Source organism: Medicago sativa, chromosome 7, assembly GCF_051527215.1.
Source record: "Medicago sativa cultivar Bolivia chromosome 7, Bolivia_mono, whole genome shotgun sequence".
Classification (NCBI taxonomy): Eukaryota; Viridiplantae; Streptophyta; class Magnoliopsida; order Fabales; family Fabaceae; genus Medicago; species Medicago sativa.
The window spans coordinates 50,930,800-51,002,888 of record NC_140755.1 but is presented as its reverse complement, the minus strand read 5'-3'; the positions used below and the strand labels follow the sequence as shown (position 1 = coordinate 51,002,888).

Genomic DNA, 72,089 nt, shown 5'->3' with positions numbered 1-72,089 from the left:
TTCATTCCTGTAATGTTTACAAATTCAACTTTGTCTAAGCCCTTCAATAACAATGCATGACAAAAGGTTTATGCATGTATGCATGTATGCATGAATGCATGATTATGTTCAAATTCGGAGAAAACATGGTGGGTTGAAGTTTCAAAGTCGAGGAGTCATGGGTGGACACGGCGTCCGGTGAAACTAGGGCTTTAGGATATAGTAACCGGGTTCTAAAAAGGTTCCCAAGTTGCAACCTCTCCGACGTATCTCATGGTGTCACGAGACAACACTCGCTCCATGATTATCCGTGGGAGGTCTAACTTGAGTGTAGTATCGCGTGACGACTAAAACTTGAGACAACACTCAGTTTAGCCACCGCACTACATCCTAGAAAATGGCCATGGATGGGTTTGGTTATCTACGGTTCATAGCGTCATAGAACAATTAGAAGTAAAGTGCCTAAACGCGACAACACGCGCCGACAACATCACCTCCAAAATGCCTCAGCTATGTGGAATTGATCGCATAATCCAAAACACGAGGCAACCCCCGGAATGAATTGTCGATTATATCCCTCCTAAATCCTAAGTTCACTCAGCCCGGGTGCAGGACTTTTGATATTCTCACCCCACACGTTTGCAAGAAATTAAACATTTATTCACATATGAAAGCAAATAAAGGAAACAAGTAAAAAGAGCGCGAGCGTGGAAATAAAGACTAGGCGTAACTCTCGAATCTCCCCAATGAAGTCGCCAGCTGTTTTATCTTGGTTTTCGGGTGTCAAACATTGATTACGTTTGAACCTTTTAAACCTGTGATATCTTATTTTTTCTTGGGAAGGGAAAAATTAAGCAAAACCCTTGAGAATCGAGGTCCGGGAGTTGTTTTCGCTACGGGAAGGTGTTAGGCACCCATAACGACTATAGTATCCTATAGGAACCGTCTTTAATTTCTACGCGCGCGCTTTATTTTTACATGCTATTTTGAAATGCTAATTACACCTAAAGTTTGCTAAATGAAGAATTGGAGGGAGAAGAATGTGTTTGAATTTTTATTTTATTTGAATTGAAGGAATTTTGTTCCTTGCCTATGTACCCGTTTAAGGGATCAAATCCACCGTAGTTCTCTCTCAAAAATGTTTTTGTTTTTGTTGGTTGATTTTAAGTTTGAAAATTGGATTTTGAAGAATAGAGAAAGAGGCCTCAAAGGCATGAGATTAGGAAATTGTGAGGTTGAATTAGTCATTTGCAAAATGTGGTCTAAACATGATTATTTTCATTGAAATTTGATTAAGAAAATGAAAAAGAAAATACAATGGGACTTTGAATCCCAAGGTTTATTTGGAAAATGGTTTGAGTGAAGTTTGTTCATATTTTTTGGAAAATTGGTTTTTTCTAAGTCTAAAGCCTAAACATACATCTAAACATTCAATCCTAAACATACATCTAAACATGCATATTCTAACTATATATCTAAAGTGGTGTGTGTGCATGTGTCGGTGCTTGTGTCGGTGTACATCATTAGAGTCCATTGTCCTTTACATCATACCCTAGGTACATTCTATGGCCTCTTTGCCAAGAAATTAAAAGTGACATGAAAGTAAAATATTACAAAATTTCTAAGTATTTACATTCTAAACTTGGCATGAATTCTAAAGGGTAGAAAAATAAAAGAATGAAGATGTGAGATGGGGAGAGAAATGCTCATGATGTATGAAACACAATGGAGGAAATGGTTAGTAATATGAGGCATAAAAGGAAGAGACATAAGCAAGTAAAGCTATTATAACCAAAAGGAGGAAAAGAATGGATATAAAATAAGCAAAAGTAGTGTAAAATAGACCTAAAATTCCTCATCAAGGCAAGGCTTAACCATGACCTATAATTCCCATGTTTCATCACATTTTTAGATATGAAATTCAAGACTTAAAAGAAATGAGAATCTAAGAGTCATAGTAAGCCTCACACTTCAAGGTGAACTTAGACCTATTTTACACTAACATTACTTGCAAGACAAGTAAGCAAACCACATATGCATATGACCAGTGGAAAACACATTCAAATTATGGTAAATTCTTCACAAAAACACACATCATGAATCTCAAATGCACATCAAGACTTAAAAACAAAATTAAACCAATTTCCACTAATTTTTAACAATAAAATTCAATGAAAATACTCTAAACATGTCTATATCTTTTTATCAAGTTTTTTTTAGGGTAAAAACAACACAAGAACATCACAAAAACACTAAGAAAATTCTATAAATTTTCCTAGGATCTTATCAAAAAAAACCAAACCTGCAGTGGTGCAAATAACAAATTATAGTGTCAAAATAGCAAAGAATAAAGGCAAAACGAAAACTGTAAGAATATTAGGCCCAGGCCCAAAGGGAAAACGGATTCTGGATCATCCAAGTGCCTCAGGGGCGTTGGATTGATCCAGATCAGCCTTAACCTGGATCCAACAGTCAAGAACGTACAGCATACCATAAGCCATAACAGACACGCACAAGGATTGAATCTACACCATACACGTCTTTGTAAAGCAGATCAAACGGACACAAACACGCAGCACACCACAAGACCAAACAGGAACACAGAAACAACGCATCAGGATCGTCCACGTGGAGGATTGAGGATCTAACGAAGGAGATTGGGAGATGGAATGAACCGAATTGAACCAGACCGGTTCAAGTGCCTATATAAGCACAAAGAGACTGGTCCAGTTCATTTCTTCTTTCCCTCTCTCTCACTACAAAATTTCTAGAGAGAGATGCTCTGCAATCTCTCTTCATCTTCTCCGATGAACACGACGGCGGAGGTGTGGTGGTTCGCCGGCGGCGCCACCACACCTGGACATTTTTTCGAAACTTTTTGCACCATCGTGTTCATTTGAGTCTCCTCTTTACGATTCTTGCACTCGTTTTTCAAAATAAGGCATGGATTCGAACAGATCTACACTTGTTTCTACGTTTTGGGGTTTCGAAAAATTCTCTTCAATCTTTTCGGAACTAAACCCTATCTTGACTTATTTTACATGCTGATGATGAATCTATGCTTTATTTCGAAGAATAAACGGTGAATCTTCATGATTTTTGAAATTAGGGTTTGGTTTCAATTTTTTCGAATCTTTTCGAATTTCCACCTCAATTCACCGTTTAATCTTTCAATTAGAACCTTCGATGATGATTTACGAACTAAACGAGAAGGTTTACATGAATTTACCTGGATTTGTTTGGAGATTCGAACAAAAAAGATCCTGCGTTCGTTCTTGATTGTTCAGGTGAGTATTTGAAGCCTCTTGGACCGAAAATAAATCGGTGAATCTTCTTCTCTCTCTTGACTGGTTCAATTCTTCTTCAGTTCTTCTTCTTCTTCTCTCTCTTGACTGGTTCAATTCTTCTTGTGATCGTTTCTAACTTGAATTGCAAGAAGATGCGAAAAAACGTTCGATGATGATGATTCGAATTGAATCTCTGAGAACTTGCGAGACAAAACCTCTTTCCTTGAATTGATTTTAGATATGATTTGCTGAATTGCACTTTTCTGGTGATGAAATTGGTATTGATTTTTGTTGTGAATTGATGAAGATTGATACGAAGTTTGAGAATCTTTGTGGCGGTGATTGGTTTTGTTGCGGTGGTCTTAGTTTGTTACGGTGGTTTGTGTTTGTTACGGTGGTGACTTGGGGAGAGAGAGAGATTCTGTTAGACTTTCGGTGGTGATGTGTCACTGGATGATTGATGGTTATTCTGTGTAATTGGTGATGTGGCCTCTATTTATAGGCCAAGTGTAATATTCTGGACCAATAGCCTTGTGACACCTGGATTTGGACTTGAAATGGCTCGGCCTTGGCTGGATTTTTGACAAAAGGACCTTTCTGCAAAAATGGAAAATTACAAGGACCTATCTGCAATCATAAAAAAAGCTAAAAAAGAAGACTGGACAAAAATCAGGACCATTTTGCAATATTTGGAACTTTGGGGACTAAAATGTAATTGACCAAAAAGGACTTAAACGAAAATTGACCTAAAATTAAAAAGTCTTAAAATAAAATGACATAAAGGGGCCAAAATGCAATTTTAGAATTTTTAGGACTAAAATGAAATTTTAAAATAAAATTGAATTAAAATTGGTAAAAAATGGAAAATAACGTAAAGTGAAACGATTAAAATTGACAAAACGGACTAAAACGAACCAACTACTTAAATGAGGTACTTTAAAGTAACCTCTCTCTGCCAAAATTTTGTGTGAAATGACCAAAATGCCCCTGGGGCTAAAACGACTGAAAATGACTCAGATGCAATTTTAAAATGGATTTTTTACAAGAAAATGAAGCAAAGACTCATACAATCAAAATTAAAAGACTCAGAGACAATTTTTAGGATTTAAACGGGGTTTTGACACATGAAAAGACCAAAATGCCCTTAGGGGCAAAACTGACTCAAAATGACTTCAAATGCAATTTTTGGCAAGGGTTTCGACATAGAATGAAACAAAGACTTATTCAAACTACTTGAAAAGACTCAAACAAAATTTTGAAAGACTGAGAGACATTTGACATAGGAAATGACTAAAATACCCTTGCATGTAAATTTTGCAAATAACATTGAAATAAAATGCAGAGAAAGATGCAATTGATCAGAGACATATCAAATGACTTATAATGCAAGAAAAGAAGAATTGAACAAGTATTTTTAGGTCCAAAATTAGGGTATAACACATATTAACCACCAAAAAAAATAAACTACTCAGAGCATAGCAAACAATATTATCAGAGCAAACACTAATACACATGATATAAACAGTTAATGATATTCAGAAGCGAAAAGAGTTCAGAAGCATATATAGTCAGAAGTGAAAACTAAGTCAGAAATAGAAATAAAATCATATAAACCAGAAGCCTAAAGAGACAAAAACAATCTAAAGGTGTGCAACTAAAGGTTTGGCTTATTTTGGCTCTCTAAAATCTTCTTCATAATCTCTTGAGTTTCAGCGTATTTCCTATTCATTTCTAACTTGTAGTTTTCTTCCCTGATTCTTGATTGTTCCATTTCAGCTTCAATTCTCAACAGCTTCTGATCCTGTTCTTGTAGCTTCTGCTCCAATTCCTTATTCTTCTCTTTCAGCACCAAATTCTCCTGAACTAGAGCAGGTCAGGTGCAGCATTCTTCAAATTGATCTTTGAAAGGAATGACAAGTCCAAATCCTTTGGGTGAATATAGTTGGGAAGAAAATCTTCAGGTTCACTTCCTCTGATGCTTAATGGATGCTTCACCCAAGTTCCAAAGACCTCTATGTCTTCCATATATTCATCAATCCCATTAATCCAGTTTTCCAACTTCTGCTTGGCTTCCTCCTGAGCTTGTAGACATGAATCATACAGAGTTGAAATCAGATTGATGACTCTCTCCCTAATCCTCCTCCATTGCTTCTGATAGCTGATTTTGTGACCCAAGTCACTTCTTCCTTCAATCAGCCTGTGAACTTCAGAAGTAATGTCTTCCCACACACCTTGCAATAAGAGAGAATCCAGGAAAATGGTGGGTGGTGAAGGTTGTTTGGAAGGTTTAGGAGGGGCTATGGGGACAATGGCTAGGTCAGATGTTGATTGGCCATTTGTAGTTAGGGGTTGGCTGGTTGAGGGTTGGTTAGCAAAATTGTCAATAATCATATCAGAGGTATGTTCATCTTGATCATCCTCAGAATCAGTATCCATATCACACGTACCATTGTAGTGGGTGACCGTGACAATTTGTACATGTAAAAGAGTTGTGGAAGAAGGGGTTGGCTCAGGAACATGATGTTCAGGAGCAGCAGTTTCAGGTTCAGATTCAGGTTCAGTTGTTATTTGTTCAAGAACAGTGGGTTCAGGAACGTGTGGTTTGGGAATGGATTGTTCAAGAATAGAAGGTTCAGGAACGGTTGGTTCAGGAACAAAAGTTTGTTGTTGTAGGGGTGAAGTTTGAGGTTCAGGTTGTTGTTGTTGTTGGGGGCTTTCTGAAATGTCCTTTTCAGAAGCATATGCTTCAGGAGCCATTTCAGAGGCTGTTTGTGAGTTTGTAGTGAAGCTAGATTTGGGTAATTCACCTAAGTAATGGCTTTCTAGGTGATCTAAGAGTGAGGTATCCTCAGGGGGGATAGATGAGGTAGTACAAGATGTGTGGAAGTCATGAGATACCTGAGATAACTTTGATGAGTTATCAGCAGCTTCTGAAGTAGACTGTGGAATTTCAGATCCAGAAGCATCAGCTTCCTTCTTAGTCAACTGAGCAGTCTTGTCAGCAATCTCCCTTACTTCTGCCAATTTCTCCACCAGAAATTCTTCATCCTTATCTAGCCCAGCTTCCTTGAGCTTTTCATCCCTATCTTGAATTGTTTTGGCTTGCTTTTCCTTTTGTTCTGCTAACATCTTGTTAGCTTCATCAGCAGCCATTTTCTTCATCTCAGAAGTCACTTCCACCATAAGAGTGAAGATAGGTGCAACAGTCTTCTTCTTCTTATTCTTCTTCTTCTTCTTCTTCTTCTTCTTGGGCTCTTCCTTTTCTTCTTCTTCCTTTCCAGGAGCTTGTTCCAGCTCTTTCTTGCTGATAGATTCTTCTATACTCCTCTTTTTCGTAGGAATATAAGCAGCATCAACCTTCTTCTTTTTAGGCTTAGCATCAGCAACAGCTTCTGATACAGTAACTGCCTTGGCCTTCTTTCACTTAACCTTAGCAGGAGCAGCTTCCTCCTGAGGGTTTGCATTTGTCTCTATGACATAAGCAGCTACTATTTCAGCTAAGATTTCAGGATTACTTTCCTTAATGATGGAAGGAAAGTCCCTGATAATCTCAGATTCTGCTGTAGTCATCTCCATCCACTTCTCATCTTGAGGGGCTTTGTTGAAAAGATGCATAGAATGCAAGGACTTTCTACTGATAGTTTTCTCAGCAGTAGAAACCTTGAAGCACTCGTCAGAAGCATCCCTTGTTTTCTTCAGAGTCTCCAGTACTCTACCTTGGTGGAAGATTTCAGACAATAATCTTCCATAAGGCACTTGCTGCCTCCCTTTGTTGATGCCCTTATTTATAGCCCAGCAAAGATGATCCATGACGTATCTTGGAAAATTGATCTTCTCAAAGGTAGCCATGAAGTATATTGCCAGCTTCTGTTGATTATTGGGTTGATCTGACCCTCCTCCTCTCTGAAAGAAGCAATCTGTGCAGAATTTCACTAGCATTCTGTTGTGAATTTCTATTTCTGAAGTTTTGGCTTTTGGGTTTCCACCAAGAAGCAAGTTATAGTAGCTCTTTAGTAGGATACCCTCCTTCTTCACTATCTCTTGGAATCTTCCTTCAGCATCCACTCTGCATGCTCTTTCTATAATCTCCTCAGTGATGGTTACATGAATACCCATCACTTCAGACCTTATCTCAAGGCTACTGAATGATGTAGGATTCTTTTCCATTTCCGTCTTTAAATTCTTTGACATGGCCTGTATCTTTACTTTTGAATCCTTCTCATTGTAAACTTCAGCCTTTACCCAGAAGTCTTTGACCAAGTTTTCATACGTCGGCCCATTCAACATCTTGAAGTACTCAGACAGCTTCTGAGCTTCTACCAACGCTTTCATGTCCACCTTATACTTTTTCAGTGAAGCAAAATCCACTGGTGACTCCTTCTGAACGATCAGTGATTTTGAAGGAATGGACATAGTTCTAGGTTTTCTTACGGAACCAGATCCAGGTGCTCTTTGTTGCATACTTGAAGTTGATACTGGATTGTTCTGGTGTGAGCTTCATGATGCCATTGATGAAGATTGAAGAAGATTGAAGAAGATTGAAGGTTCTAGGGTTTTTGCGCTTACTTCGCAAGAGGTTGGAAAGCAAATGTGTTTGTTGTGAAGTGAGTAGTGTGTGAATTGACAAAGTGTTAAAAGTAAAACGATTGCAATTCAAAAGAGACAAACAAACATAACATTAATGACATTGGGGGCGCGTGAAAGTACTTTTCAAAGCTATTAAATAATCATTGCCCTTTTAAGTTATACACCAATACAGATAAGCCACATCAGAATTTCTCAAAGTAACTACCAAGTTAGTGGGCCAGGAGTTACCAAATAAAGTAACTCCCAACGTTTCCACTAACTCAACTATTCAGGAGCATAAAATCCAGCTTCTGAACTTCAGATTCTGAAGTCATCATCAGAAGCATGTTTTCCTCAGAACCTCAATAAAGAGCTTCTGATGGACCACAGTTTCTGAACTAACTTCAGAACCTAAAATCCTATTCAGGAGCAAGCAAGCATTTAATCAGACACAAAGTGCATGTTCAAATTTTTCTTTATAAAATGAAATCTTTCAACAGTTAAAGGCTTAGTGAATATATCAGCCCATTGATTCTCAGTATCAATGAATTGTATATCTAAAATTCCTTTTTGAACATAGTCTCTGATAAAACGATGTTTGATTTCAATATGCTTAGCTCTTGAATGCAAAATTGGATTTTTAGACAAACAAATAGCAGCAGTATTATCACAATAAATGGGAATACTGTTAGCAATTATCTGATAGTCTTCCAACTGATGTTTCATCCAAAGTAGTTGTGTACAACAACTTGCAGCTGAAATGTATTCTGCTTCTGCTGTAGACATAGCAATAGTTGTTTGTCTTTTGCTAGCCCAGGATATAAGATTATCACCCAAAAATTGACAATTGCCACTGGTTGACTTTCTTTCAATCCTATCACCAGCATAATCAGCATCACAGAATCCGATTAGCTTATAATCTAAGGATTTCATATAAAGGAGTCCAAGATTAGTTGTTCCTTTCAAATACCTGAAGATTCTCTTAACATCAGTCATATGAGATTCTCTAGGATCTGATTGGAATCTTGCACACAAGCATACACTGAATAAAATATCTGGCCTAGATGCAGTGAGGTATAACAAAGAACCAATCATACCTCTGTACAACTTCTGATCTACTTTAGCTCCTTCATCTTCTTTACTTAAGGTGCAGGTAGGATGCATTGGAGTGTTCATCACTTTACAATCTTCAAGCTTGAACTTCTTCAGAAGCTCCTTTGTATACTTTGATTGATGAACATAAACTCCATCTTTGCATTGATTGATTTGAATGCCAAGGAAGAACTTCAGCTCCCCCATCATGCTTATTTCAAATTCATCCTGCATTAACTTAGAGAATTCCTTGCAAAGAGATGCATTAGTAGAACCAAATATTATATCATCAACATATATTTGCACAACAAGAATATCTTTCTCAAGGGTCCTTCTGAAGAGTGTTGTATCAACCTGTCCTCTTTTAAAATCATTTTTGATTAAAAAATTACTTAGTCTATCATACCAAGCTCTGGGAGCTTGTTTCAAGCCATATAGTGATTTCTTCAGTTTAAAAACATGGTTAGGTTATTTAATATCCTCAAATCCGGGAGGTTGCTTGACATACACTTCTTCTTCTATGACACCATTAAGAAATGCACTCTTGACATCCATTTGATATAATATTATGCCGTGATTAACTGCATAGGAAAGAAGTAACCTGATTGCTTCCAATCTTGCAACTGGAGCAAATGTTTCAGTATAATCAATGCCTTCTTGTTGACTGTAACCTTGTGCAACAAGCCTTGCTTTGTTTCTTGTTACTTCTCCTTGCTCATTCAACTTGTTTATGAATACCCATTTTGTTCCGATAATGTTCTTGTGTTGAGGTTTGGGTACCAGATCCCACACATCATTTCTTTGAAATTGATTCAACTCTTTTTGCATAGCTAAGATCCATCCATCATCTGAAAGTTCTTCATCAACTGTTGTAGGTTCAATCATTGAGATCAATCCAATCATTGACTCTTCTTGTCTAAAGTATGATCTTGTTCTTCTTGGACTATCTTTGTTTCCAATGATTAGCTCCTCAGGATGTGAAGACTTGTGCTTGAATGTGTTTCTGGGAGGATCTGCTTGATGTGAGCCATCTTGTGCTTCATCAGAAGCTACTTCATCTTGCGCTTCTGATGTGGGTTCATCTTCTGGACTTTCTTCAGATTCAACTATCTGATCAGGTTCTGGAGTAACTTCAGGAACCTGTATCTCTGCAAAACTTTCACCTTGCTTTGAAGTTTTATCTTCAAGCTCTTTGTCATCAAATCTGACGTGCATAGATTCTTCAACACACAGTGTTTCTGAATTATACACTCTGTATGCCTTTGACCTTTCAGAGTAACCTAAAATGATTCCTCTTTGGGCCTTGGCATCAAATTTCTTTAGGTAGAGCTTGTTATTCAGAATGTAACATGTACATCCAAATTGATGAAAGTAAGAGATATTGGTTTTCCCTCCTTTAAAGAGTTCATATGCTGTTTTCTCCAAAATAGGTCTGATATAGATCCTGTTCTGGACATAACATGTTGTATTCACTGCTTCTGCCCAAAAATGTTCAGGTAAATTGTTTTCATGGATCATGGTTCTGGCCATTTCTTGTAAAGTTCTATTCTTTCTTTCTACAACCCCATTTTGTTGTGGAGTTCTAGGAGAAGAGAATTCATGGACAATTCCATGTTTTTCACAAAAAGCTTCAAATGGATCATTTTCAAATTCTCCACCATGATCACTTTTTATTTTCAAAATCTTTGATTCTTTTTCAGATTGAATTTGAGTGCAGAAACTACTGAATACATCACAAGCAACATCTTTACTCTCTAGGAATTTTACCCAAGTCCATCTGCTATAATCTCCAGTTAGCATGTCCCAACCTTCTGTGCCACATCCATTTCTTATCATTCACTGATAGAAGGCAAATCACCTTCTGATCAGCCAGCTCAGAAAAATTGATTTTGTAGACATTATCAACTCTCTTTCCCTTGAACACAATGGATTTGTCTTCATTGTTGATTATAGTACAGTTGGTTTTCTCAAAAAGCACATCATAACCATTATCACAAAATTGACTAATTCTCAAAAGGTTATGTTCAAGACCATCTACCAACCATACATTATTAATACAGGTAGATGAATTACCAATAGTTCATGTACCTATGATTTTGCCAGACTGGTTGCCTCCAAATTTCACATTCCCTCCCTCTTTCATTGTTAGGCTAAGGAACATGGACTTCTCTCCTGTCATGTGTCTTGAGCAACCACTGTCTAGGTACCATGATCTTTGCTTTGGCACTGCTCTTAGATATACCTCATTTTCATCTTCTGAGTCTGAATCTGATCCTGCTTCTGAAGTTGCTGTAGCAACTAACCCAACACTCTACCTTTACGTCTTCACCAGCTTCCTCTTTATCAGATCCAGATTGACTTCCTAAATCATCCCAGGTTGCCATTGAACTCTGCTTAATCTGTTTCTTGAATTTGCTTGGTTTGAATGTTGACTTCTTTGACTTGTCCTTTGACTTTTCCTTCTGAAGATCAGGGCAATCAGCAATGAAGTGTCCAGGCTTATTACAATTGAAGCATCCCTACTGATCTTCTTTCCTTGAGCTTTTGGAGTTGCTTCTTCTGGTTAGAAACTTTATGTTCTTCTTGGCCAGATACTGAAGTCTGTTGGAGAGCATGGCCATTTCAGCAGCATCTGGTTCAGAATCTGAACTTGATGGCTCTTCTTCTTCAGATTCAACTACTTTAAGAGCTTTTGATGACTTGCCTTTGGATGGAAGAGCTATTGATTTACTCTTCTTAGTAGACTTATTTTCATTAAGACTTAACTCATGAACTTTGAGAGAACTAACAAGATCTTCGACACTTAAAGTGTTTAAATCTTTAGCTTCCTCAATGGCAGTCACCTTTGGTCTCCATCTAGCAGGCAAGCTTCTGAGCATCTTGCTCACATGGTCAGAAGCAACATAACTCTTTAGAATCTGTAACCCAGAGACTAAGGTTTGAAACCTTGAGTACATCTCCTCAATAGTTTCATCATCCTTCATCTTGAATAACTCATACTGATGTACAAGCATGAGAGCCTTTGCTTCTTTAACCTTCTTGCTGCCTTCATAGTTTGAACAGAGAGAATCAAACATAGCTTTAGCAGTGGACTTGTCACTCATCTTCATATACTTTGCTTTAGGAATAGCAGTGACAAGTGCTCCTCTGATAATATGATGCTTCTTGTAGAGTTTCTTCAACTCAGGAGTATGTTTCTTTCTATCAACAACAGCTCCTTCTTCATCAAGAACTAAGTCACCAACACCTTCTTCTAGAATATCCCATAGTTCTTCATCTAAACTCATGATATAACTATAGAAGTTTGTTTTCCACCAAGAAAATTCTTCAGCATCTCCGTTGAACTTTGGAATCTTCCCAACACTGGATTTCTTACTGTCACTATAATCATGTGAAACATTATTATAGCTAGTTTGACCAGGAGTAGGAGTAGGCGATCCACCAGACATGTTTTTCTCAGATCTTGGACTGTTACACTGTTAGGTGTTATCAACAGAACCAAGGCTCTAGATACCAATTGAAGGTGAGAAAAACACAAGAAGGGGGGTTGAATTGTGTTTTGAAAACTTCTTCGTTTCTCCTAAAAACTGAACACACTGATCAGAAGCTGAGTGAAACAACTTCTGAAGTGATAAACAGAATTTGAACGCAACGGAATAAAACAAAGAGAGAGAAGAAGAAAGACACAAAGCAATTATACTGGTTCCTTCCACAATTCGGAAGTAGTCCAGTCCCCCTTGCACTTCCAAGGAGATTTCACTAGAATGTAATATCTGATTACAATTGCTCAAGCACACAGCAAGAGACTTCCTTTGCTCAAGCACACTTCACAAGAGTCTTCCTATGCTCAAGAACACAATCAAGAGACTTCTATGCTCAAGCAAAACTGCAAGAGACTTCTAGACAAACAAAATTACACAGAAAATTGTTTGGGGTTGAACACTTGATATACAATCAGAGGTGCTCACAATACAAATCAGATACAGACTCAATAACTTAAGAATTTCTAAGATGAAACTTGAGGAACAAAAATTCTAAGTGAATGCAGAACAATTTCAGCAGAGGTTTGGCACTTGTAAAAATGTTGTGAGTCTTTCATTTAGCATTACCAAATCTCTAAGTCTTCACTCCTTTATATAGAGGTGTGAAAGAGACGTTGTGAAATTGCCAGCACATCAAAGAGTCGTTGTTGAAGTTTGATCTTTCACCAATGATCTTTTGCCTGATTTGGTTGTTGTCCTATGAAGAACCAATTTGAAATCCATTCCTTATCCAAAGGAACATCTTTGCAGGCGAAGCCGTATTCTGGAGCTGTTTTCTTGTCTTGTAGCGTGGACACAAAACAGAGTAGTGGATAAGGTGGTTGTACAGTTCGTACAATAGTACAATGTCAACGCTTTCGTCCAAATTGCAAGCACATGCCTTCAAACACCTTTGAAATGACCGTTGCAAAGTTCCACTAATCTTCTATTGTCCTTTTATGAATTTCGATCCATAAAACAACTCTTGAATCCTTGAATTTCTCAAATTCAGTTGATCTTCAGCTTCTGGTGAAATGGCTTCTGATGAGGCAGCTTCTGATGATGTTGCTTCTTATGACGTGGCGCTTCAGGACTTCTCGTCTTCAGGAGCACTAGTCTTCAAGAGCTCTTTTCTTCAGGAGCACTATTCCGTCAGGAACACTTTTCTCTCTTTAGGAGCAGCTTTACTTCAGGAGCGCTTTTTATCTTCAGGAGCATATTGCCTTCAAGAGCGTCTAAGCTTCAATTTTGTTGATTCCTTTTGCTCTTTATTTGTTCTTCAGTACCAATTAATGATGTAAAAAATTTAACTATGGTCCTGTACACTTGAACAAATATTAGCTAGTCCAATTTACAATTTTTAATACCTTGTTATCATCAAAACTCTTTAAGGTTCATTGTTAAACACATTTTGCTCTAACATACTATTTATGAAATATGATAGATTTGTAATTAGTCTTTGCTAATCATAATTATCTCCCTCTTTTGATTTGGTACAGAACTTGCATACACAATGGAGGTGAATGAGAAGTGTGATGTGTATAGTTTTGGGGTATTAGCATTGAAAATACTATGTGGAAAACACCTCGGAGATATTATATCTAACTCTTTACAATGGACAATCATGGACTCAACACTTGATTCCATGCCATTGATGGATGTGAAGATAACAATTTCTTGCTTAGCTGAAAGTCCACGTTCCCGCCCTACCATGAAGCAAGTTTCCAAGGAGCTTTTAACAGCATAGTCTTCGTCTATAGATCATACATCTTGATGAATATATGCTTGAATTTTACTTTTTGATCTTAGTTTTTGTAACTTTATAATTATGTCTGGCTTTGTTATGTATTGTAAGTCATTTAATATTATTTATGAACTTTAGATGCTATGTCATTATGAATGGTATTTTCATATTGTTTTGATTATATTCTAAGTAAAAATTGTTAAGTGTCAAAATATAAAATTTTTACAAAATTGCAATAAATATACTCTCTTCAGCACAAGGATCAAAATTTATGTTAGAGAATAAAGAGGATGATAATAGTTTAGCTAGAACAATAACTTGCGCAGCAAGTAACATTACATAGCTTAGTGAATAATTGAGATTAGCTTGTATTTTAGGAGCATTGTATCACTATATATACTCCTTGTATCAGCTAATTCACTAATGAGAAATGATTTTACTCTTTTCATAAATTCCATAACATGGTATCTAGAGCCTTCATTTCTCTCTCTAAAAGTTTGTTACAAAAGTTAGTTACAAAATTTTCTTCATCTTCTTCTTCAATCCACCATGGATTCTTCTTGAACTTCCATTGATTTTCTTCAGAATTCTTCATTTTCTTCTCGTATTCTCGCCGATTCATCTTTGAATCAACTAGTTTTCTTCTTTTCTTGTCTCGTCTTGTTGCTCTATTCTTCGTCATGCCTCATAACAATAATCAAACCGATACTGAATCAGTTTTCTATGTTCATCCAAGTGAAGGACCGAATTCTGTTATCGTTACACCGCACTTGGATGGATCCAATTACCTCGCATGGAGTCGTTCCATGATTCGAGCTTTTGGCGCGAAGAACAAATTGAAGTTTGTTGATGGTTCTATGAAAGTTCCTGATGAGGATGATTTGAATCGCAGTGCGTGGGAACGCTGCAATCATCTAGTTCAATCATGGATTATCAACTTTGTTTCGCCTCAAATTGCTCAAACCTTGGTTTTTCATGAAACCGCCATTGATGCTTGGCTTGATCTCAAAGAATGCTTCTCTAATGCTGATAGAATATGCATAGCTACTCTTCGTTCAACAATTTGAAGCAAGGATCCAAGTCTGTATTAGAATACTTCACTGAAATGCGTGCTCTGTGGGAGGAATTGAACTCTCACAGACCTATGCTACATTGCACTTGTCCACATCCTTGTCGTTGTGCTGCTATGAGAGAAGCACACAATTTCAGACTTGAAGATCAAGTAATTCAGTTTCTTACTGCACTTAATGATCAATTTGATGTTGTTAAGACTCAGGTATTGATAATGGATCCTCTTCCATCAATTAACAAGGTTTATTTATTAGTGGTTCAGGAAGAAAGCAATAATCAATCTATAGCTTCTTCTGTAACTGAATCAATTTCCTTGGTTAATGCCTTTGATTCTCGCAACAAGTCTTAAGGGAGGGGTAAAGGTATCTCTACTAGTTCAAAACCTCCCAGACATTGCAGTTTTTGTGGTAGAAGTAATCACATAGTTGATTACTGCTATGCTGAGCATGGATATCCTCCTAATTTACAGAAGCCAGCACCTTCTGTTAATGCTTCATGTAGCAATGAAACAATTGAAGCAACACCAGGAAATAGCAATGATGCAATTTCATCCAATACTAGTATTTCTCAAGAGAAGTATGATCAACTTCTTAGCCTGCTTCAACAAGTGAACTTGCTTCCTTCATCATCTGCCTCTCCTTCTAGTGCTAATAATGTCATTTCCACCTCTGTGTCAGGTATATCCTCTATATTTTCTTGTTCCATAGCTTTAAAATCTGACATATGGCTCTTAGATTCAGGAGCCAATGAACACATTGTTTCTTCCACACACTGGTTCACTTCATATCACAAAATCTTACCTAAACCTGTGAATTTACCTAATGGTGCCTCTGTGTTAGTTGAACATGCTGGTACCATCCATTTTTCACCTCAATTTTATCTTGATAATGTCTTGTTTTCTCCTTTGTTCAATTTGAACTTGATTTCCATCTCTAAAGTTTGTGAGTCTCTGAATTGCTATGCCAACTTTCATGACAAGAAATGTTTCTTACAGGATTTTCACTCCCAGAAGATGATTGGTTTGGGTAATCAATTTGAAGGACTCTATAGATTATATTTAAGTTTTTTTTGATTCCTTGTTAACCAATAAAGTCACTGTTAATAATGTTGATGTCAATCTTACCATTCCTTCTTCTGCCCTATGGCACTTCAAATTAGGTCATGTTTCTAATAAGAGACTCTCTCATATGTCTCAACTTTATCCTAGTCTTACCTTTGATTCTCATGCTACTTGTGACATATGTCAATTTGCTAAACAAATAAAATTGCCTTTTTCCTCTAGTTTATCTGCTGCAACTAGTAAATTTCAACTTCTACATTTTGATATTTGGGGACCATTGTCCACCACTTATGTCATTAACCATAGATATTTCCTCACCATTCTAGATGATTGCAGTAGATTTGTTTGGATTGTTCTTTTAAAATCCAAATCTGAAGTTTCTCAACATGTCAAAAATTTCATTTGTCTCATTGAAAACCAATTTCAGATCACCCCTAAAACCATAAGAACTGATAATGGACCTGGATTTTTGCTCTCTTCCTTTTATGCTTCCAAAGGCATTTTACATCATAGGTCATGTGTTGAAACACCACAACAAAATGGTAGGGTTGAGAGAAAACATCAACACATTCTTAATGTAGGAAGAGCTTTACTATACCTATCCAAACTTCCTTCTTGTTACTGGTCATATGCTCTCCTACATGCCACCTTTATCATTAATAGAGTTCCTTCTCCTAACCAACACAATAAATATTCATATCAATTACTCCATAACAAGTTGCCTGACCTTGAATCCTTCAGAGTCTTTGGTTCTCTTTGTTACTCTACCACTCTTCAAGCTCACAGAACTAAACTGTCTCCAAGAGCCAGAAAATCAGTATTTTTAGGTTACTCAGTTGGATTCAAAGGTTCCACTCTTTTAGATCTCAACTCTAGAGAAATTTACGTTTCTAGAAATGTTGTTCACCATGAGCATATTTTACCATATCCTTCTGATGCCTCTTCCATTACCACCACTTGGGACTATTTCCCATCAGATTCTTGCACAACAAGTAACCCACCTATTCATACTCCATCTTCCACTCCTGTTCCTTTTATTGACCCTGAACCTTCCCATAATGAATCATCTTCACCTACACCACCTCCTATTCTCAGACACTCCTCTAGAATCTCCAATCCTCCATCCCATCTGCAAGATTATGTCTGCAGCAATGTCTCTTCTGCTCTATCTGTCAAGTATCCCATTTCTAATTTAGTGTCCTACAATGCTTTGTCTCCATCTCATAGTGTCTTTGTTTTGTCTATTGACTCCCATTCTGAGCCAACCACGTATGATGAAGCAAGCAAGCACATTTGTTGGCAATAGGCTGTGCAAGCTGAGCTTGCAGCTCTTGAAAATACTGGTACTTGGAAACTGGTGGATTTACCACCTGATGTCAAACCTATAGGATGCAAGTGGATATACAAGATTAAGCATCATGCAGATGGCACCATTGAAAGGTACAAAGCAAGATTGGTGGCCAAGGGTTATAATCAGATTGAAGGGCTTGACTATTTTGACACCTATTCACCTGTTGCTAAGCTTACCACAGTGAGAACAGTCATTGCTTTAGCTGCAATTAACAATTGGCATATTCATCAATTAGATGTAAACAATGCCTTTTTGCATGGTGATTTACAGGAAGATGTGTACATGATTGTGCCACCAGGTGTCACCACTGATAAGCCAAATCAAGTCTGCAAGCTAATGAAATCTCTTTATCGTCTCAAACAAGCAAGCAGAAAGTGGTATGAAAAACTCACTTCACTTCTTCTTCAACATCACTACACACAATCCAACTCTGATCATTCTTTGTTTATTAAACAAACTGCCAATTCTTTCACTATATTGTTGGTATATGTTGATGATGTTATAATTACTGGCACTTCTCTGCATGAATTTCAAAGCATCAAAGATATTTTACATTAAGCTTTCAAGATAAAGGATCTGGGTTAACTGAAATATTTCCTTGGTTTAGAGGTGGCTCATTCTTCTCTTGGCATTTCATTATGTCAGAGAAAATATTGTCTGGATCTTCTATCTGATTCAGGATATTTGGGTTCCAAACCAGTTTCCACTCCCTCTGAACCATCATGCAAGTTACATCAAGATTCCAGTGCACCTTATCATGATGTTCCTGCTTATAGGAGATTGATTGGTAGATTGATCTATCTCACCAATACCAGACCAGATATTACTTTTGCCACTCAGCAGCTCAGCCAGTTCCTATCTTCTCCTATTGAGAAACACTTTCAAGCAGCCACTAGAGTATTAAGATACTTGAAGAAATGTCCTGGACAAGGTCTCTTCTTTCCTAGAGATTCTTCTCTGTTGCTTTCAGGTTTCTCAGATGCTGATTGGGCAGGGTGCCTTGACTCTAGGAGATCCATCTCTGGTCAATGTTTTTATCTTGGGAAATCTCTGATTTCATGGAGAACTAAGAAACAATCAACTGTTTCTAGATCCTTTTCAGAAGCAGAGTACAGAGCATTGGGAGCTGCCACTTGTGAGCTTCAATGGATCCTATATTTACTGAAAGATTTGCATGTGTCTCTCCCAAAACCTCATGTCCTCTATTGTGACAACCAGAGTGCCATTCATATAGCTGCAAACCCTGTTTTCCATGAAAGGACAAAACATTTGGAGATTGATTGTCATCTAGTCAGAGAAAAGAGGCATGATGAAGCTTCTTCCAGTTTCCTCTAAAGAACAGTTGGCAGATTTCTTTACCAAACCTCTACTTCCTCAACCATTTCATATGCTTATAACCAAGCTGAGAATGCTTGATATATACCATGTCCCAGCTTGTGGGGGGCTGTTAGAGAATAAAGAGGATGATAATAGTTTAGCTAGAACAATAACTTGCGCAGCAAGTAATATTACATAGCTTAGTGAATAATTGAGATTAGCTTGTATTTTAGGAGCATTGTATCACTATATATACTCCTTGTATCAGCTAATTCACTAATGAGAAATGATTTTACTCTTTTCATAAATTCCATAACAATTTATACCAAGGAAAAAGGAAGACCACTCAGAAGAATTTATAATCAATAAAACTAAAGCTAACCTTTCCAAGAATTTAATCTTTAGTGTCCAGGTAAACTTTGCAACCTTCTCCACAAGCACATTGATTTTATTTTCTTGCAAAGGCATGCACATTAAATACTTGAATTAGTGTGCAGGGTAGAATTGGAGCATAAGAAATCTCAATGGTAACATGAGGAAGTTCAACTATAAGTGCAGAGTTCAACTGTACCTCAAGTTGAAGAACTATTACATAAAGGATTTATGTATGAAAGAAAGCATTAGTCTTCTTGTATCACTCCTCCTATTTAAGTATTAAGGAAGGAAAAGAGTTTGGAGAATTAAGTATTCTTAAAAAAAACAAAAAACAAGATTACAATTAAGTAATTGATTTGCGATACACATACTAATTGATTTATTAGATCCGTTGCATGGTACCCAATCTTTTCAAAGGTTGATCTTTGCAACGGATACCGGATACGACGAAATCAGACTTAGATCATGGGAGTAATGGAAGACCTCATTGCAATCCATAAGTTGCTAATATAATGGATTGTCAGACTTAGATCAGACTTTATGCCACCAACAATGGATTGGTTAAAATAACAAGGGATTTGAGTCCTTTAAGCATGTGGTTAGGGTTCGATTTTCGTCTATTACATATGAAAAAAATCAGGTTGGAAGGGGAGAGCCCAATTTGTATGTCCCACAAATTCTCCGACAAAGATTAGCCACGCATCGTACCAATATCTTGCTAACCCAAAAGAAAATTGACTATGATGCCCTTTGAGTTATCTTACTCCCCTAATGCATTTATGTGTCTACTTCAACCCTTTATCTTGAGTGTTACGTTTTGGGTACATAGTAATTGTTGAAGGCATTCTTGAACCACCGCAATGTCAAAGCCATCAATAGGTGAGAACGTGTGGTCAGTGAACAATGATTCGCAAATATCAACATGGTTGAGTAGTAGAATGCACGACGTAGAGGAAATTTAGGTTAGATATACGTCAAATGTTCACAAATTCGTAGATACTTTCTAGCTATAGATTAGATACACTCATACAACAACAAAAAAAAACTATGGATTAGGTACGAATCATAATTTACCTAATTAGTTGAAGATTAGTAGGCGAAATTTTTTAGAGAATATGTAGCAAAATAATTTGTAGTGAAATTAAGTTAACTTTAAACGTGAAAATGGCATAATCTCACAGTTGTAGCTGAGCTTGTTTTATCTTAGAGGCGGCGTGTTTGATAGTCTGCCTTGCACATTTTTCGAAAATGTCACGAAACGTTTTAAAGAGAACGACCTGGTCGTGACTCAACATAACAATAACTTCAGTAAATGAAAATTCTTTTACAAAATAGAATTTAAAAATTCAAATATATCACTTTGAAAATCTAAAATTCAAAAATTTTAAGACGGACTAAATGCAACCCGAAAACAACAGTAATTATGTCGTAGAGATCTCTAAAACTTTATATTACAAAAACAATTATGGAATTTGTCTATGTCGGTGTCCACCATGCAGGCATGCAATAAAATGGCCACATCACCGGACAAAAATACAAAAATACAAAAGCAAATATTCCCTCCGGTCTTTATTACAAGAAAACAATCAAAACACACGTAACTAGAAACCTCAAAACCAAAACAACTTTAAGAAATCAAAACAACATTTATTTTCTTAAATACCACCAAAACTTTCCCATAGACTAGCCAACCGAGACATAGTCTGTATTGAAGAACCTTCATCTTTTACTGCATTAACAACATGATCTTTTAAACTCTTCATTCTTTCACGCATTCCCTTACCTTCTTCCCCTTCCATCACACACTTAACCACCTTTGCAATTTTCTCCTTTTCCACAATTTCATCATCTTCAAATTTCAACCTTACTGCCACTTTAAGACCATCACATAACAAAACAGCATTCATTGCTTGTTCTGCAAATAAAGGCCAAGCTACTATTGGCACCCCCTCTTGCATACTCTCCAAAACTGAATTCCATCCACAATGACTTAAAAATCCACCAACTGAACTATGTTTAAGTATTTCAACTTGAGGTGCCCATGATGGCAAAATGAAACCTTTTTCTTTGGTTCTTTCCTGAAACCCTTGTGGCAAAAATTTCAGAGGATCTTCATTTGTAGCTTCAAGATAAGCAGCATTAACTGAATCACTTGGTGCTCTCACAACCCAAATGAATCTTTGACCACTCAATTCCAAACCAAAAGCTATTTCATTGATTTGTCTTTGAGAAAGTGTTCCACCACTTCCAAAAGAAACATACAAAACAGAATTTTGTGGTTGGTTTTTCAACCACTTCAAACATTCAAGTTCATCACCAACATCATCATCATTGTTACTTGACCTTATTTGCGTAATGGGTCCCACAGGAAGAAAACTGATTTTTCCATCACCCTTTTGTTCCAATGCTTTTATAGCACTTGATTCTAATGCAAGGAAACTGTTAAACAAGATTCCATCAACAAAATACATACCTTTAGCACGTTGAAGATACATTTTGTAAGCTTGACCTGATCTATCTTTTGTTACTGTATGAAGATCAATACCATTGATTGGTACACATCCTGGTAACTTTATAGGTTCTTGTAATTCTTTGTATTTACATGAAACCTCTTCATCAAGTTTTGGCCAATGTAAATAAAAAGAAAGTACAAAAGCTGAACAAGGGAAGTAAAGGTAAGACAAAGAATTGAACTCTTTGGCAAAATCTAGTGCTTCAAATGCAAATTTATCAGCAATTATAGCAACTAAAGGTGCTTTTGAATTTATTGATTTGAGAGCTTCATGAATTGATGGTAGTGAGTGTGTAACTGTGAGTTGAATTAGGATTCCTTGGTATACTCCTTGAGGTAAGTCTTGTTTATTGATTGGTGGAAGAAAAACTAAGTTTATGTTTGGTGGAATTGTTTCAAGGTATGCTTTTGATGAATCTGGTAGTGAACCAAGGGAGGGAATGATGCAAGTGACATGAAAATTTGGATGGTTTGTGACTAAACGTTTGCTGAATTCTACTATTGGGACTAAGTGGCTGAAACCAGGACATGGAATAACAGCTATGTGGGTTGTTTTTGCCATTGGAATGGACTACAATAGTTGTAAGTGATTTTGTTATGTTTACAAAGATATGTGTTTTATATATAGGGAAGTAAGTGTTGTTGGTCAATTTCGTATGACATAATTTTCCTCAAAAAGAAAACAATATCATACGGCGTAATTATTAAATAGTTTAGTTTACATAGTAGTTGAAAAAGCGGTGGATAATACCGATTTTTCTTTGAGGAATACAGACTTTTCTTATGGCATGCTTGATATTTTTAGTTGAATATATTTCTAAAAAGTGATATTAAGAAATATTCCATCCGTCTTCAAATGTAAGCAAAAATGAGTCCACATAAATTGTTGTATTTGATATAAATTTTGAACCAAATACATTCACTTTAGTTGCCAATTTTTGCTTATATTTTGGGATAGTGGAGCATGTTTAAATGAAAAAGAGAAATACTTTTATCAAAATATCTTCATCATGTATTGCTATAGTCAAATTTATCATAAATGCAAGTGGAGGATAGTATTAAACTATGAGTGATATTAATTATATTTCTATGAAAATTAATTTTCATCTTTATTGAAATAAATTGACATATTTTTCGAGCTTTAACATGTGCTCTTGGGATACATGTTATCATTTTCCATTAATTGCATCCTTCAGAAAAGTAGTATTAATTATAATATACAATCAAAAAAAAACCTAATTAATGTTTTTTTTAACAAACCAAATTTGATATATGTTATTATCAAAAGTGAATCATTGCGCACAAGGCATGCAACAAAAAAGCCTAATTAGTGTTGTATCGAAACTTGAACGGTATAGTCATTTTGGGACGATTTTTCATAAAAATAGTTCAGTAATTTTGGGACACGACAAATATTTTATATGATTACCTAATCTCTATTTTTCTAACCTGTGCAATGTTGCACAGTCTAAGTTACAATTAATGCACCTTTTTTTCTCTCTCTTATTAACATTTATAGCCTTTTTCTCTATCATGTTAATTAGCAATTTTTTTTTTAAATGGAAATAGAAACGTATAGGTGTTAACCAAATAACTTTCAGAAATCATTAAAAGAAAAACGAGAACTTTGACAATTACTCAAACAAAAAAAATAAACTTTCACCATCTTCATCATTGCAATCACCATCACCGCACAAGTTAACCACCACCCATATTCTGTAGACCATGCCCCTTGGACACCGTAACAATCACCCCATGCACAAACACTGCACCAGCAAGCTAACGTCGAATCTGAAAATCGAAACCTCTACATATCAATCTCTAACTGATTAAGCGATATCTCCAATGATCATCACCATCTTTTAACACAATCTTCGTCGCGTCGGAATGGATCTCCTACGTGAGAGATTGGGAGTCCTTGCCTCTCCGCCGCAAAACGTAAACAGTCATACATCTCCTCTTCTACCATGTTGACGAATGAAAGAAGTTCCAAGAAGCGGCTGAAAACGTGTGGGAGTGTTTCCTGCTTCGGTTCCGAATTTGATTGTGATGTTACTCTTTTTGAGAGAACCTTGTTTAACAACATATCAGAATGAATCATCACCAGCACAAGATTTAATCCAATCAAAGTTTTATTTTTGATGGAAAGAATAGATTTTTTTAAGGAATTGGAAGAATCATGATGGACTGATTCTCCATCTTCTTGTTTTCTTTCAACGCATTTCCCTATTTTTCTGGAGAATATGTAGAAATTTGTTTCTATCATCCACTAAAAAAAGTTAATGTGAGAGAGAAAAATAAGGTGCATTAATTGTATGTTTGAGTATCTCTTGATGGAAAATATACAAATATATCTCAAGATAGACAACTCAATTTCAACTTGTTTAAACATTTTTTAGTATTAAAAAATGCGTTTGCTGTAAATTATATGCAAGTGTTCAACGTTTCTTTTTTGAGTAACATGCAAGTCTTCTGCGTAAGTAAGGATGTCATCAGAGGCAAAAGTTGTCTTCTCTTTGTTCATTATTTTGACTGTTACATGCTGATGTAAGTGCATATGCAACTAAAACATTATATCTATTTTAACATTATCAACAATCAGTCATATTTCTTGTTTGTTTGGGAAATGGTTGCAAAGTTCCCTTTCTTTGGGATGCTGTTATAATTGAAATTTAGAAAGAAGAATTTCTTGCTTTGAATTCAATTCCTTAAGGGTTAGAGCACTAAAAATTGTCTAAAAAAAGTCGTTTACCATTTAATCTTTTTTTGGAAATGTAGAAATTTTTATTTATCCATTCTACAAACATTATCGAGAGGATTTAAACCTTGTATTTTAAGTTACAAGATTAAACTTTTATCATTAAATTAAACTAGCACCATAAGGGTAAAACAAATATTTACTATTTGTAGTAAAAATAAACAAGGGTTAATATATGTTTAAGCCCTGTAATATTAACAACTTTTGGATTATCCTTATAAGAAAATTAGATTCAACCCTGTAATATAAATATTCTTTGATTTTGTATGTCATCTGACGGTACAAAAATGTTGACTTGACACACTAACTATGTAATTTTTGCTTGTGTGGCGTACTGACGGTATAATTAATTTGTTTTTTACTTTTTTTTTTTACTTCATTTTCTCCATGGCCTTTTTATTTATTTATTACACTTTTTTTAAAAATAAAATTAGATTGAAGAATATAATCAATCTTCATCTTCTATGACCATGAACACTATTTCACAAACCCTTTTAATCTTCATCTTAAAAAATTCAAAGAAACCCAAACTCATATCTAGAAACAAAATTGACTTTAACCCAACACACAAATTCAACACTTCTACTTCAACATCAACAACATCATGAGCATATTCCCTCTTATCCTTCATCATATTCATTCAAGATCCCAACAACAATAACAAACCCCTCACTTTGATCCAACCTCACATATTCTCTCTTATCCTTCAACATCTTCATCATTAAACTCAAACCCATAACAACACAACAACACCACATCATCTTTCTCACCTTTTATGTACGAATTTCTAATGATATTCCACTCTCATTCTTCTTCGTGATCACCATTTATATACCAAATATTAACCGTAAAGCCTTATCCTTAATCAAAAACATTTTAGTATCACCCTCCTCTCTTTCAGAACATCACTCTTGTTTCTTTTTACTTCCCAATGGAAGCAACAAAGACAAGACCCGAATTAGTAGTTGTTCAAGAAGCGCCGCCACCACTGGGAATTGAAAATATGGCATTCCTGGGAATTGAACTGCAGCCCCTGAGCACTACACTTACACTGCCAAGTTAAACCACTGGGCCACATGTTTTGTACTCTCAATCTTGCAATGCTACGCCTATATATTATTATTTTCAGTGCATTTTATATTAAAAAACAAATATCTTTTGGGCCCCAAAATTGGGGAGGCCCAGCTCCATTGAGTTGTTTGCACCTCCCTAGGGACGGCCCTGAATTTACTAATCCTTTCAAAACTGACCTGCAAATATTAATCACTTAAAATTTGGTCCCTCAACCTAGTTAATTACTCCCACGTCATTGATTAGTTGACATGGCAATGTCGAGTGGCTTAGTGTCTTGCTGACTCAGCAGAACTTGGTGTCAACGGACGAAAATACCCCCGGGCCTATCAGACAAATGCAAAAAGACAATTTTACCCTTGACTTCATCTTCTCTAAATTCATCAACCCTTTTAGCAGCACCACAATCTCTAAGACTTTCATCAGCAAACCTCGTCGCCGAAATCTTCGATAACATTACAAAACCACTGGTATCTCCTATCTTTTGTTATCTCTAATTTCACTCCCTAAATCCTTATTAATATTCTACGAAAACGATCTCTTCGTCACATAACCACCACCATTGGAATTATACCTGCCTGCAACAATTCTACCTTGTTTCAACGATTTCTTCGCCGATTTTTCAACATCAGACAATTTCTTCAGTTGAACCTGAGAAATTTCTTCATCTTTCTTTTTCACATGCTTAATTCATCCAACCGCATAATTAACTGAATTCATTATCAAATTCGCTTTAAAAATCGTTTTTCTTTGATTTTCTTCACAACTTTCTTGCGATTTCAAAAAAAAGATTTCCTCCGATTCACCTTCGCCGAAGTAATACCTGACGGTATTACTTTAGAACTTCCTTGCGGTTTCCAGAAACAAAATTTTATGTGATTCCGCGTCGTTGGAGTAATCGCCATTGCCGCCGATGGCATCACTTTTCTGACGATCTCCACCCGACCTAAACTCATTCCTTCTATGCAGTTAATCGCTTAATTTCATTTTCAATTTTCGCGATTTCATCGATGATGGTTCTTTTGCTTGACGAAGGAAAAATGTTGAGTGTGATTGGGTTTAGATTCTCTTTTGATGTAATCAAAAGATATTTTCATAATGAAATGTCGAGTGCTGCATTGTTCCATACTGAACCTCTCTAGAATGAAGAATGTTGTTGTTGGTGGTGGTCATGGTTAAGTGCCTTTGGGTGAAAGGTTTCAAGATTTAAGAAGAAATGGTTTTGTAGAGAAGTGAAGGAGTGAAGATTTTGAGGTGAACACAGGGGTATAATGGTCTTTTTGCGTTTTCTTGATAAGCTCAGGGGTATTTTTGTCCGTTCACACCAAGTTTTGCTAAGTCAGACTGCCACTTAACCAAATCACCATTTCCACGTTAGCTAATTAGTGTCATGGTTGTCATTAACTTGGTTGAAGGATCAAATTTTAAGTGATTAATATTTGCAAGTCAGTTTTGAAAGGATTAGTAAGTTCAAGGACCAAAATTCAAATGACCCTTACTTACCAGGACTAAAGGTATAAATAAGCTTAAAAGAAAATTATATCTCAAAAATAAACTTATACTTTCATTATATTTACACAGACAACTATATATATATATATATATATATATATATATATATATATATATATATAATATAGGGGGCTGTTAACTTACTCCCACTTAAAAACATGAAGGAGTAAATTAGCAAGCCTACTCCCACTTGTATTTCACCAAAAAACCAACTTGCTACTATTCAAACCATCTTAAATACAAGGATAGTTTTGTAACTTTCCTTTAATTAATTAAAACAAAAATGGAAACTCCTTTCATAAAAAAAAAACAAAACAAAACAAAACGTGCTTTTCACTGTTTTTATGTTTATTGTTATTGGTGTTGTGTTACATGCACGTTCATTCTGATACTTTTTTTTTGTGCTTCACCAAAAAATATTCTGATACATTTTTTTTTGTACAGGTGCTTACTCCAATTTTGTTAAACGAACATCAATTTTCCAAAAAAAAAATTGCATACGTTCATTCTATTACGATTTTATTACTTTTTTGTGGTGTAATATTTTTTTATGGTGACGATTTTATTTACGTTAAAACCAACAGAGGAGAGTGGTTTTTTTAGGGAGGGTGGGTAGAGTGGTTTTTTTTGTATACATACATGTTTTTGTCCAAATTCAGGAAACATGTTTTTTTGTTTGAAAAAATAAAGTGAAATTTACAAATTTATCCTTCTCCTATTAACATAATTTAAATAGATAGGATTGGTTTTTTAGTCAAAAGCAAGTGGGAGTAGACTTGCTAACTTACTCATTCATGTTTTTAGGTGGGAGTAAGTTAGCAGCCCTCATATATATATATATATATATATATATATATATATATATATAGAGAGAGAGAGAGAGAGAGAGAGAGAGAGAGAGAGTGTGTGTATCAAATGAGAGCACTATTTAAAATGAGAGTGAGAGGGTTAAATAACAACCCTTGGATCAAATCAAATGGCTGCTATTTTTTTGAGATACCTGCCTGCTACACACAGTGAATCACACTTCCTTTCTTCTCTCTCAAATTACGTTTTTCATTGTTTTTATCTTTTCCAAATCGACTTCTCCTATTCCAGTGTTTCATCAATTCTATTCCTCTTCCTTTTTTAACTACCAGCATCAAAACTAATTTTCAGAAGAAAACTATTTTGTATCAAAGCATAAAACTACTACTAAAAAAATGAATTTGAGATAAACTATGAAATTTGATGAATAAAATTCTGCATTCTTTTGATTAGCGACGGAAATATGAAGCAAATGCAGCAGAAATAAAATCCATGAAGATTTACGTTTTTCATTCTTTTAATGGCTTGGACGATTCATATTTAATTAATTACAGGTAAAAGATGAATCATATGAGAACAATTCATATTTTTCCCAATTTCTCTTTGGTTTTTTTAAATTAAATCAGCCATGATACATCAGAATTGCCTTGAACTGGATCTTGAAAAATAACATTTGAAAGAAGAAAAATAAACCATAATAGCAACTGAGAGATGAAAGGACGGCGAGAGAAGAAGCTGGCATATGGGGAAGGAAGGAATGAAAAAGATTGTACAATGTGGTTTTAAAAATTAAGTAACACAATAAAGATTGATCCAAGGGTTGTGATTTAACCCTCTCATCTCTCATTTTAAATAGTGCTTTCATTTGATACACCCTATATATATATATATATATATATATATATATATATATATATATATATATATATATATATCTTATTCCTAATCCTAGTTAACACTCCTATTAGCACTGCAAACCCTAATTCTACTGTATTTAGGCGCCAAATAATATCAACCCTTGGATCTATTCTCTTAATGCGCCAATGATTTACATCCTTACATCTAATCTTGATTATATGCGGCAATCACAACACACGTGGGATATTCAAATATTTCCCTCTTTGCAATACGTTTCAAGATGCATTGTAGACAGACTTTCCAACTTATGCCGTCAAATTAAAATGGCCTTTATTTTCCCATGCAAATGTGGTGTACCAAGTTTATGCGCTTTTATGGCATATGGTTTCACTGATAGTATAAATATATTCCATTCACTCTGTTCTACTCTCATCCTTTCTAAATTGCAATCAGTTACATTTTGCAATGGCTATGGCTGATATACAGGTTTTGCTTTCATACTACTCCATCACCGGTATGTGCAGCCCTTTTTGTTTGATTTTTGTAAATTTTTCAATTTTACCGCTGCTATACTGAGATATGTTCATGTTTTCGTAATTCAGAGGATTTGAATCCAAACCCGACGACCGAGTTGGAGAAGATCGTCAATGATCTTCGAATCAAATACCGAACCTATCAAGTCGATCTTGACGTTGAATATGTAAGTCTCTAAATGTTTAACATATCCACTAAATATATTGATTTAGTTGCTGATTTTGTAAGTTTTGCATTTTAGGGAATGGTTGTTTTGCCAACCCTATTTGTCCATGACTTTGGTGACGAACTTGGTCGCTATGCAACGTTGGTGGACCGTAACTACAATGAATTTGAGGTTTTGGTTGAGCGAAACAATGGATGAATTTATCTCACAATAGGTTGGCTCGCCCTCAAGGATTTTTTCAACGTCCGTCTTGGATCTTGGGTTTCAATGGTGTATGTTGGTAGGGGCAAGTTTGGGATATATTTGAAGGATAGGTTTGGTGGGAAAATTGCAACCCCTAAGTTTAACCCTCCTATGAAATTTGAACTTGAGAGACAGATGCTGTCTTTCCATGAATTTGATGTTCTCCCTTCTCCTTTTGCTCATGACAACTTTAACTTTGATTTTTCGTATGAGAAGAGATTGACAGCTGATGATTATGAATCTGGCAGTGTTGTGAGTGTAGATTTTGCTCTAATTGTTTATTCTGAATTAAATTATTGAGATTTCTTTTTATTAACAGAGTGTTTTAATTGGATTATAGGAGCTTTCTTATATTAGATTCTGCCAGGCCACATTGGACATTGAAATGACATCTGTGAAGGTTGTGGATGATAATGGCAACGTCTGGGGTTGCACTTTGATGTACCGTATTGATGATGGAGGTTCTTTCAAGATTGGAGGTGGCTGGAAAAGGATGGTTCTTGCTCGCAGACTTCGTCAAGGATCGAAAATCTTGCTTGGTGCACCTGTTGCTGGAAAGAATGAAGTGCTTTACCTTCGTGTGATCCGGAAATAGGATTGGATAGTCTGTTGTTTGGACATGCTTATGTTATGCTTATTATGTTCATTAGTTTTTTTCCAATCAGTCTAAACTGTAATAATGTGGGGTGTTCTCTTTTTGTAGGGTCTGTTTGTTCTATTATATCGTATGTTTTGGCTTGATCAATAAATATTTGTAAGGCAAGGTCTCTTATGGCTGTTATTATTGAACCTAATTTTGGATATGGTCCAATGCATACAAACAAATCTTTGTTCTATTTTCCTTTGATGCAACGCTCTTAATCCAGATATTCGTTTAATTTTGCGCGCATGCATGAATACCAACAATATGATTCAGATAGATCCAACTTATAGACCTGGACTTGATTAATGAGGATAGCGTTCATATTTCAAAGTTGCAATAGTTGTTTATAACTCTTAATATTTTACACTACAAGAAATCCTGCAATTAGACAGGGAATTATGCCAGGAGCATGAACCCCTGGGAAATTTGCCAGGAGTAAAGCCAGGGAAACATGGTGGGAAATTACACAGGACATGGCCCTCGCATAACCCCTGGCATCATTTTAGGCAGGAAGATAAATTTTAAATTGGTCTGCAAAAACTGAGTTTTGTCAGGTAAAGACAGGAGCAATCCGAGGGAGAGCCCCTGGCAAATTGCAAAGGTACTGCAGAAGCGACCTCACCACTGCAAAAGCAAATAGAGATTAGACCATTCTCCTGCAAAGCCTGCCATGCCTGAACCGTTGACTGCTCCCTACATTTAGCCAGGGGCATCTCCTGGCTATGGCCTTGGCATCTTTTATAATATATTAACATGTGTACCTTCAGCCCTTCATTGTTACAAGAAAAACAATTCCTCTTTCTCTTTTCTTCTCTCTTTTCTTCCTTCTCCCCAATACATTCATCTCCTACTTTTCTTATTTGGTAAAAAAAAAATTCACTTATATTTCTTTTTTTTTTACAATAAATGTTAAACTTATTTATTGACTTAATTTTGTTTTGTTTGCTACAACAATGTTGTACCCATTTGCAAATCTGACTTCAATTCCTCCTCCTGTCACGCCTTCTCTTTGGATATGCTTTTCTTTTCTGTTTAACAGGTTAGTTTAATTATAATGTGGTGTGTTGATTTTTGTTGCTGTTTATGTGAAAAAATTGTGAAGCTTCTCTTTGGATCTGCTTTTCCATTTGCTGTTTATGCTGGCCGAAATAATTGAAAAAAAAATGATATGTATTGTGAAGGAACTCGTTTTACTGTTTTGTTGTTGTCTGAGGTGGAACTCGTTTTTCTGCTGCGGTTTTGTTCTTTTATCAGCTGTTTGTTAGTAGATTTTTTCTGCTAAGGTTCTGCTCCTGATTGTGTGCGGTTTTAGCATGTTTAGGCTGGGCTAGTTTTGCTGTTGTGGGGTTGTGAGGTGTCCCGTATATTCAAATGATTCTTCTTTTAGGTTGTGTATTGTTGACTTAGTTCTATATTGTGCTATATTGTAATGATATTATTTTGAATATGAATGAATACTAATGGTGAATGCTATTATTTTCTAACAGGAATGCCTCCAAGGATTGAGGAAAAAAACAAGAGCAGTGGGCGCATGAGGTAAAAAAACAAAAGCAATTAAATTAAAAAAACATTTAATTATGTTTTTTAAATTATTTTAAATGATTTTAAAATAATGAAATTAAAAAAAGAAATTTAAAATTGTTTTTAAATTTATTTTAATAATTAATTTTAATTATTTTAATGAAATTAACGTTTTTTTAAAAAACAATTAAAAACCATTTTTAAAAAAAATTATCTATGCAATTTGCCAGGGGTATACCCCTCGCAATACTCCTGTCATATTTTGGGTCAGACTGCAGCTGATTGGACAGTGTGTAAGTTCTGCAGTGCCTCAGAAAAGCCTGCAGTGCGTCAGGTAAGTAGGTTGTTGGGTCAGACAATTTGCTAGGGCCCTGCCAGGGATTTTGCCAAGAGTTATAAGAGGGCTTCGGACAGGAGAGTGTCCCACGCAGATTTGCCAGGAGCAAAAGCCCTGGCATAGCAATTTGCTAGGAGCGCATTTGCCACTGATTCAGCTCCTCACAAAAGTCCTGGCAAATGGCATTTTCCCAGGGATTCTTGCAATTTCACAAGGAATCCACCCCTGGCTAATTGCAGGATTTCTTGTAGTGTTAGTAAGAGCGAAATCTCAATCTAAACTAATATGGTAGTTATTCTAACCTCTGTAATTAGTGCAGTCAGATTTTTAACCAAGGCAGATTTGACATAATCAACATAGTTAGTTATCTTCAAATTCATGAACAAGGCATATTTGATATAGTATCACCGCAACTATTTACAATAAGTTGTTATTGTTAAATATGGCCATCAGATTTAGACAGGTATTAAGAGTTTGTGTATCTAATTTTTTTTTACAACACGTTCATATCCATAAAATGGCTTTGCAACTTTTTTCCTGAGAGTAAAACGATATCTTCATGCCTTCAGAATTCCAAAGTCATGCGTTACCAACAAAAAAATTTAAGAGTTTATCTGGTGTTTTGTCTAAATTGCGGCGTTTCCGATACATTTGTCAACATACAGTGCATTTATCTTTATATTGCATGAAGATACATTGGCTGAGCAATTTGTTTGTATGGTGATATTTTTATGCCTTTTTGAATTCCAGCAAGAATTATAAAGAGGTCAATGATTAGCATAGGTTTTGATATGCCTTACAAAGAGGTAAATGATTGGGATGGTCGGTTCCAACAATCATTAATTGCAAAGTTTGCCACACACAAAATACCAAAATATATGAAATATCTGTTACCTAGGCAGTACATGCATCTGTGCAGAATATTAATTTTGAAACGTTGCAATCAACAATTAGAAATGAATGCATATGTCATTAATGATTGGCACTATCCCAACCCCAAAAACAATTGTGTACACAAGCATAAATAGGTGAAGGGAGCTTATATGTTCCATATCTCACTATTCCAACGCATAGCAACTGATCAGCCACTCATAGAATTTATCTCAACGAAAATAGCTAATGGCTCCAGTTTTCACACCTGTTTCTACTATTGTTGCTGGAAGAGTAAAGTATAAGCTCAATGTTCGTGTTGCACGCATGTGGACGGTGACTGATTTCAACAGACCTCATGAAGAGACATTCATCCACATGTTGCTGCTCGATGATAAGGCATTTATTTAAGCACCTTCTGATATTACTCTGTTTTAATAATTTATAGTACTTACGTCTCACTATTGTCTTCCACTTATTTGCAGTTGCGTATGATAGAGGCCACTGCAAAAAAGCATTTGATCCCCAAAATTAAGGCGGAGGTTCAGGAAGGATCAGCCTATTAAGTTGAAAACGTGCTGGTGATGCAGAATGATCCAAAATATGCTACAACCAAGCATAAGTACAAACTAAACCTTATTGATAGAACATCATTTACAAAACTGGATGAAAGTAGCATTCCAATGAATCAATACGATTTCATGCCGTTTAAGGACATCCTGGTAGCAGACAGAGAGGGTCAATACATTGGTGAATTCATTTTTTATACTCTTATTTACTTTGACTAATTTCAATTTACTTTTTTATCTCGAAAAATTAGTTTGTATACTAATTAGGGCTAGATGTCTCTTTTCCAGATGTCATAGGTCATGTTGTAGAGAAAGAAGATATCAGGGAGAAGGAGGTTAATGGGAAAAAGAGCAAACTTATTGACATAACTTTGGAAGACTCTGAGTAAGTACATATCACTGTGGTCGTTCTTTCATGTTATGTTCGTTCTTTTTAAACTGCTGCAATCATTTAACATTCGAGTTCTCTTATGTTATTGTGTGTGCAAGAACAATCAGATCCACTGTTCACTTTGGGAGGATTATGCTAGGCAAATGCATTCATTTCTGACATCTAATGATTCATCTTCGCCATTGGTTGTTGGGTTGCAACTGTGCAAGCTCAAAAAATATTTTGGAGTCATGGAAGTGTCCAACGCATTTAACGGCACTAAGCTGATTGTTGATTCTGAAGAACCTAGCATAAAGGAATACAGGAGCAAGTAAGTATCAATTAGATATGGCAAATCCATATATCCTAGAGACGTTGTAATTGTGTACTAATGGAGCATGCTGTCTTTTTTGTGTATTAGGCTTGAGGGTGTGGATATTGCTGTGTCTCAGGGTGTGAGTCAATTCACCGGGACAATGACAGTGCCTTTGGCTGATGACATGCTTCAATCGCGAATGATGACGATCGAGGATTTGATAGAGTCAATGGATGTAAGTTAATATATCCACCAGTGTGTTGGACTGAATGTTTTTTTTTTGTTTTTTTAATTCTAAATGTTGTTTATCGTATTTGCCTTAATTCAGTCTTGTATGGGAGTAGTACTTGCAACTGTTTGTGACATTGAGGCTGAGTATGGTTGGTTTTATGAATCATGCTCCAAGTGCGCTGGTAGACTGAGAGTTGTTGCGGAAAGGATGTATTGCGGAAGGTGTAAGCAAGGGAGGAATGATGTTCCAATTGATAGTGTGCATCCCTTTAAAATGAGCATGTCAATTTGAGTGCAATTTTTAAGTTAATGGCAGCGTATCCCTGTATTTAGGTACAAGCTACATGTTCAGGTCATGGATACCACCGGTTCTACAAGTTTCATATTGTTTGATAGAAATGTTCAAATCTTTGTTGGTAGAAGTGTTCAAGAATTGATAGATGCTGCCCAGCAGGTAAACATGGTGTATACAATGTTAGCGTCATTTTTACTGTGAGTTCGATTTGGTTTTTATAAGCTTTGGAAATTAACCATACTCATTGATTTGTTTGCTTTGTTAGGGTGATAATATCAGAGGTTATCCATCTGATCTTGAAGTATTTCTGATCTTTGGAAATCACTGATGGGAACCTGCTGCACAACTGGCGGAATTATTTAGTAAAACGGACATCCGACGATTCTAATCTGATTAAACAATTCATTCAGTTGCACAATATAAAGGTAGAACTGCTATTCATAATAAAAATTGAATAGTGTAATTAATAATGGAACATTTATAGAACATGTGATTCTCTACGCTAAAACGTTTAGTGACATTTTGAACAATATTTGTTTGAACCATAAAGGTGCTTGCTGATGAGGAAGAAGCCGACCAGCAAATTGTGAACCTCCTGGATTTGTCTAATCAAAAACCAATTGAGGTAGGACATCAGATAAGGATATGATTTCCCATTTAATTTATCAATATTACATGCAAGCACAATTCTACCATACTCTTACTATCAGATATGTAGGGGTGTGCATATCAACCAGTTTTAGGCCCAAACCCATAACCATATCCAGTCCACTTTAAAATATCTGGATTTTTTGTAAATGGGTTACAACCAACCCATTTTAAACGGGTTGGATATCCAAACCGGTTAAAATTCGGATCCAGATTTTAACCATTTCAGATTTCCATTTTCTTTCTCTTTTCCAATTCCCAAATCTCAAAATTCACAACCCTAATTTGCTCAAATTCGCAACCATGATCCCGCAAATCAATTTCTACTCTCCGGCGACGGCGACGTCGACCACCGTGCGCGATTAAGCTCCGGCGAGCTTCGTTCACTCCTTCGTCGTGTTAGGTAACTTCGTCATTCTTCATCGCATTATCGTCTTGCTTATGCTTTTGCTTACAGCTTGTGCTTACGGCTTCTAACTGTTTATACCTTCTAATTGCTTATTGTATCGCTTCGGCTTAGAGCTTTTCCTTACAACTCCTTCATGTTTATAGCTTATGCTTATAGCTTATGCTTCGGTTTCTGCTTATAGCTTTTGCTTACGGCTTCTGCTTATTAGTTTTGCTTCTATTTAGCTTCTATTAATTTGTGAGTTACACATATATCTGAACTTTGTTTATGACCTTCGTTTTGATACTTTGATTGTGACCACCTGCATTGTTATGGTGCTGTGAAGTTAAAGCTTGATTGATCAATTACAATTACTCTTCGAGGAAATGAATGGTAAGGTTACAACTTACAATTGTGTGTTAAAATGGTACAAGCATGTTGGTTACCTAAAGTTTTCATAAGTTGTTTTCATATAAGAGCTTTTAGAAATAAGCTGAAAATATTTTCTGTTTGTGTACAGTGGTGAAACTCATCATGTTGTTGGTTCATTTGTTGTTAACTTGATGGTGGAATTCCTGTAATTGAGGGCTGCATATATATGTTTACTCTGAACTTCATCTCTATATGCAACTATAAAAAATTGATCACTAATTTAGCACTTGAATTATTTAAGATAGCAAATTAGTTCTGATATGTTGCTAGTTGGTTATATTTGTTATCTTAGTTAGGATGATCATTATAAATCCAAATTAGTTCTGATGGTGAACTCACTGATTTTGTTAACTATTGCAGTGATGGATATTCGTGACTTTCCAACCTCTGAAACATCAGAGCATGAGGTTTCTAGTCCTACCCCTGCTGCCAATCCATTACCTCCTCCCTCTCAGAAACGCAAGAATCACTCAGAAGCATGGGATCACTTTATAGTTGTTTCAGAGGAGGAAAAGAGAGCAAAATGTATTTACTGTCCTAAGGAGATAAAGTTTAGCGGTGGAACGAGTTCAATGAGAAATCATTGGCTGAAACACAAAGAGGAAGATAGGAACAAGAAGCAAAAATCAGGTTCATGCTCAACAGCAGATATGGAAGGGAATTCATCTGCAATCTCAAAGTTTGATCAAATGGAACTTCGAAGAGCATTGGGTAAAGTGTTCATAGGTCTTGAGCTTCCCTTTAGAAAGGTGGATCATGAATCACTTCATTATTTTTTGAACCTTGGAATACCACAATTTAAGATTCCCTCACGCACTACATTATCACGTGACATCTTGCAAATGTGGGGCAACGAAAAAGTAAGGTTGAAGACATTCCTTTCCCAACATTGTGGTAGAGTTTGCCTAACCACTGACTTTTGGACTTCTTGCCAAAACTATAGCTATATGTCTTTGACGGCTCATTTTGTTGACAACAATTGGAAGTTACAGAAGAAGATTTTAAATTTTTGTCAAGTGTCAGGCCACTCAGGAGATGTAATGGCTCAGACGGTGTGGAATTGTTTGACTGCTTGGGGGTTAAATAAGGTGCTCACTATGACAGTCGATAATGCATCATCTAATGATGTTGGAATATCGCAACTCAAAAAAGCCCTTATGCCTGATGGTTTACTTATGGGAGGAGAGTATTTTCATACTCGTTGTTGTGCACATGTCTTAAATTTAATCGTGAAAGAAGGTCTAAAGGATATTGAGAAAGAAGTTTTGAGGATTCGTGGTGCAGTGAGGTATGTTCAAGCTTCCTCTTCTAGGTTACAAAGATTCAAGGCATGCATTGATCCACAAAAGGTTCAATATAAGGGTTTTGTCAACCTAGATATTGAAACAAGGTGGAATACTAGCTATTTAATGCTTAATGCTGCACTTAAACACATGTTAACATTTGCATTGTTGGAGATGCAAGATCATACATATGTCAAAGAGTTACGGAAAGGAAAAGGTCTCCCTTTGCCCGGGGATTGGGAATATGTGCGCTCTATTCTCCCGTTTTTAGAGCTGTTTTACAATGCTACTGTGCGTCTCTCTGGTTCGTCCTATGTAACTAGCAATATGTACATGTTTGAGGTATTTGGCATTGGAAAGAAGATAAAAGAAATGTGCAATCATCCAGATAAGTGTATAAAAGATATGGCTGTAAGTATGAAGATTAAGTATGATAAGTATTGGGGAGATCCCAATAGCCTGAACATGTTGCTACTAATTGCTCTGGTATTAGACCCTAGACACAAACAGAAGTTTATCATTTGGTATGCCGATAATCACTTTGGTAGTGACGAGGCTAAGTGTTTCAAAGACAAAGTATATTCAAGTTTCAATTCACTTTTCAATGAGTATAATGGTTGGATTGGGGAGTCTTCTGCTAACTCACAAGAAAACCGATCCCAAGTAAGTGGACAATCTGATCCCTATGGCTTTGATCCATTCTACAAGTCAAGTGGAAGCACTAGATCTGGTTCTGAAGTAACTTCGTACTTGGCTGCTGATTTAGAGGCAGAAGGGGAGTTAGATGTCTTAATGTGGTGGAGGGAAAATTCCAACCGGTATCCAGTCCTGGCAAGAATGGCAAGAGAAATATTAGCTATACCTGTCACTACAGTTGCCTCTGAATCTGCTTTCAGTACCGGAGGAAGGGTCCTTGATCCATATCGAAGTTCTCTATCATCAACAACCGTGGAAGCATTGGTTTGCACCCAGGATTGGCTTAAAGTAAAAGATCAAGACATTGAGACTTCATCCCTGGTTACAAATGATGATCTTGACACTCTACATGAACTTGAGCAAGGTAAGACTTGAAGATGATCTTTACTATATTAAAATATGGCTTGATACGTAATGAAATGTTTGTGTTTGCAGATATTCTTTCTCAATTAAATTTTGATGGCCATTCGGCTTCTTTGAGGCTTGATGATGATGATTGAAGGTATTTCTCCCATCCAATATTAGTTTTTGCATTTCTGTCATGGAAAAATTGGTGAACTTATCTGTTTGTTACTAGAAAGTGTGCACCAATTTTAGAGTTTAAGAGATACTTATTGTTGTAATTATTCAATATGCTAGTAGTAATTTTAGAGTATTTAATTAAGGACCAAGGTTTTAATAATGGTAATAGTCATGTTGCGATCTTTAATTCTGCAAAGAACAGTCGGTGCAGCCTCAATTTGATTGTACTCTGATTTTTGAGTGCACTAGCATTTTGGTTCAAGTGCTTAATGCTTATGTTCTGACATACTGTATAAACTCTTCCAAACATATTTTTAGTAATTTTTAAACTGGTTGAGTTGGTGATGAATTAACTAGTTATTTTGCTTTGAGGATATAATGCTGGTATTGTTGCAATTCCTATGGCCTCATTAGGCTAAAGCCATCTAGTCTCACAATTCCTATGGAAGGAATGAACTCAGCTCTCTGCTATGGAAGGAACTCCTCTAAAAAAAATTATAAAACCATTTGAATTTCTTCCTTAGCTACGCATTTTCTGCCATAGGGTCTGTGAGAATAGAGTTGTGTGATCAAGGTAACATATCTTTAATTGCTACCTTTTCCCTCTATTTTACTGTTTTAATATATTTTGTTCTTTCATAGTAGTTATAATCTTCCTGGTTTACTGTTTTTATTCTTTTTGTCTGCTAAGTTCATTTTTCCAGAGAGTAGTTATAATCTTCCTGGTTTACTGTGATTCCCACTTGTTCATGAATTCTCAAGATAAATCTAGATGGCTTTGAGTTCATTTCTTAGTACTACTTACTCACTGCATTGATATTAAATAATACTCTACTGCATTATGACACCTTTTGACCAACTCTACTGCCTTTGTTGATTTTTTTGTGTAGGTGGGTTTGGTAGCTACTTGTTTGGAATGAGTCCACCTATTGCAAAACAAATTCCAGAATTTTACACTGCCAATGATGTTAAGAGTCTTGGTTTAGGATGGATGATTGCATTTCTATTTGTTGTTAGCTTTCTTGGTGAATGATTGCATCATAATTCACAAGATTTATTTAGTTTTTTTTGGATGATTGTAAATGTTATTGGTGTACAATGGTGGATGACTGTAACTATTATTGGTGTACAATGATTGGATTGATTTTGTCGTGACTTACAAAACTTATGGAAAACTAGTTTTAAAACCGGTTTGATTCTTTTTGAAGTAGATATATGTTATTGAATGAAATTTAGAATTTGCAAAAAAAATGGAAAATTTGTTTTTTTTGGAAACTGGATTAAAACCGGATTTTGAATAAAAAAACTGGTTTAAAACCGGTTTGAATAAAAAAACTGGTTTAGTTCAAAAAACTGGTTTTTTTGACAAACCGGTTTCAAACCGGTTCCGAACCGGTTCTGAACCATATCCAAACTGGTTGTACTTAAAAACTGGTTTTTAGTGAAGTGGTTTCAGGAACAAAACCAAAACCAATATTTGGTTTTGGTTTTGGTTTGGTTTTAACTTTGCACACCCCTACAGATATATGATTTGTTTTATGTAACAGAACCTGCTAATTGAGGGTGGTGATTCAACCAAGTCTGATAAGAAGGCTGCTGGGACTGAAAAAGCTGTCGAAGAAGTTACTCCATGTAACAAGTCAAATGGGAAAAGGACTGGTGAGAATTTGGATGCACCTGATGTGGAAGATGAGATTGCTCAAGTGTGATCAAACAAACCACCGAAGTTGAAAGCTGTTAAGGTGGAGAAAATGTGAAGTGATGTAGGGCGTCCATTGCCTCATTAGCGACAAACCTTTCGGAGATGTTTTCAATTTTTATTTAGCTGCTTTTTCATTCAAATTCGGTGTATAATGTTTAATTTCTTCTAATTATAGGCATTGTGCTCATTAGACGTATAATAACGGGGTGTAGTCTTGAGTTTCGTAATTGTCGACTAATATTAGTTTGTTAGGATACTAAACTACTAAATTACGCCGATAACTGTGTGGATTTTTTACTTTGTGTTATTTGTTTATCCAATCAGCATTGCGTATATACAAAAATTAAGTATACTTAATGCATTTGCTAAATTGCGGTGTTTCTGTAACTTTGACTGTTAACTATCGTATTGATTAAAAATAAGCATGAAAGGTATTGTCTACATTATGATAATATAGAGGTTAACTATAAAAGTGTACGTTGACCACTGAAAAAATTAAAATGTGAAATATTAGATTAAATTATGATATTATAGTCCTAATGTTAATATATTATAGTAGCTATTAAACACTTATCATTTCAATTTTTTCGTAATATAATTGTTACTTATCAAGAAACTACTTAATGTATAATCATAATAGCACGGGTAAAATTGGCGTAATACCTTAAGTTGATAATCAACATTTCAATGATTGCACATACATTTTTATATAGGAGTCATCCTTTTTAATTTTAAAACGTCTCATTGATAGGCAATGCACAATTCTTCTGTATTCCACACATTTTAAACTTAGTGGGAAGACATATCTAAGTTTTATAAGTATCAACAATATATGGATCTTGGTTCCCATGTAATTTACCATTATTAGATAATGCATTGGGAGGGGGCGCTAATCACAAGCATTAACTGGATGGTGACATATCTAACATATAGTGGACATTTAATGAATGAAATTCTATACGGTGCTCAAGACATATAATTGATGGCATTTGTGTAGATTATTCTATTGTGCATGTATTTAACATATAAGTTTAAAGTCTTAGTTTAAAGACTTAGTATATCACAAGCAAGAAGATTGTGTTAACCATGACCGCACAACACAGCTACCAGCTGGTAGTATAAGCTCTGGACTCCTCTGCAATATATTCGGCCCCTTCATCTGGCCAAGTATCCCATATATCAATAGTAGTGGCTGTTTTAGCAATTTACACAGACAATGGAACCTAACAAGAGGCGGAAAATTGCACAACCAAGAACCCCGTTGGGAGACATCACAAATGGTAGGAATTTTTATTGTGTTCCTCTCATCATCAACAAGAAGCAGGTCCTTTTTTTTTTCTGTTTTAGTTAAATGCAAGTATCTTACGTTTTTAGATGGTTGTGGTTCATGGTCCAGCTGATTTTGAAGTAAGATTAACCACTAGAAGGAAGGGACGACTTACACCCATTCCTCCTGGGAAATATGTTCTTAAACCTAAGAAGCATTGGGTAAATGGTGAACATGATGCCCAAAATGCACACACCATATGTCAAGGAGAAGAAACCTTCATGGAATGCAGCGAGAACATACAAGACATTAATGTCCCTGATAATAATCATGGTATGTATGATATCATACACAATTCATTTTGTAAATTGATTGTATGTCTGTTTTGTAAATAGAAAAATCTCACATTTATATATATTCATATTTCTAACAGTACCAGAGATACATGACATTGATCACAACGACAAGATTACATCTGATTTATGGGCTGACATTAATGATTACCAAGAGTTAGACATAGATGGCGACGAGGATGCTGAAATAGATGATGTTCCAGTGGATGATTCTGGTATGCATTGCTGATGATTACATCTGATTTAGTGTTTCCAATTCATTGCCTCATATTTTAAATTGTCGCCTTTTATGTGGCAGAGGATGATGACGAACCAATTGTAAGAGCCAGCTCTAGCACAAGAAAGCCAAGAAGGCGCAGAAAGGTTCTTGACGAACCACCGTTAACCGGTATGTATCATATGGATGTGATATATGTGGTTACGATATCTTACACATTAAGTTATATGCCTTTAACTATTTTTAATATTGCTTATCCATTGGCAAATATTTTCAGAGTATTTCGATGTGGGAGAGCCTTCATATATCTGTCAATGGTGTAAAGCTATAATGTGGTATGAAGAAAGAGTGTCCAAACACCGGAATACAAAGAATCCTGAGTTTTCTATGTGTTGCTTGCAAGGGAGAATTGAGATTGCTCCATTTGCCCAACTACCGCAGGCATTGAATGATCTGTACTTCAAAAACGATAGGAAAAGCAAGTTCTTCCTTCAAAATATTAGATCATTTAATAGCATGTTTGCATTTACATCAATCGGTGCAAAGATAGATAAGACAGAGAACAATGGCCGTGCTCCGCCCATATTTGTTATGAATGGGGAGAATTATCATCAATTGGAAAGTTTGCTACCGCGTGCAGGTCATCAACCAAAGTTCGCTCAACTTTATATATACGACACCGATAATGAATTGAGCAATCGAATGAATTCTGTCAGGTACATATATGAACATGCAATAATATAGATTGTTTAGGTATTCAATAAAAATTAGTATAATCTCAATGTATAATTTTATATTTCCCCATTGTAGAATGGAGGATGATAAAAACTCTGTGAAGGCAACCATTGTGCAAGAAATACGAGATGCTCTTGATTCCTCTAATTCCTACGTCAAGACATACAGGATGGTTCGAGACAAATTATCTGAAAATAATGCTCCAACACTCAAGCTACGTATTATAGGAAAATGAGGGTATGACAGTAGGCGTTATAACATGCCTACTGCCTCGGAGGTTGCTGCCTTAGTTGTCGGTGATTATGACGCAACAGACTTCAAAAGAGATTTCGTGGTTGAGGAGCGGTCTGGATTACTAAAGTGTTTATCTGTATTTGAACCATCATATCTGCCATTGCAATATCCTTTGATCTTTTCAAGAGGGGAAGATGGATTTCACAGAAATATTAAGTTTTCAGATAGGCCCACAAAGAAGCCCATAAAAAGAGTATTTGTTTCCATGAAAGAATGGTTTGCATATAAAATACAACAGAGGGTGCAGGACTATGCTGCATTGTTATATTCTAGAAGGTTGTTCCAACAATTCTTGGTGGATGCTTACTCAATGATAGAGTCGTGGCGATTAAAATGGTACCGAGACCACCAGAAGGAGGTTAGAGCAGATATGTACAAGGGGTTGGCTGAGGCAGTATTGAGTGGTGAAACAAATCCATCTGCTACAGGGAAACGAATTGTATTGTCGTCGAAATTTGTGGGGGGAGCAAGGTATATGATACAAAATTATCAGGATGCGATGGCTATATGTGCATGGATAGGATACCCTGATCTTTTCATAACATTTACATGCAATCATACGTGGCCAGAGTTAGTGAATTACCTGAAGAAGCATAATTTAAAACCAGAGGATAGGCCTGACTTAGTGAGCAGAATATTCAAAATTAAACTAAATCGTTTGATCAAACTAAATCGTTTGATCTCAGATATTAAAAAAGGCAACACCATCGGAAAAGTCAAAGCAGGTATTTTTTATGTATCACTTACGTTATTTAATATTTTACTTATAATATATTTTTCACATATTAGGAACAATCTCTTATTATTTCTTATTTGTGCAACTTTGTGGCAGTGATTTATACAATTGAGTTTCAAAAGAGAGGGCTCCCACATGCTCACATATTAATTTTCCTTCATCCAGAGTACCAGTGTGTTCATCCCAATAATATAGATAAAATTATATGTGCGGAAATTCCGGATAAAGAGCGTGATCCTGAGCTATATAATATAGTATCCTCTCTGATGATACATGGTCCATGTGGGGATCAAAATATTAATTCACCCTGCATGTTCAAGGGAAAGGGTACAAAGTACTTTCCAAAGAGGTTTGTCGACAGCACGGTTATTGATTCAGATGGTTATCCGGTTTATAGGAGAAGGGACAACGGTGTGTTCATAAAAAAATCCGAAGCTTTTGTCGACAATAGATATGTTGTGTCGTACAATAGAACTCTTTTGTTGAGGTTCAATGCTCACATTAACGTGGAATGGTGCAATCAAACACGGTCAATTAATTACCTCTTCAAATACGTCAACAAAGGACATTATCGTGTTACAGCGACTTTCCACAATACAGGTGATCAATGTTACGATGAAATTAAGATGTATTACGACTGCAGGTATCTATCCGCATGTGAAGCGGTATGGAGGATATTATCCTTTGATATTAATTACAGGGAACCGACTGTTGAGCGATTAAATTTCCATCTTGAAGGTGAAGAGCCTGTTGTTTATGAGGATCATGAAGACTTGGAAGATGTAATTAACAGGCCGCATATTCACGATACTAAGTTTTTGGCATGGATGGAGGCAAATAAAAAGTATCCTGAAGCAAAGGATCTAACTTATAGGGAGTTTCCTTTAAAATTTGTGTGGCATGCTTCAGATCACAAATGGAGTCTGCGAAAAAGGGGACGTTCAGTGGGGAGGATTCATTTTGTTCCTCCAGGTTCAGGTGAAAAATTCTATTTGAGGACTTTGCTAAACTATGTAAAGGGCCCTACTTCTTTTGATGAAATCCAAACTGTCAATTATGTGAAGTATAACACGTTCAAGGAGCCATGTTTTGCACTTGGTTTGTTGGACGATGACAAAGACTTCATTGATGCTATTAATCAAGCATCTCATTGGGGGACCGCAAGTTATATGCGCAAGTTGTTTGTTGCGTTGTTAATTACAAATCAATTTGTGAGACCTGAAGTGGTCTGGAGCAAGACATGGGAAAGTCTAACTGGTGATATATTATATCGTCAGAGATGTGTCACGCGCGTACCAGGTAAATGTCACTTATATTATAAATTATGTCAAAACTTATATTCTAATTTATGATATTGTGCAGCTAATAGTGTACATTAAAGATCCGCTTTTTCTGTTTCGTATGGACCATGTATAATTCAACTAAAACATATTCCAAATTCATGTCACATAAATACATTCCCGTGCAGTTTATATATGAAAAATTGGACTCCTTATAAATGCTTAATAGTTGTGCTTTATGTCAATCAGATCTGTTGTTGGATGAAGATCAGATAAAAAGTTATGGCCTGGCCGAAATTCAAGTGTTATTGCAAGGGCATGGGAAAGACATGAAAGAAGATTATCCTTCGATGCCTAGAACAGATGTTTCTCTAAATACCAAGGGGCTTAACCGTTTGATATACGATGAATTAAGATATAATAGATATGTTCTAAAAGAGGAACATGAAAGATTAATGTCTACGATGACTTTAGAACAAAGGCAAATATACGATAAAATCATGTCGAGGGTTGCTGAAAACAAGCCTGGGTATTTTTTCCTCTATGGATAAGGTGGAACAGGTATGATGTTTGTATTGGTTCATATATCACATGTATATGTATATACGACAAAGAATTGTTATTAACTATTTGCATTGTCTGATCAATATAGTATTTCATAAAGAACATGTACCGAAATTAAGACTGCCAATTGCTTGGATTGATTTATATGCATCATTCTGTAGACTGTGTTATTTTTTCCTTTTTTAAACTAATACCAGCCTCATATTGTTATATTTGTGTTTACTATGTTAGGTAAAACCTTTATTTGGAGAGCCATGTCTTCTGCACTGCGTTCCAAGGGTGAAATTGTGTTGACGGTTGCCTCTAGCGGTATTGCAGCATTGCTGATCCCCGGAGGAAGGACGGCTCACTCAAGGTTTTGTATTCCATTCATTGTTGATGAGTTCTCAACTTGCACCATAAAACCTAAAAGTCCTCTAGCACAGTTGATTCGAAGGGCAAAGCTAATTATATGGGACGAGGCACCAATGATGCACAAACACTGTTTTGAAGATGTTGATCAAACCTTACGGGATATTATGCTAGAGCAAAACAACTGAAGAAATGATATTCCTTTTGGTGGTAAGGTCGTTGTTTTAGGTGGTGATTTCCGACAAATTCTCCCCGTCATTCCAAAGGGAACCAGGCAAGATATTGTTCATGCAAGCATCAACTCATCGAAAATATTTTGAGGTATTAACATTGACAAAAAATATGCAACTTATGCATGGTTGTTCACCTGAATATGTACAAGAGAGAAAGGCATTCAGTGAATGGGTATTAGGAATCGGTGATGGTTGTATTGGTGATGTATCAGATGAACACATACAATTACGAATCCCACCAGATTTGCTGATTAAAACTGATGGGGATCCTATTGCTTTTATTGTTGAATCCACTTATCCATCAATACTTCAGAATATGCATGATGAGTCTTTTTTCCAAGATAGAGCCATCTTGACTCCCAAAAATACAATAGTTGATGAGATTAATAATTATGTTTTGTCTCTGATTCCTGGAGAAGAGAAAACATATTTGAGCTGCGATACTCCTGTAGCAGACACTACATCGGTCAACAGACCAGATGATGTACACACCCCAGAGTTTTTGAATTCTATTAATTCTTCCGGTCTCCCGAATCACAAAATAACTTTGAAAATTGGAGTTCCTGTCATGTTGTTGAGAAATTTGGATATCACATCAGGCCTTTGTAATGGTACTCGATTAATTATTACAAAGATGGGTAGATATATACTTGAAGGCAGGGTTATATCAGGTAGCAATATTGGGGAGAAGGTGTATATACCAAGACTATCGCTGACGACGTCTGATACAAGAATTCCTTTCAAATTTCAGCGTAAGCAGTTTCCTATATATGTCTGCTTTGCAATGACAATAAACAAAAGTCAAGGGCAATCACTTAAGCAAGTTGGTATATATCTCCCACAACCTGTCTTTTCGCATGGGCAGTTATACGTTGCAGTATCGCGTGTTACATCAAGGGATGGTCTGAACATCTTACTGACTGATGACAACGGGGATTGCATCGACACTACTTCAAATGTAGTCTATAAGGAGGTTTTTCAAAATGTTTAAGCATATGTCGTATTTAGCGTAAGACTATTGTTGCTTTACCGTTTTCCTTCCTTTTTGTAATGGATAATGTTGCATTTTTATACCTTATAAACTACAAATGACCCGGGCGGTAGCACGGGTACAAGTTCTAGTGTGTGTGTGTGTGTATATATATATATATATATATATATATATATATATATATTAAATACTATTTTGCAACTCGTGAGTATACATCTAGTTTTTCATGAAACAAACAACTAACTTAACAAGAGTTTCTATGGACAATTCTTGTTCTAGAATCGTTTCATCAGCCGAATTCTTAAATTTTTTTGTTCTTTCACGAATTTGTCTACCTTCATCACCCTCAATAAGTCTTCTTACAACCCTACCAATTTCTTCCCTTTCAACTATACCATTTTCATTTCCTTTTGGCCTAATTGCCACTCTTATCCCATCACTTAACACAACTGCATTCATTCTCTGCTCAGCAAAAAGTGGCCATGCAATAATTGGTATCCCATTCATGATACTCTCAAGTATAGAGTTCCATCCACAATGGCTGAAAGACCCACCAATTGCATTGTGACTATGTAATAGCCACTTTGATAGTGTCTAGAATATTCAAATGTGCGCTAAAATTTGCATTGGATACATTAATTATACAATATAGAAACGACATCAAGTCGAAAGTATAGATACAACGACATCCAAAGTCATATGTTACATTACTACAACCCAAAGTTTGTCGTCCAAGTCTAGCTACAAAAGTTCAAAACAACACTGCTCATAATATAACATATGCATCACTAGTCCAACACCGAGTTGGTTCCACGCAACACAATCAATCCAAAACTTTTTCTTTACCTTTACCACGAGAGACCTGTGAACTTGAACAAATAAGGAGAGGAATGAGACATAATGTCTCAGTGAGTTCTATCTAACCCTAGGCTAGTGACATCCTTGGGGAAAACCTACGGTTATCACGTGTCTATTTATAACCTGACTGTTGATTATACGTGTGTGAAGACTTGCATACTTAGACGGTCGTTCACACTAAAGCCGTCATAAGATTCTTCTTAACTTGTTATAGTTCTTGATATCTCAATACGTGTCATGGCGGTAAAGGGAAAATCTAAAACCGCAATGCCAAGATACGCTCTACGTATCAAGGCCTACATAAACATATTCATGACACTTTACTAAGCCGGACGATTAGGGGAAACCTAAGATCGTAATTAACACATCTATCCTTAGTTTCTCTATTACATAAACTAGAATGTATCTAACATCGTCTCATAACCAAATATAATTAAGTTACGAGTTAGCGTTGAACAATAACAATATCTGAATTCCTTTTACAGAGAGCCTCGGGGTGGAGTAAACCCGAGCACAATCCCTAACTAACCGAAGGAAACCTATCTAAGGTATATACAATGGTACTCCCTAAGTGATATATGGGCCCCTTATGGCTAAATCTGTTACATTTATGGAAACTCCTTAAGACCAACCTAGGTGGATCACAAGAGACACATCACCTTCTAGTTGTTTAAACTTTATATGTGAATATGATATCTAATCATCCACGTCTAGTCATAAATAAATTCATGCATAGCTATATAGTTCTCGACTAACTAAGTCAAGGCTCTATATTCATTCCCTTACTTAATGTACAATTCGCTACCCGCTTGTAAATAAAGTGCTTCTCTCGTATGCCATGCTTGACTATATAGATAAATACTTGCTTTGCTTTCAAGATAACATTTTAAAAACCTATGCTTTGGAGTCTTGTTTTCAAAAGTATCGTTTAGGACCTTGATTTGAGGGTTTACTTTTATAAAAGACTGCACAAGAAAATCCGGAACGAAAATCACCAAATCTGCCGAAACCTGCAAGCAGTACCAGAATGCACGACTTGCTCGCCATGGCGAGTTGGGGGCGAGCAGGACCCCCTGTTCTACTGTCTAGCTCGCCTAGCGAGCTGCTTGCTCGCCGTGGCGAACTGTGAAAGTCCAGCACCTCCAAAAAATGGTGTTTTTGACCCAAAATCCTCAAAACAAAGCATCCCAAGGCATATCATGAATCTATTGGTCATATAGAACCTGTAAAACTGTCTTAGAACAAGTATTTACATGTATTGGGAGCATGACATGAAAAAGGGTAACTATTTCCTATGTATAAACCCTAAAACTTTATGTTTCTCTCACAGGCATAATCACATGATCCCATGGTAGAAAACTAACTAGGAACTCACCTTATTTAAGAAGAAAAAAAGCTTAAGACTTTAGCTCTTGACAGCAAAACTCTAGGAAGATTTTCTCTAGATGAGAGAAGACTATTTTGGGAGAACTTGCTTCAACTTCCTTGCCAACACCTTGGTATAACTCTATTCTTGCTTAATCTTTATCTTATTGAAGGATTGAGAGAAGATTGTGGTGAACAATCAAGGTTGGTGAAGTTTAGTGGTGACAATTTCTAGAGAGAAGGGAGAGAAAAGAAACTTGTGGAAACCCTAGAGAGAAAGGGGAAAAACTTATGAAGAATGTTGGTCCCAAATTGGTTAAGTACCAACTTGGAATGAAATTCCAATAATACCCCTTGCCTTAAACGCGCGCATTTTTATCGTTTTCAGATATTACCTCAGTTCCTAATAAGCGGGATATTACATCTTACCCCTCTTAAAAAAAATCGTCCTCGAAATTTAAAATATACCTCAAAACAAATGTGGATACTGGTTCAACATCTCTGATTCAAGTTCCCATGTAGCTTCACCATCTGGCGTAGAGCTGTCAAAACGGGCGGCCGGCCCGTTTAGGCCCGGCCCGGTCGGGCAACGGGCTTTTTAGGGCCGGGCTAAAAAGCCCGGTTCGAATATGGGCTGGAAAATTGGGGCCCGAGCCCGGCCCTGCACGGGCTCCCGGGCTAACGGGCCGGCCCTGGCCCGTATCTTTTTTTTTTTCCTTTCAAAAATCAAAAAATAATTTTATTAAAATAAGTTGAAAATGAAATATCGAGGCAATCACTTGGATGTAATTAACATGGGTGTGATGTTAAACAGTTGAAGTTTATAAGTGTTGCACTTTTGCACATCTAATGTCACCAAAAAAAAAACTAACATTAATACGAAAAAAAGGGTTCTCAATTGACTGAATATTATTTTATATTAATTCTGAGACGTGAGTGAGCTTGCGAAGATGGTATTGTCTGGCGCCTGTGTGAGAACTAAGAACTGAATTTCATATACACACAAAGACAAAAAAAAAAAAAAAATTGGGCCGCCCGCGGCCCTACCGGGCTCCGGGCTTTTTCGGGCCGGGCCAAAAAGCCCTGAATCGATTCGGGCTCCAAATTTTCGGCCCAAGCCCTGCATTTAATTCGGGCTTTCGGGCCGGCCTATAAGGCCCGGCCCGTTTTGACAGCTCTAATCTGGCGAACCCTTCTATATTACTTTCACTATAGGAATCTCTTTGTTCCTGAGGGACTTGACGTCACGATCTACTATCCTCTCTGGTTCCGGCTGGAATGTCAAATCCAATCTCAACTCTGTGGAGTCTAGTCCTACTGGCTGGAAAGGATCTGGAATATACTTCTTTAATTGAGATACATGAAATACATCATGTAATCCCGACATAGCTGGGGGTAAAGCCAACTGGTAAGCTACTGGTCCGATACGTTTGAGTATCAAAAATGGTCCCACATACCTAGGACACAATTTCTTGGTTTTGAAGACACCTCTCAAACCCAATTTAGGAGTAACCTTTAGGAATACATGATCACCTTCACTAAACTCCAAAGGCCTCCGTCTCTTGTCCACATAACTTTTTTGACGGCTCTGAGCTGTTCTCATCTTTTCTTGACTTGACTTAATTTTCAGAGTTGTTTCTTGAATGATTTCTAGCCCAATAATGCTCTTATCTCCGACTTCAGCCCAACACAAAGGAGTCCTACACTTCCTACCATACAATGCTTCATAAGGTGCCATTCATATACTCGAGTGGTAGCTATTGTTGTAGGAAAATTCTATCAAATGTAGGTGATGATTCCAACTTCCACCATCTTTTAGAACATAAGCACGTAACATATCTTCTAAGGTCTGAATTGTTCTCTCTGATTGACCATCGGTCTGCGGATGATGAGACGTGATTAACTTCAAACGTGTTCCCAATGCTCCTTGAAAAGCCTTCCAAAAGCGTGAAGTGAAAATTGGGTCTCTATCCGACACGATACTTACTGGGACACCGTGTAATTTAACTATCTCAGAGATAAAAAACACTGCATATTGCGACGTCTTGTAGGTAGACTTAACCGGCAAGAAATGAGATGACTTGGTTAATCTATCCACAATCACCCAAATTGAATCATGACCTTTCTGAGTTCGGGGTAATCCTCCTACAAAGTCCATAGTAATATGTTCCCACTTCCATTGAGGAATCTCTAACGGTTGAAGCATACCCGCTGGCCTCTGATGTTCTATTTTGACTTGTTGACAAAAAATGCACCTCGCTACAAACTCAGCAATATCCGTCTTCATACCAGGTCACCAGTATTCCCTCTTTAAATCTTAATACATCTTGGTAGCTCCAGGATGAATTGAGAAACTTCTCTTGTGTGCTTCTTCCAATATCAATCTCCTAAACTCTTGATCACTTGGAACACATATTCTTCCTTCAAACAAAATCGCTCCATCCGAAGCCTTAGAAAATTCTGGGTGAACACTTCTTTTCTGAAGTTCTGAGTCGGCACTTTGAGCTTATATGATCCTTGACCGTAAGTCACATGAGATTTCCAATTGGTGTAGCCAAATACCATCATCATCCTTTGGATCTTCAAGGTTAAGGTCTCGGACCTTCTCATACATCTTAGAAACATGCATCATAACTTCAGCTTGAGCTAAGGCCTTGCGACTCAAAGCATCTGCTACTACATTGGCCTTACCAGGATGATATTTCAAATCAAAGTCGAAGTCTTTTAGATACTCCATCCAACGTCTTTGCCTCATATTCAAATCTCTTTGATCAAACAAATACTTCAGACTCTTGTGATCAATAAATAGTTCAAATTGTGCTCCATACAAATAGTGCCTCCATATCTTCAAGACGAAAACTATGGCTGCCAATTCTAAATCATGAGTGGGATAGTTTTCTTCATGCGTCTTGAGCTGTCTAGATGCATAGGCTATCACATTGTTTTCTTGCATGAGTACTCCACCGAGTCCTTTAGACGAGCCATCACAAAATACAATATATCCCTTCTCCGGGTCTGGAATGGTTAAAACTGGTGCTTGAGTTAACTTCTTCTTCAGAGTTCTGAAACTCTTCTCATATTCATCATCCCACATGAATGGAACATCCTTTATGAGAAAACTTCATGATGAATCGTCGATAATAACCAGCTAATCCCAAAAAGTTTCGAACTTCTGAAACATTCTTCGGTCTTGTCCAATTCTGAACAACCTCTACCTTTGACTGATCAACCGCCACTCCTCCCTGTGAAATAACATGACCCAGGAACTTGACCTCTGACAACCAAAACTCACACTTACTGAACTTCGCACTTCTCCCGAAGAATATCCAACACTATCCTCAAGTGTTGAGCATGCACATGCGGATTCTTATAGTAAACCAAAATGTCATCAATAAAAATAATGATGAATTGGTCTAGGTACGGCTGAAAAATCCGGTTCATATAATCCATAAAAACTGCTGGAGCATTAGTTACACCGAATGACATAACTAAAAATTCATAATGTCTGTAACGCGTCCTGAAAGCTGTCTTGGACAGATCTGAGGACTTGATGTGAATCTGATGATATCCCGATCTGAGATCAATTTTCGAGAACACTGATGCCCCTTAAGTTGATCAAGTAAGTCATCAATCCTTGGTAAATGATACTTGTTCTTGATAGTTACCTTATTCAGCTGACAATAATCAATGCATAGCCTCATGCTACCATCCTTCTTCTTAACCAACAACACTGGTGCACCACAAGGAGACACACTAGGCCGGATGAAATGCTTCTAAATAAGCTCTTCCAGTTGAGATTTCAATTCCTTGAGTTCCAAGGGCGACATTCTATAGGGCTCTACTAAAACCAAATCAATGGAAAACTCAATTTCTCTTTCTGGTGGTAAATTTGTGATATCGGCCAAGAAAACATCCAGGCACTCACTAACAATTGGAATATCATTGGGTCTTAAATCTGACTCTGAAGTCACAGTGAGCATAACATAAAAACCCTTATCCTGAGAACAAATAAATTGAACCATCTGGTACGAGTGCTTAAGCAGTTCTGACAAGGCTACCCCTTCCACCGTGTTACTGGTAGGCATGTAAATACTCTTCTTTGCACACACCCTATATACACATGATTTGTGGATAACCAATCCATTCCCAATATCACGTCAAGTTGCTTCATCGGTAGACACACTAAATCTATATAGTATGTTCAATTTAAGATACGCTCTACGTATTGAGGCCTACATAAACATATTCATGACACTGTACTAAGCCAGACGATTAGGGGAAACCTAAGATCGTCATTGACACATCTATCCTTAGTTTCTCTATTACATAAACTAGAATGTATCTAACATCGTGTGATAACCAAATATAATTAAGTTAGGAGTTAGCGTTGAACAATAACAATATCTGAATTCATTTTACGGAGAGCCCCGGTGTGGAATAAACCCGAGCACAATCCCTAACTAACCAAAGGAAACCTATCTAAGGTATATACAATGGTACTCCCTAAGTGATATACGGTCCACTTATGGCTAAATTTGTTCCATCTATGGAAACCCCTTGAGACCAACCTAGGTGGATCACAAGAGACACATCACCTTCTAGTTGTTTAAACTTTATATGTGAATATGATATCTAATCGTCCACGTCTAGTCATAAATAAGTTCATGCATAGCTATCTAGCTCTCGACTAACTAAGTCGAGGCTCTATATTCATTCCCTTACTTAATGTACAATTCGCTACCCGCTTGTAAATCTAGTGCTTCTCTTGTATGCCATGCTTGACTATATAGATAAATACTTGCTTTTCTTTGAAGATAACATTTTAAAAACCTATTCCTTGGAGTCTTGTTTTCATAAGTATCGTTTAGGACCTTGATTTGAAGGATTTACTTTTATAAAAGACTGCACAAGAAAATCCGAAACGAAAATCACCGAATCTGCCGAAATGAGCAAGCAGTACCAGAATGCACTACTTGCTTGCCTAGGCAAGTAATTTCATGTGGGAGGCGAGCAGCTGCTCGCCATGGCAACTTGGGGGCGAGCAGGACCCCCTGTTCTGCTGTCTAGCTCGCCTAGCGAGCTACTTGCTCGCCATGGCGAACTGTGACAGTCCAGCACCTCCAAAAATGGTGTTTTTGACCAAAAATCCTCAAAACAAAGCATCCCAAGGCATATCATGACTCTATTGGTCATATAGAACCTGCAAAACAGTCTTAGAACAAGTATTTACATGTATTGGGAGCATGACATAAAAAGGGGTAACTATTTCCTATGTATACACCCTAAAAGTTTATGTTTCTCTCACAAGCATAATCACATGATCCCATGGTAGAAAACTAACTAGGAACTCACCTTATTTAAGAAGAAAACAAGCTTAAGACTCTAGCTCTTGACAACAAAACTCTAGGAAGATTTTCTCTAGATGAGAGAAGACTATCTTGGGAGAACTTGCTTCAACTTCCTTGCCAACACCTTGGTATGACTCTATTCTTGCTTAATCTCTATCTTATTGAAGGATTGAGAGAAGATTGTGGTGAAGAATCAAGGTTGGTGAAGTTTAGTGGTGACAATTTCTAGAGAGAAGGGAGAGAAAAGAAACTTGTGGAAACCCTAGAGAGAGAGAGGAGAAAAACTTATGAAGAATGTTGGTCCCAACTTGGTTAAGTACCAACTTGGCATAAAATTCCAATAATACCCCTTGCCTTAAACGCGCACATTTTTATCGTTTTCCGATATTACCTCAGTTCCTAATAAGTGGGATATTACAGACTAAGAATTTCAACTTGTGGTGCCCAATAAGGAACCATAAAGCCTTGTTCTTGGGTCCTATCAATAAACCTAGATGGCAAAAACTTCAAATGATCATCATCATTATCCTTTTGTTGAGAATTGAGGTAACCGGAATTGGATGACTCATTAGGTGCTCTCACAACCCACAAGAATTTTTTACCACTTAATTCTAACCCAAATGCTAGCTCATTAACTTGGTCTTGTGAAAGTGTCCCTCCACTTCCAAAACTAACATATAAAACAGAATTTGGTAACTGATTGTTTAACCAAGTTAAACATTCGGACTCATTTTTTAGATTGGTAGAATCAGTTTGGATAATTGGTCCAATTGGATAAACAATTGGATATCCATTTGTTTCATCAATCAATGCTTTTATAGGTCCTTGTTCAATTTCTTTGAAACTGTTGACTATGATTCCATCGGTGTGCAGGAGTTGTGTGCATTTTTGAAGAAATAATTCGTATACTATGCTACTTCTATCCTGAACTGGGTTCGAAAGATCTCTTCCGTTGATTGGTACACATCCAGGAATTTTGAATCGGTTCATGAAGCTCTTTGAATTGAGTATTAGCTACTACTATTTGACCAAGCTTTGGTAGAAACAAGCAGAAAGAAAGTGTCGTAGCCGATGATGGACAGTAAATTAACGACAAAAGGTTTAGTTCTTTTGCACAGATAAGTGCATCACTTGCAAAAAGATCAGCAACAACAGCGACCAGATTTGAAGTTAAACTCAATGATTTTAAAGCGTCGTGGATGAAGGTGAAGGTGAGAAAAACACAAGAAGGGGGGTTGAATTGTGTTTTGAAAAATTCTTCGTTTCTCCTAAAAACTGAACACACTGATCAGAAGCTAAGTGAGACGGCTTCTGATGTGATGATCAGAATCTAAATGCAGCGGATTAAAACAGAGAGAGAGAAGAAGAACGACACAAAGCAATTATACTGGTTCCTTCCACAATCCCGAAGTAGTCCAGTCCCCCTTGCACTTCCAAGGAGATTTCACTAAGAGTAATATCTGATTACAAATGCTCAAGCACACAAGCAAGAGACTTCCTTTGCTCAAGAACACAATCAAGAGACTTCCTTTGCTCAAGAACACAATCAAGAGACTTCCTGCTCAAGCACTACTGCAAGAGACTTCCTAACTAAACAAAATTACACAGAAAATTGTTTAAGGTTGAACACTTTATATACAATCAGAGGTGCTCACAATACAAATCAGATACAGACTCAATGGACTTAAGAATTTCTAAGATATGACTTTGAGACACAGAAATTCTAAGTGAATGCAGAACAATTTCAGCAGAGGTTTGGCACTTGTAAAAATCTTGTGAGTCTTTCGTTCAGCGTTCTTGCATTACCAAATCTTTAGGTCTTCACTCCTTTATATAGAGGTGTGAAAGAGACGTTGTGAAATTGCCAGCACACCAAAGAGTCGTTGTTGAAGCTTGATTTTTCACCAATGATCTTTTGCCTGATTTGGTTGTTGTCCTATGAAGAACCAATTTGAAATCCATTCCTTATCCAAAGGAACATATATGCAGGCGAAGCCGTATTCTGGAGCTGTTTTCTTGTCTTGTAGCGTGGACACAAAACAGAGTAGTGGAGAACGTGGTTGTACAATTCGTACAAAGTACAATGTCAACGCTTTTCGTCCAAATTGCAAGCACATGCCTTCAAACACCTTTGAAATGACCGTTGCAATGTTCCACTGATTTTCTGTTGTGTTTTCGAAACCAATAGACAGCTTTTGCAATGCAGATTCTTCAATCTTTGAATGTTCTGCAAATTCAGTTGATCTTCAGCTTCTGGTGAAATGACTTCTGATGAGGCAGCTTCTGATGATGCAGCTTCTGCAGCTTCTGATGGTGCAGCTTCTGATGATGTGGCTTCTGGACCTCTTGTCTTCAGGAGCACTATTCTTCAGGAGCAACTTTACTTCAGGAGTGCTATTTCTTCAGGAGCAGCTTGACTTCAGGAGCGCTTTTACTTTCAGGAGCGTATTGCATTCAGAATCATCTAAGCTTCATTTTCTTTTGCTCTTTATTTGCTCATTCAGGACCAATTAATGATGTAACTTTTTAACTGTGGTCATGTACACTTGAACAAATATTAGCTAGTCCAATTTACAATTTTTAATACCTTGTTATCATCAAAACTCTTTAAGGTTCATTGTTAAACACATTTTGTTCCAACAATCTCCCCCTTTTTGATGATGACAAACAATAGTATTTAAAAATTGATCAATTGTTGTTAATCTAATTAACACGTTGACCTTGGGGTTCTGAGGTTTGTAAGCTCAGAGTCTGAGGTTTGTAAGCTCTAACTCCCCATGAGTCTGATAGTCTTTAAGGTGAGGTTTGTAAGCTCCCCCTAAGTTCTATCCAGGTTAATTAAATTCATTTTTCACACAATAATATCAGAGCTAAAAAAAATAATTGAAAGAATTGACTTATAGATAAGAAGAATGGTTCAATTAATTTTTATTTGAAATTTGATACTCCCCCTTTTTGATACACCGATAAAAAAGATAGAAATTTTCAAAGTTTTCAAATATTAATTAATGGGGCTCAGAGGCTTTAAATACTATCACATATACTCCCCCTTTTGTCATTAGCAAAAAGACATAAACAAAAAGAAGAGATGAGAAAAACGTAAAATTAAAGGTTCAAATAAATTAAAAGCATTTTAACCATCTTCAAGGATTAAATAAACAGTCATAGCAAGAATTATTATCAAAGCAAATAATGACATACAAGGTATAAACAATTAAAGATATTCAGAAGCAGGAAGAATTCAGAAGCATAAAATATCAGAAGCGAAAGAAATCAGAAGCAGAAATGAACATAGAATATCAAAAGCCTAAAAAGACAAAAGAGGATAAGCTAAAAGTGTGCAACTAAGGGTTTGGCTTATTTCTCTAAAATCTTCTTCAGAAGCTCTTGAACATCAGCATACTTCTTGTCCATATCTCTTCTGTAGTTGTCTTCTCTGATCTTGGCTTCTTGCATATCAGCTTCCAGCTTTGATATCTTCAACTTCTGCTCTATTAGCTCAGTTTCCAGCTTTTCATTCTCTTCTTTGAGCACCTTGTTCTCCTGAGCTAGAGCCAGGTTAGGTGCATCAATCTTTTCCAGGATCTCAGAAGGAATGATCAGGTGCAGCTCCTTAGGCAGGAATTCATCAGGTTCTCTGCCTCTGATACTGAGTGGATTCCTCACCCAAGTACCAAGAACTTCAACATCTTCAGTATTCTCTTCTATGCCATTCAACCAATCTTCCAGCTTCTGCTTGGCTTGCTCTTGAGCCTCAATGCAGGAATCATGCAGAGCTAAAATCAGGTTGATGACCCTTTCCTTGATCCTTCTCCATTGCTTCTGATAGCTTATTGTATGACCCATATCATTTCTACTTGCTATGAGTTTGAGAACTTCAGAAGCAATATCTTCCCACACATCCTTTAGTACTTGAGAATCCAGGTAAATGGTGGGAGGTGAAGTTGTTTAGAGGGTTTTGGAGGGGCAAGGGGAATAATTGGTAGGTTTCATGATGATTGGTCATTTGTAGTTGATGATTGGCTGGTTGATGGTTGGTCAGGAGTGGGGTCAACTACCATATCAGAGGCATGATCATATTGATCATCCTCAGAGTCTGTGTCCATATCACATACACCAGTATGATGCGTGATCTTGATGACTTGAACTTGTGAAGAAGATATGGAAGCAGGGGTTAGCTCAGGAACAATGTGTTCAGGAGCGGCATTTTCATGTTCAGGTTCAGGAGTGGGTTTAGTAACTGGTTGTTCAGGAATAGAATGTTCAGGAACGGTCTTTTGAAGAGCTGGTTGTTCAGGAACAGATGGTTCAGGAACAGTGGGTTGTTGTTGTGGGGGTGATGAAGTTGTAGGGGGTGAAGATTGAGGGGGTGAAAAGGCTTTATCTGGTGAAGGTGTTTGTTGTGGGGGGTCTTCTGAAACAACTTTATCAGAAGCAGCTGCTTCTGGAGTTGTCTCAGAGGCTTTCTCTAAGGTTGTGGTAAAGTCAGATTGGGGTAGTTCACCTAGATAATGACTTTCTAGGTGATCTAAAAGAGATGTGTCTTCAGAAGGAATAGAGGATGTGCTACAATATGTGTGAGAGACTTGAGGTACCTTAGATAACATTACTGAGTTATCTACTGCTTCTGAAGTTCCAGGATTCTGATCTTGCTCCACATTTTCAGCAACAACTTCATCCACTATTAGAGTCCTTTCTTCTTCCTGTTCTTTTTCAAGTTCTTTCATGGCTTTCAGTTCTTGCCTATTTGCCAAATAGTCATCAGAAAGTTCCTTAGCCATTCTCTTCATGGCTGGAGTCATTTCAACCATGGAACTTTTCTCGTCAACAGGAGCCTTCTTCCTTTTCAGCTTTGGCTCAGCCTCTTCTTCTTCTATTTCTTCAAGAGCTTCCTCCAACCTTTCTTTATGAACAACGGTTTCAGCTTTCCCTCTCTTTCTCTTAGCAACCTTCTGTTGCTTGCCCTTATCAGTAGTTGCTTCTGATGCAGTAGCACTCTTAACCTTCTTTACTTTAGCAGGCACAGCTTCCTCCTGAGTGCTTGTAACTCCCTCCAAGACATACTTAGCAACTGATTTAGCCAATATTTTTGAATTGCTTTCTTCAAAGGTTGAAGGAAAGTCTCTGATAATCCTAGTTTCTTCTGTGGTTAACTCCAACCATTTTTCATTCTCAGGAGCTTTCTTGATAAACTTCATAGAGTGTAAGCTCCTACTACTGATATTCCTTTCAGCAGTAGACATTTCAAAGCATTTATCAGAAGCACTCCTTGTGTTTCTCAAGAAGTCCAACACTCTTCCTTGATGAAAGATCTCAGACAATAATCTTCCATAAGGTACTTGTTTTCTTCCTTTAATAGTACCTTCATTTATAGCCCAACATAGATGATCCATTACATACCGTGGGAAGTTTATCTTTTCCAGATTGGTCATGAAGTAAATTGCTAGCTTCTGTTGGTTGATGGGTTGATCAGACCCACCTGCTCTTTGAAAGAAGCAATCGTTACTGAATTTCACCAACATTCTGTTGTGAATCTCCATTTCAGAAGGCTTGGCATCTTTGTTACCACCCAGAAGAGTGTTGTAGTAGCTTTGCAGCAGGACATCATCCTTCTTGACTATTTCTTGAAACCTTCCTTCTGCATTCATCCTACAAGCTTTGGCTATAACGCCCTCAGTGATGGTTATAGGAATGTCCATCACTTCAGACCTTATTTCTAAGCTTTCAAAAGATGTAGGATTCATATCCATGGTCATTTTCCCTTTCTTTTACCCAGCTTGTTTGCTTACAATTTTTGCAGGCTTTTCATTGTATACTTCAGCTTTCAACCAAAAGTCCTTGACCAAGTTCACATATGTTGGCCCATTTAGCATCTTGAAATACTCAGACAGCTTCTGAGTTTCTATCAGTCCTTCCATGTTCACTTTGTACTTCTTAAGTGAAGCGAAATCCACCGGTGATTCTATTTGAACTATTAAAGATTTCCATGGAATATCCATAGTCTTCTCTTTGTAGACTGACCCAGATCCTGATGCGCCTTGCTTGCTTAATGTAGATACTGAAACTTTTTGTTGCGAGCTTGATGATGCCATTTGATGATGATTGAAGAAGATTTAGAGAATTTAGGGTTCTAAGGTTTTTATGCTTACTTCGCAAGAGATTTGAGAGCAAAATGTGTTTGTTGTGAGTGAGTAGTGTGTGAATTGACAAAGTGTTAAAAGTAAAACGATTGCAATTCAAAAGAGACAAACAAACATAACATTAATGACAAAATTGGGGGCGCGTGAAAAGTACTTTCAAAGCTATTAAATAATCATTGCCCTTTTAGTTATACACCAACACATACAGGCCACGTAAGAAGTTCACAGAGTAACTACCAAGTTAGTGGGCCAGAAGTTACTTTTAAAAAGTAACTCCCAACGTTTCCACTAATTCAACTATTCAGAAGCAATAAATCCAGCTTCTGGACTTCAGATGCTGACGTTATCATCAGAAGCGGGTTTTCCTCAGAACCTCAATAAAGAGCTTCTGATGGACTACTGCTTCTGAACTAACTTCAGAACCTAAAATCATATTCAGGAGCAAGCAAACATCTAATCAGACACGTAGTGCATGTTCAAATTTTTCTTTATAAAATCAAATCTTTCAACAGTTAAAGGCTTAGTAAATATATCAGCCCATTGATTTTCAGTATCAATGAATTGTATATCTAAAATTCCTTTTTGAACATAATCTCTGATAAAATGGTGTTTGATTTCAATGTGCTTAGCTCTTGAATGCAAAATTGGATTTTTAGACAAACAAATAGCAGCAGTATTATCACAATAAATGGAAATACTGTTAGCAGTTATCTGATAATCTTCCAACTGATGTTTCATCCAAAGTAGTTGTGTACAACAACTTGCAGCCGAAATGTATTCTGCTTCTGCTGTAGACATAGCAATAGTTGTTTGTCTTTTGCTAGCCCAGGATATAAGATTATCACCCAGAAATTGACAATTGCCACTGGTTGACTTTCTTTCAATCCTGTCACCAGCATAATCAGCATCACAGAATCCAATTAGCTTATAATCTAAGGATTTCCTATAAAGGAGTCCAAAATTAGTTGTTCCTTTCAAATACCTGAAGACTCTCTTGACAGCAGTCATATGAGATTCTCTAGGATCTGATTGGAATCTTGCACACAAGCATACACTGAATAAAATATCTGGTCTAGATTGAGTAAGGTATAACAAAGAACCAATCATACCTCTATACAGCTTCTGATCTACTTTAGCTCCTTCATCTTCTTTGCTTAAGGTGCACGTAGGGTGTATTGGAGTGTTCATCACTTTACAATCTTCAAGTTTGAACTTCTTCAGAAGCTCCTTTGTGTACTTTGATTGATGAACATAGACTCCATCTTTTTATTGATTGATTTGAATGCCAAGGAAGAACTTCAGCTCTCCCATCATGCTCATTTCAAATTCATCCTGCATTAACTCAGAAAATTCCTTGCAAAGAGATGCATTAGTAGAACCAAATATTATATCATCAACATATATTTGCACAACAAGAATATCTTTCCCAAGGGTCCATCTGAAGAGTGTAGTATCAACCTGTCCTCTTTTAAAATCATTCTTGATTAAGAAATTACTTAGTCTATCATACCAAGCTCTGGGAGCTTGTTTCAAGCCATATAGTGATTTCTTCAGTTTAAAAACATGGTCAGGATATTTAATATCCTCAAATCCAGGAGGTTGCTTGACATACACTTCTTCTTCTATGACACCATTTAGAAATGCACTCTTGACATCCATTTGATATAATATTATGCCATGATTAACTGCATAGGAAAGAAGTAACCTGATTGCTTCCAATCTTGCAACTGGAGCAAACGTTTCAGTGTAATCAATGCCTTCTTGTTGACTATACCCTTGTGCAACAAGCCTGGCTTTGTTTCTTGTTACTTCACCTTGCTCATTCAGCTTGTTTCTGAATACCCATTTTGTTCCAATATATTCTTGTGCTGAGGTTTGGGTACCAGATCCCACACATCATTTCTTTGAAATTGATTCAACTCTTCTTGCATAGCTAGGATCCATCCATCATCTGAAAGTGCTTCATCAACTGTTGTAGGTTCAATCACTGAGATTAGTCCAATCATTGACTCTACTTGTCTGAAATGTGATCTTGTTCTTCTTGGACTATCTTTGTTTCCAATGATTAGCTCCTCAGGATGTGAAGACTTGTGTTTGAATGTGTTTCTGGGAGGATCTGCTTGATGTGAGCCATCTTGTGCTTCATCAGAAGCAGCTTCATCCTGCGCTTCTGATGTGGGTTCAGCTTCTGGACTATCTTCAGACTCAGCTATCTGATCAGGTTCTGGAGTAACTTCAGGAACCTGTATCTCTGCAAAACTTTCACCTTGCTTTGAAGTTTTATCTTCAAGCTCTTTGTCATCAAATTTAACGTGCATAGATTCTTCAACACAGAGTGTTTCTGAATTATACACTATGTATGCCTTTGACCGTTCAGAGTAACCTAAAAAGATTCCTCTTTGGGCCTTGGCATCAAATTTCTTTAGGTAGAGCTTGTTGTTCAGAATGTAACATGTACATCCAAATTGATGAAAGTAAGAGATATTGAGTTTTCTTCCTTTAAAGTGTTCATATGCTGTTTTCTCCAAAATAGGTCTGATATAGATCCTGTTTTGAACATAGCATGCTGTATTCACTGCTTCTGCCCAAAAATGTTTTGGTAAATTGTTTTCATGAATCATGGTTCTGGCCATTTCTTGTAAAGTTCTATTCTTTCTCTCTACAACCCCATTTTGCTGTGGTGTTCTAGGAGAAGAGAATTCATGGAAAATTCCATATTTTTCACAAAAAGCTTCAAATGGCTCATTTTCAAATTCTCCACCATGATCACTTCTGACTTTCAAAATTTTTGATTCTTTTTCAGATTGAATTTGAGTGCCGAAGCTACTGAATACATCACACGCAACATCTTTACTCTTTATGAATTTCACCCAAGTCCATCTGCTGTAATCATCAATAATGACTAATCCATATTTACTTCCATATAAGGATGCAGTACTCACTGGTCCAAATAAATCAATATGGAGTAATTCTAAAGGTCTTGAGGTTGAAACGATGTCTTTGGTTTTAAAAGATGATTTCACAATTTTCCCTCTCTGACATGCACCACAGAGTGCATCTGAATGATAGTCAATGTCTGGTAGCCCTTTCACAAGTTGTAACTTACTAAGCTTAGAGATTAACCTCCAGTTAGCATGTCCCAACCTTCTGTGCCACATCCATTTCTTATCATTCACTGATAGTAGGCAAATCACCTTCTGATCAGCCAGTTCAGAAAAATTGATTTTATAGACATTGTCAACTCTCTTTCCCTTGAACACAATGGATTTGTCTTCCTTATTGATTACTGTACAGTTGGGTTTTTTAAAAAGCACATCATAACCATTGTCACAAAATTGACTAATGCTCAAAAGGTTATGTTCAAGACCATCTACCAACCATACATTATTAATTGAGGTAGAGGAATTACCAATAGTTCCTGTACCTATGATCTTGCCTGACTGGTTGCCTCCAAACTTCACATTTCCTCCCTCTTTCATTGTTAGGCTGAGGAACATGGACTTGTCTCCTGTCATGTGTCTTGAGCAACCACTGTCTAGGTACCATGATCTTTGCTTTGGCACTGCTCTTAGACATACCTGCATCATTGACATTTTTAGATTTAGGTACCCATTGTCCTATGGGTCCTGGAAGGTTAGTACTTAAGGCTTTACTCTTCACTTCTTGTACCTTGTGCTGTGAGTTGGGTTGCTTCTGATTAACCATCACCTTAGGTTTTGGTACTTCAGAAGCAGTTACTGTCTTCTTCTGAAATTTAGACTTCAGAACCCCAGATTTTGGTTTCACCAGACTCTGAGCAATAGGTTCTGATCTTTTCAGGATCCTAACCTTTGAAATCTTGGAATCAGATTTGATCATAACCTTTGACTTAGAGTTCTTTTGCTTTGAAGTAATCTTAGCTTTAGAACTAGAAGCTTCAGGTTCTGATTGAACAACAGTTTCCAACTCAGCCCTTTCTGGTACAAAGAATGTTTTCAGACCTTCCTTGATGCATTCACAACAAGATTTTAGATTGGTTTTCTCAAGTTTCACTTCTGGAAAACCAATTCCTCTGCCATTGTTCTTGTAAATGCTATAAATCATAGAAGCTACTCTGCTTCTGTCAATGCCAGATATAATAAAATCTTCAAGAGCAATTTCATGATTACTTAAAGATTTTTCATTACACTTTTCTTGTAGCTTCTGACATAAGAACCTGAGCTGATCTTCATATGTTTTACACATGAAGTCAAAGCCCCTAAGTCCCTGTTCAGAAGCTTTCAGATCCAATAGAGTTGATTTTTGCTGTTGTACTAAATCAGCATATTTTTCTTTTAAATCCTTCAACTCATTGGTTCTTACTTCAAAATGTGTAAGAAGTTCTTTAAGTGACTCAACAAGTTCATCTCTGGAAATTTTGGAATATACCTCGTTTTCATCTTCTGAGTCTGAATCTGATCCAGCTTCTGAAGTTGCTGTTGCTACCAACCCAACAGCTACCTTTGCATCTTCATCAGCTTCCTCTTTATCAGATCCAGATTCACTACCCAAATCATCCCAGGTTGCCATTAAACTCTGCTTAATCTGCTTCTTGAATTTGCTTGGTTTGAATGTAGACCTCTTTGACTTGTCCTTTGACTTTTCTCTTTGAAGATCAGGGCATTCAGCAATGAAGTGTCCCGGCTTCTTACAGTTGAAGCATCCCTTCTGATCTTCTTTCCTTGAGCTTCTGGAGTTACCCCTTTTTACGAGAAACTTTTTGTTCTTCTTGGCCAGATATTGAAGTCTGTTTGAGAGCATGGCCATTTCAGCAGCATCTGGTTCAGAATCTGAACTTGACTGTTCTTCCTCTTCAGATTCAACCACTTTGAGAGCTTTTGATGACTTGCCTTTGGATGGAAGATCTATTGATTTGCTCTTCTTAGTAGACTCATGTTCATTAAGACTTAACTCATGAACTTTGAGAGAACTAACAAGATCTTCGACACTTAAAGTGTTTAAATCTTTAGCTTCCTCAATGGCAGTCACTTTTGGTCTCCATCTGGAAGGTAAGCTTCTGAGTATCTTGCTTACATGATCAGAAGCAACATAGCTCTTCTTTAGAATCTGTAGCCCAGAAACTAAGGTTTGAAACCTTGAGTACATCTCCTCAATAGTTTCATCATCCTTCATCTTGAATAACTCATACTGATGTACAAGCAGGAGAGCCTTTGCTTCTTTGACCTTCTTGCTCCCTTCATAATTTGAACAGAGAGAAGCAAACATAGCTTTAGCAGTGGATTTGTCACTCATCTTCATGTATTCTGCTTTGGGTATTGCAGTGACAAGGGCTTCTCTGATAATATGATGCTTCTTGTAGAGTTTCCTCAGTTCTGGAGTATGTTTCTTTCTATCCACAGCAGCTCCTTCTTCATCAAGGACTAAATCACCAACACCATCTTCCAGAATATCCCATAATTCTTCATCTAGGCTCATGATGTAACTGTAAAAGTTGGTCTTCCACCAAGAGAACTCTTCAGCATCTCCATTGAACTTTGGAACTTTTCCAACACTGGATTTCTTACTATCACTATAATCATGTGAGACATTTTTATAGGTAGTATCACCAGAACCAGTAGGAGGAGGAATAGACATGTTTTTCTCAGATCTTTTACTGTTGCACTGTTAAGTGTTACACAACAGACCAAGGCTCTAGATACCAATTGAAGGTGAGAAAAACACAAGAAGGGGGGTTGAATTGTGTTTTGAAAAATTCTTCGTTTCTCCTAAAAACTGAACACACTGATCAGAAGCTAAGTGAGACAGCTTCTGATGTGATGATCAGAATCTAAATGCAGCGGAATAAAACAGAGAGAGAGAAGAAGAACGACACAAAGCAATTATACTAGTTCCTTCCACAATCCGGAAGTAGTCCAGTCTCCCTTGCACTTCCAAGGAGATTTCACTAAGAGTAATATCTGATTACAAATGCTCAAGCACACAAGCAAGAGACTTCCTTTGCTCAAGAACACAATCAAGAGACTTCCTTTGCTCAAGAACACAATCAAGAGACTTCCTGCTCAAGCACTACTGCAAGAGACTTCCTAACTAAACAAAATTACACAGAAATTGTTTAAGGTTGAACACTTGATATACAATCAGAGGTGCTCACAATACAAATCAGATACAGTCTCAATGGACTTAAGAATTTCTAAGATATGACTTTGAGACACAGAAATTCTAAGTGAATGCAGAACAATTTCAGCAGAGGTTTGGCACTTGTAAAAATCTTGTGAGTCTTTCGTTCAGCGTTCTTGCATTACCAAATCTCTAGGTCTTCACTCCTTTATATAGAGGTGTGAAAGAGACGTTGTGAAATTGCCAGCACACCAAAGAGTCGTTGTTGAAGCTTGATTTTTCACCAATGATCTTTTGCCTGATTTGGTTGTTGTCCTGTGAAGAACCAATTTGAAATCCATTCTTTATCCAAAGGAACATATATGCAGGCGAAGCCGTATTCTGGAGCTGTTTTCTTGTCTTGTAGCGTGGACACAAAACAGAGTAGTAGAGAACGTGGTTGTACAATTCGTACAAAGTACAATGTCAACGCTTTTCGTCCAAATTGCAAGCACATGCCTTCAAACACCTTTGAAATGACCGTTGCAATGTTCCACTGATTTTCTGCTGTGTTTTCGAAACCAATAGACAGCTTTTGCAATGCAGATTCTTCAATCTTTGAATGTTCTGCAAATTCAGTTGATCTTCAGCTTCTGGTGAAATGACTTCTGATGAGGCAGCTTCTGATGATGCAGCTTCTGTAGCTTCTGATGGTGCAGCTTCTGATGATGTGGCTTCTGGACCTCTTGTCTTCAGGAGCACTATTCTTCAGGAGCAGCTTTACTTTAGGAGCGTTATTTCTTCAGGAGCAGCTTGACTTCAGGAGCGCTTTTACTTTTAGGAGCGTATTGCCTTCAGAATCATCTAAGCTTCATTTTCTTTTGTTCTTTATTTGCTCATTCAGGACCAATTAATGATGTAACTTTTTAACTGTGGTCCTGTACACTTGAACAAATATTAGCTAGTCCAATTTACAATTTTTAATACCTTGTTATCATCAAAACTCTTTAAGGTTCATTGTTAAACACATTTTGTTCCAACAGAAGGGAAGAGAGCGAGTTACCGCGAGTTGAAGATGCGCTGCTAATGGTGTCCCCTTCGGTAAATCATCGTTGGTGTTGATTGAAGGAAGAAAAGTGGAGTTTATGCACTACTAGAAAAAGCAAAATTAGAGAGGGAAATTAGTGACGGAAAAAATAAATTTCCTCACAAATTCTTTGGTCGCAAAATTTAATGACGGAATTAGAGAGGGATTTCATGTTTTCCCTCTCAAAATTTCCCTCACTAATTTTTGCTTTTTTAGTAGTGATGGTTGAAGGAAGAGTTTGAAGATAGGACTTGGAGAGTTCAGGTGGAGAGTCAAGTGTTGGAATCAGAAAAGTGATGTGCAAGGAATTGGAGAGGCGAATTAGGCGTTTGGAAAATTCAAGAAGTGAAAGAAGATGACTAAAACCAGGACTTGGAACAATCACAATGTTGGTTGGCTTCTCCATATGGAAACCTTGTGATAATTTTGGGAACAATATGGTAATTTTATAAGCCAAGATATAGTGTATGATTAGAAATTAGAATCCTTATAGCGACGGGTTTCTTGCATTCACGCAATCAATTGTATTGGTGGTCGTTGAATCAAGATTACGTGATTGATTTCGGTTAACAACTCTCGATGTCGATGACCATGTGAATGCGAGAACCTGCCGGGTTGCACTGATCAGTAGTGTCTTTGCCTTTGTTCCTATTTCTCTCTTAACCATTCATTCTCTCATCTAAAATGAACTAAAGGCACCCAAGTATTCCCGAACCTGCCACTTAAGGTATCCAAACTCTATAATTAGTGTTTGTTCACTAACACGTATAAAGCATTTTTTACTTTTTTTATGTATCAAAACTAACACGTATTAGCTTGATGTAACTAATTAATGTAAATAAAAAATAAAAAAATTAAGTAGAGCAATTTGTAGGAGAGCACGTAGTAATAATGTATTGCCGTGGAAGGAAGAAATTGCGATTATGTAAGCTCAAACGTAGGGATATAACAATTTTGTATGAGTCATAGGAATAAAATAATTATTGGGTGTTATTGGCTTATAGGTTAGACTTTTTTTGAAGGAAGGTTAGACTGTATAGGTTATTATTCGGATAATTTACTTTTTGAAACTAGATATTATTTTTTGTTAGAATATCCCAACCGATAAAAACGCATAGAGACGTGATAAATTAAAAATTGTTTTCCTCGTGAGCTTAGCTCAGTTAATAAGAATAATGCCTAATATATGCAAGATATTTGTAGTTATAGAACCAGTTCGATGTGTAGACAATAGTGGTAGGATAGACATTTATCAAGTTATGTGTTTGATACACATATAATAAAAAATATAATAACATTATTTACTACTTCTTTATGTTTAAATGTGTGCCATTTTTGTTTTTAACTATCCGTCCCTAATTATAAGCAAATTTGACTTTTTTGGTTCATTCAATTATTGATGTATGTGGTTCATATTATGGACCACATACATCATTAATTGAATGAACCAAAAAAGTCAAATTTGCTTATAATTAGGGACGGAGGGAGTATATCATATTTAAATGATAATATTACCATAGTGAAACAATTATATATTTTTTTTCAAATTAAATTTTAATATATTTATTTTTATAAACGAAGGATGAAATATGCATTATTTATGGTAATGGACATCTCAACTATGTTGGCACCTCAAATCAGCATAAAATTATGTTTTAAAATTTCAATTAACCTAACCCATTTGGGGTTGGCTTGGGATTTTGGAGTTTGCTCCTCCAAAGGTCTCAGGTTCGATTCCCTCTGGTGCTAATTTCGGTGGGCTAAATTCATACAGAGCTTGCTCTGGCTTTAAACGGGGCCCCCACAAGTGGGCGGTGGGATTAGTCCCCTCGGATTAGTCGTTCCTTAGATCGGATACCGAGTTTTCAAAAAAAATTCAATTAACCTGACACTACAAAACATCATGGACCATGCGCCTCATCCTATATTAATAATAAAAAGAAGGAAAGAGTTTTCAAAAAAAAAAAAATTTCAATTAACCTGACACTACAAAACATCATGGACCACGCGCCTCATCCTATATTAATAATAAAAAGAAGGAAAGAAGGAAAAAAACAAGAAAAGTTTGTAGGAACCAAACCAAAACTCAACCAAAGATGAAAACTATGCACTACAAAACATCATGGACCATGCGCCTCATCCTATATTAATAATAAAAAGAAGGAAAAAAAAAAAAACAAGAAAAGTTTGTAGGAACCAAACCAAAACTCAACCAAAGATGAAAACTATGAAAAATACAATAGGATGACAAACCAAACCTCTCTCAAACAAAATCACTCCTAATGAAACTAGGACAAATAGACCACCATTGAGTGTCCTCGATGGTGTGATAATTTTTTTTTTTCTCTCATGAGAACACCTAAAATTAAGAGTTGTTGTAATTATTTTGTGAAATTTTGGCACGGGGTAAAGATGTTGAACACGATGTCAAGACTAACGAGATGTTAAGAGAGATGTTAAGACATCGTGACAACACAAATAACTAACACCAGCTTTTAATAATAAAGACATAAGGTAAAAGACACAAGTTGTTTGTTAACCCAGCTCGGTGCAACGTCGCCTACATTTGGGGGCTACCAAGCCAGGAAGGAAATTCACTATAGCAGTATTAATTTGAAGCATGAATAAAAACTATCTCTAGTCTACTAGCTTCTCACTTAATCACTACCCGTGCAATTTCTATCTAAGACTCTCCTAGATATGAGATCCCCCTCTCACTTTCTCTCCTATGTAAGAACATGAAATTCATCATCAAAAATCACAAAAAGTTATAATTCACAATAAGCACTTATGGCCCATAATCATAAAGAAGAAATTATAGCTTAATTGATGAAAGGAATCTATCCCCATTTCCTCTAGGTCTTGAATCCACTAGCTTGAGCTTGAACCTCTCCTCTAGCTCTCAAACCCCAAGCTTTCTCTAGCTTCCTCTTCTCCAAGTTTGTAATCTACATTCTCTCTCTACCTCTTAAGTTTGTGAAATGAAATAAGGCTTAATACATCTCCCGGTCCCATAACTTATTTTATTTTCTTAGTTTGGTTCCTTAACTATAAAGTGTGTCAATTTGATCCCATAAATCTTCTGCCGTTATCTACTTTGGTCCTCACAGTTAGTTTTTTGATGTCTAATAATTTTAATATAATTATAACCGTTTGATTGGAGGTCCATAGTATATTATAGTGAACCACCCATATCTATTTTTTTTTTCTTCACTTCTTCTTCTTCTCCTTCCATGTTCTTCTTCTTGATCTTAATCATCTTCAACATTGTTCATATGAAACCCAGAAAATTTCTTCATCACAATTAGCAACAACATCAACCTTTTCATAACCATAATCACCCAAATCTCAATTTCAACAACAACAATGTCTTCTACAACAACAATAACACCAACAACAACCTCAACATCATAATCTTCATCAATCACTTTCTTATCTTCCATATTCATCAATAAACCGGTTCACACACTTTCCTTCTCTTCCTTCCACCTTTCTTCATAGTTCAGCTTTACAACAAGTGCACAATACAATCACGCATAAAAATTGTA

The 72,089-nt window shown here is 36.6% G+C and overlaps 4 protein-coding genes and 4 pseudogenes across 5 annotated transcripts; 5 read left to right on the top strand and 3 right to left on the bottom strand.

The window, feature by feature from the left end:
• Positions 1-14,869: 14,869 nt before the first annotated feature.
• LOC146906546 (uncharacterized) lies at positions 14,870-15,256 on the top strand. Its single transcript, XM_085728869.1, has one exon. The coding sequence runs from the start codon at positions 14,870-14,872 to the stop codon at positions 15,254-15,256; it is 387 nt and encodes a 128-aa protein (XP_085584995.1).
• A 5,506-nt stretch (positions 15,257-20,762) lies between these two features.
• LOC146906545 (hydroquinone glucosyltransferase pseudogene) lies at positions 20,763-24,227 on the bottom strand (annotated as a pseudogene). Its single transcript, XR_015020610.1, has one exon. The product of XR_015020610.1 is annotated as a hydroquinone glucosyltransferase pseudogene (transcript).
• Positions 24,228-26,005: 1,778 nt separating this feature from the next.
• LOC146906544 (uncharacterized) lies at positions 26,006-26,660 on the bottom strand (annotated as a pseudogene).
• A 3,188-nt stretch (positions 26,661-29,848) lies between these two features.
• LOC146906543 (uncharacterized) lies at positions 29,849-30,419 on the top strand. Its single transcript, XM_085728867.1, has 2 exons — positions 29,849-30,076; positions 30,165-30,419. The coding sequence occupies exons 1-2, from the start codon at positions 29,849-29,851 to the stop codon at positions 30,417-30,419; spliced, it is 483 nt and encodes a 160-aa protein (XP_085584993.1).
• Positions 30,420-33,444: 3,025 nt separating this feature from the next.
• Positions 33,445-36,144, top strand: LOC146906542 (uncharacterized; annotated as a pseudogene).
• A 7,334-nt stretch (positions 36,145-43,478) lies between these two features.
• LOC146906541 (uncharacterized) lies at positions 43,479-46,632 on the top strand. The gene is made up of 4 exons (XM_085728866.1): positions 43,479-44,238; positions 44,346-45,548; positions 45,779-45,922; positions 46,325-46,632. The coding sequence occupies exons 1-4, from the start codon at positions 43,479-43,481 to the stop codon at positions 46,630-46,632; spliced, it is 2,415 nt and encodes an 804-aa protein (XP_085584992.1).
• Positions 46,633-46,771: 139 nt separating this feature from the next.
• Positions 46,772-47,668, top strand: LOC146906540 (uncharacterized). Its single transcript, XM_085730660.1, has one exon. The coding sequence runs from the start codon at positions 46,787-46,789 to the stop codon at positions 47,666-47,668; it is 882 nt and encodes a 293-aa protein (XP_085586786.1). The 5' UTR covers positions 46,772-46,786.
• A 216-nt stretch (positions 47,669-47,884) lies between these two features.
• On the bottom strand, positions 47,885-68,947 carry LOC146906539 (hydroquinone glucosyltransferase-like; annotated as a pseudogene).
• Between the last annotated feature and the right edge of the window lie 3,142 nt (positions 68,948-72,089).

What these genes read in the sequence shown, in the direction of transcription:
- LOC146906543 (XM_085728867.1), top strand. Translation starts at nt 29,849, where the DNA reads ATGGTGTATGTTGGTAGGGGCAAGTTTGGGATATATTTGAAGGATAGG. An exon ending in ATTATGAATCTGGCAGTGTT is followed by an intron (nt 30,077 to 30,164) that starts GTGAGTGTAGAT and finishes ATTGGATTATAG; the next exon opens with GAGCTTTCTTATATTAGATT.
- LOC146906546 (XM_085728869.1), top strand. Translation starts at nt 14,870, where the DNA reads ATGCCTCATAACAATAATCAAACCGATACTGAATCAGTTTTCTATGTT.
- LOC146906540 (XM_085730660.1), top strand. Translation starts at nt 46,787, where the DNA reads ATGCAACTTATGCATGGTTGTTCACCTGAATATGTACAAGAGAGAAAG.
- LOC146906541 (XM_085728866.1), top strand. Translation starts at nt 43,479, where the DNA reads ATGCCTACTGCCTCGGAGGTTGCTGCCTTAGTTGTCGGTGATTATGAC. An exon ending in CATCGGAAAAGTCAAAGCAG is followed by an intron (nt 44,239 to 44,345) that starts GTATTTTTTATG and finishes ACTTTGTGGCAG; the next exon opens with TGATTTATACAATTGAGTTT. An exon ending in AAATACCAAGGGGCTTAACC is followed by an intron (nt 45,923 to 46,324) that starts GTTTGATATACG and finishes TTACTATGTTAG; the next exon opens with GTAAAACCTTTATTTGGAGA.